The sequence below is a fragment of the Miscanthus floridulus genome, chromosome 9, assembly GCF_019320115.1.
Source record: "Miscanthus floridulus cultivar M001 chromosome 9, ASM1932011v1, whole genome shotgun sequence".
NCBI lineage: Eukaryota > Viridiplantae > Streptophyta > Magnoliopsida > Poales > Poaceae > Miscanthus > Miscanthus floridulus.
Window position 1 is genome coordinate 104,062,710 of NC_089588.1, and position 71,459 is coordinate 104,134,168.

Sequence of the window (71,459 nt, forward strand, 5' to 3'; positions counted from 1 at the left end):
AAAAGGTGGGCACGTGGGCGGTTAAATCGGATCTGAGGGCAACTTCCCCAATTTTGTCGCCCGTCCATTCCCCCCCCTTCCTGCATAAATATGAGATGAGCCTCGCCCCTCCCCTCCCTACCTTGTCTGCCTTTGCTTTTACTACCCTCGAGCCGCTGCTAGGAACAGAGAGCGCTGGGGAGAAGAAGGGAGAGGAAGAGAGGGAGAGAGCGAGGCTTACCTCCATAGTCGAATTCTCCACCGCACTCATGGCTAGCAATGTTGTTGTCATTGAGGTGGATCCTTGGGGTTAGTCTGACGTATCCATGGAGACGCTGCAGTCGCTCATCGACGACGGTCTCCTTCGTCCAGTTACCGACCCCAACAGGCCAGAGTGGATTGCTCCGTCGGGCGAGCCAGAGCCGAGGCCCCACGACGGCTATGTTGTGAGCTTCGTGTCCTTCCACGAGTGCGGTCTTGGCCTACCGACGGACTGGTTCATGTGGGCGCTCCCACACTACTACGGCGTGGAGCTCCACAATTTCAACCCCAACTCCATCGCGCAGGCCATCTTCGTCGCCGTCTGCGAGGGGTACCTGGGGATTGCCCCCCATTGGGAGCTATGGCTCCACCTCTTCTGGGCAGGGCACACCACCAAGCCGACGGGCACGACGGGCACGAGGAAGGCGGTGAGGGCCAAAGGCTGCACTCTCTAAGTGCGCCAAGACCGGCAGCACCTCTACATCTCGGCGCAGCTCGTGTCGTCCAACCACCGCTGGTATAACAGCTGGTTTTACCTCCATAATGACGACGGCAGACTTCCCCCCTATACCGGGCGGGTCGTGGAGAGCCAGCCAGAGAAGTGGAGGTATGGCGTCCCAAAGGAGGATCAGCCCAAGCTACAGCCGCTCCTAGAGGGGCTAGAGAGGCTGCGGAGCCGCTACCTTACGGCTGCTACGGTCATGGTGGCCTTCCACTGCCAGAGGGTGCTGCCGCTGATGGCTCGGCGGCGGCGGCTATTCGACATGAGACCGGATGAGCCGATCGAGGGCATCCGGATGTCCACCGACGCCCTCTCCGACGAGGAGATTCTACGTCGGGTGAGGGAGACGGTGGATGGGAAGCTGAGGAGCGGTGGTCTGACCCCTATTGTGATGTGCCCGTCGTGGGGGTACCTCTCCCTGGTAAGTCACACGCCGCTGCAGCCCCTGAGGCCTCCTCGTTCCTCACCGTTTCTTGTTCTCTTATTTGTGTTCGTCGTTCCAACAGGGGATGAGGGATGTGCGAGTGTAACAGAACTGACCAATTATACGAAATTAAGTAAGAAAATCATCCACCAGAGCAGACGATTCAGCAAACTTAAGCCCGTATAACCCGGTAGTCCGTGAAATCATGAAGGATTTCAAACCAACTTCCATTCCAGCCAAGATCGTAATAAGTTTAGCGGTCACCATCACATAATACATAAAAGTTTGCATCTCAGATACATTAGAGTTTAAACATAGTTATTACAAAACAAGTTCGAATAAAAGTAGCGGAAGCCATTTGTTCAAACCACACACACTCTCACACGGAGTTCAAATACAGTGCCAGCGAATGATCATCTCCAACAAAAGCATCAGACGAGACGTAAGGAATGACCATGCCCATGGTCCTAAGCATCACCCATCGTAGGATAAAGGCAGTTGATACAGTAGCCGTAATACATCTGCCCATCTGCAACAAGTGAGAATAAAACCCTGAGTACGAGAAGGTACTCAGCTAGACTTACCTGACATAACCGAAAATAAGTGACACCAAGGATTATGAAGGGCTTTATAGTAGGGTAGCTGACTCATTTGCAAAAAGAAGCAATTTTAGCATTTCAAGACCCTTTTCAAAAGCATTATTGTCAAGTTAATTGTTATTAACCTGTCGACTAGATTTGCACCTATACTAGAGCAAACATGTGATTAAGCAGATAATGATAACCAATGATCATTAAACAACTTCTATAATGTCATATTCAGTATAACTGTCCAAATGTTCCATCAACATTACTATGATGAAGTAACTCAAGTCAAGTGCTCACTGTCCAGGAGCGATGGCGATTCGAATCGATTCCTAACCAGCTGGTGATTTATTCCTTACACAAACCTCACTCACCCGCTAAAGTGAGATATTGATCACCGAGTCAACTATCCAGGAATCTCGAGTTTGCCAGGAACCACATGTACCCGAGGGCCGACCGACTGCACTTTGGTCTTATCATCTCGCCCCCGTGTCCTACCACACCTGCTCCGGCACAGTGCGCTGCGGGCAATCTACTCGGCCCGAATAATCTCCCAGCTTTACGGTCGGAAGGTACTTTATCCGGCCAGCTAAATGTAAGGCATGCGTTCAACATGACTCGAGGCCCAACAACGGTCGGTCCTTAATCGACACAGATGGAAAGCACTATAGTCCAAAACTCTGTAAGTCTCCATCCGGTCTCAACTTCATTTAACACTTAGTTATACCATGACTTCATAGTCATCCAAGCAGATCCAGGTAACCACCTATAGCTCGCAGGTGACAGGAAATCACCCGACTTCTACCGGTCTAAGCCAGCTAAGCATTGACTCGACTGTGGATACCAGGGTAACAAGGATATAGTATAACAAAGGTAGACAAGGTATAATGCAGCAACGGTTGCAAACAACTCCTGAACGTAATGCATCAATTAAAGTAAAGCATTTAATTAATAATTGCAAACCGAGAGAAAATGCTCCGGGGCTTGCCTCTCTCGAAGGAGCTCGGGCGATGATCGGGGCACTCCAGAAGTTCCTCAACGTCCTCCTCGTCGGCTTCGGGCACTTCCTGTGGCTGCACCTCGAACTGCTCCTCGGGTTCCTCGGGTATGACGACTGGGTTCTTGGTTTGCGATCCTGTATGATGCAATGTGCGTAAGCACTTATACAATCGGTGCATCGAATGAGATGAATACACTGGATATGTTTGAATGCAAGGTAGTCAACATCATCCAAGAACATATACTACAAGCACATGTCATCTACTGCATTCTCTTCTACTACTAATATGTTAAGTCAACACATCCTATTAAATGCTTCAAAGATACACCAAAGCTTCACTAATTTCTTAATCACACTTAAAGCAACACTTACTTAAACCCTAATTAATAATAGGTTTGAATAGCAACCTCTATTTTTCTTGCTTAGAAAAATCTTAGAAAATTACCATAGCACATTACTACCCTAAGAAGTCTACTATCAGATTTTCATGGTATTTGAATGAGTGGATTAGTATACACAAAAATAACAAGCTATGGCATGATTATGAACATGAAAATACTTTGTACTGTGAAAAGTGTCAAACAACAGAGTTTGCATTTTTCCTATGATCTTCATAGCATACAATCACTGTACAAAAATTATCACATGCATGTTTTATACAAAGTTTGCTCTCTAGCTAAAATAACAAAAATCAGCCATTAAAGGCACTTCAACTACACCTCAAAATTTTTCTACAGGACATGCAAGACACATATTTTTCCTAGGAAGTACATTACATAAGAAGATCAACAAACTTGGAATCATATTTTTCTGAAGCCTATAAGTTTTTCTACATATTTTTCAAGTTATCAGCAATATCCATAATTAAATAAAGTTCTACAGAAAAGTATCTCAAAAATGATATGCAATAATTTTCCCAAGTAGATCTGATGATAAGGAACCTAGCAAAATTTATTTCAACAGATTTGGAGCAAATTTAAGTATCCAAACATTTTCCAAACCATTTCTATTTTCAAATAATAAAGAAAAATTGAAAACGAATCCTCCTATTGCTACTGGGCCGGCCCGCGGGAATCAGCCGGCCCACTGCCACACTTGGCCTGCGCGGCCCAAGCAAAGGGAAGGGGAGGCGGCCCGGTAGGGGCTTCGGCCCATGGCCTCTTTGGCCCAGCTCGGCCGAGGCGAAGCCAAGCCGGCGCCATGACGTCGCGGCGGCGCGGCTCGGCCAACGGGGCCGGCGGCCATTGTCGGCCGTGCTAGGACAAGCTAGCGAGCGCATGCAGTTTGCGCGAAGCTGGCAAATGCGGGCAGGTAGCTAGGCAGGGAGGAGAAAGGGAGGAAGGGTGCCTTCCATGGCGGCCGAGCACGATGGCGCCATGGCCGACGGTGGTGAGGCGCTAGAAGGCGCTACCTGGGCTCAACAGTCGGCACAAGCGCGAGCACCACATGCCGGAGAGCGAGACGGAGCTTCTAGCGCACGATTGCTGGCCGAGGTGGAGGAGAGGCGGTGAATTTGACCGGCGGGTGGCGGTGGCGCTCGGTGGCCGCGGCGAGGAGAGGCGAGCACGGGAGAGCGAGAGAGCACGCGGGATGGAGTGGAGAGGAGCGCATCATGGTCGGCAGGTGTAGGCGGGCGCGTGGGCGCGGGTGTAGGCCGGCTGCGACGCGCAGTGGCATCGACGGCGCATGGCCGCCATGCAGCGGGCTTGCCCTGCCATGGTCGGGACGCGGCGCGGCGTGTCAGCGGGCAGGCGAGCGCGGAGGCAGGCCAGGCGTGGCGCTGGGCTGAGCTGGGCTGGCGAGGCGCGCGGCGCTGGCGTGGGAGGCTCGCGGCTGCAGGCCGGGCCAGCTTCGGCCGTGGGCCGGAAACGAGGCGGCGGCCCGCGAAGTGAGAAAAGCCCTTTTTTCAATTTATAATTTCAAGAAATTTTTAAATGCCAGCTTTCAAATATCATTTTGAGCAAGAAAATGACATCTTTTGAAAATGTACCAAAAATAAAAATTGATTAGAATGTAATTCTCTACAACTTTGCTTTTATGACCAAAGCCAAATTCTTGATAGATTTTGAATTCTAAAATTAAAGTCAATTTTAACTCAAAACCCTAATTTTGGGAGAATTATTTTTAAAAGCAAAATTTGGCAATAATTCAAATACAAACCTTGCTCCAAAAATTGTGCTAAACATTTCTACATGATTTACCATGATAGCCAAACATGTTTTACAAGTCTAGCAAACATAATCAGGGCAAAATAACTCTTAAACAGGTGTATGCAACATTGACGTTTCACGAACATGTTTTATATGTTTCGAAGCAGTGTTTCAGTTGTTATTTACATGATTAGGCATGTATGATTAGGATGCTTTATGATGCATGATATGTATGATTTGTAGTGCCAAAATGCTAGCATAACACCGGGGTGTTACAACGAGCCTCCCTGCCACCCGTTCGCGAGGATGCAAAGCGGTGAGCGGTGAATCGGGCGCACGCCGAGGCGCAGAAAGAAGAAGAAGGATGCCAAGGAGGCAAAGCGCACGAGGAAGATCCTTGAGCACGAGGCGCTGGAGAAGCACCACCGGCAGCAGAGGTAGGACGGTCTCCTAGTGGAGGCATCCCCATCGCCTTCACTGTCAGAGGATTCTTCAGACGGAGATGACGAGAGCAAGATGGGGCGGGGTCCCCTGGACCTTCTCCCTGACGTCGAGGAGACGGCGCCTAGAGCATCGGCGAGTAGCCCGGCGCTTCCAGGAGGAGAGGACGCCTTGGGGCCGGCGATCGCCCGCCCTGGGGCCGAGGCCGACATGCCCAAGGCGCGGGTGTTAGGGAAGCGAGCCGTCAGCCTGGTGGGCTCGACAGGTGAGGTAGAGCAGGCGGCGGTGGGGGCGATGCAACTACCCCCGCAGAGGGTCGAGGGGGCACCGGGGTCCGGTGAGGACCGGCCAGCACCGGTGGATACAGAGGTCATGCCATCGCCGCCACCACCGCCGTTGCAGAGGAGGGTCACCATGCCGAAGCAGTTGCAGCCCCGCTCGAGGTAAGTGTTTTTTGGCAGAGTTGCAGCATCTCCCATTCGTTCTTCGGTCGTATGCTGACCCTGTAAGTATTTTGCCTTCAGCCAGAAGCAACCTACGGAGGTGCCCGCCTTGGCACCCCTTAAGGCGCTCAAGGTGAGCCCCAGCTCCACCGCCCACTGGGTGGTGGAGGCGCAAGCCACCATATAACGTGGCGCGGCATCGGCGAGGGCTGACCCGAAGGAGCCGGTCGCCCAAGGAGAGGCTGCCGAGGCGGCCCCAACATAGGTGGGGGAGGGAGCGCCTACGCCCCGCGAGGCCGAGGCCCGTGGGTCAGATGGGGCTGAGGCACCCTTGGTCGCTGAGGCCACTGAGGCCGAGGCCCCCCAGACCTCTGAGGCCGAGGCGACGAAGGCCAGGGTGCCCGGGACCACTAAGGCCGCGGTGGCGGAGGCCGGAGCCCCCGGGACCACCGAGGCTGGGGTGGCGGAGGCCGACGTGAGCGTGGTGAAGCCGGTGGCCCAGGAAGTGGAGATGAAGGTAGTGGAAGCCTTAGTACCGCCCTCGGTCCAAGGCCCGCCACCGTTGCGAGAGAGCGCCCGGGAAGTGGAGGTCCATTCGATCTCCTCCGATGATACTTCCTGGGGGAAGGAGGGGGCGGATGCTGAGGCGACCAGCACCGTGGAGCTACCAGCTCTAACATCTAGCGAGGGCAGCTCGGCCCTCGTACGGGTATGGCCCGAGCCCCGTGGGTAGGATCACCCATGTGTCTTGTGGCGAAGCTGGGACAACCCTGAGGGGGAGCCTCTGTTCGCCCTTGAGGACGCGGCCGAGGGGGGCGCTGGGACACCTTTGAGCAATACCGCCAGCTGGTGGAGCGGTCGCTACGGACAGCGCTGTCCGTCGTGGCTGACGATCTGCCCGGCGTCGCCCAGGTACATGCCTTCTTTTCTCGTGTGGTGTCGTCTTTTTTCTGAGTTTTCTTGCAGTGCATGACCCCTATTCTGCTTACCCAGGAGCTCGAGACCCGGTCCCTCAGGAAGTCGATCTTCCTCCGGCGGGAGAGGGACGTCTGGGACCAGCTCCAGCAGTAGAAGGACCTGCTTACTGGTGCCATCGAGCTTCTGTCGGCGCGGAGCGCGGAGGTTGAGGACCTTCGCCTTCGCTGTGCCGATGCGAAGGCCAAGGTGGCCACGGTTCGGGAGCAGGCCGCCCCTTTGGCGGCACAGGTCAAGGAGCTAGAGGAGGAGCTGACCCGGGTGGCCAGCGATCGGGACACCTTTAGGTCTCAGGCTGAAGAAGCGATGGCCTCTGCCAAGGCCCTCGCTAGGTAGCTGGGTGCGGAGTAGGGTGCGCACCTGCTAACGAAAGGTACCCTAGCAGAGGCCCTCAAGGTGGCCGAGGCCTCCTGGACCGAGGCTGTGGTCTGGAAGGGAAAGGTCGAGGGTGAGTCCTGTTCCCCTTGTTTTATTTGTTTTTCCTGTGTTCGACCCCTAACTCCCTAGTGTGATGCAGAGCTAGAGAAAGGGGCTTCCAGGGTGGCCGAGGCTTCTTGGGTCGAGGTCCAGGGCTAGAAGGAGAAAGACGAGGCCTCTCGGGTCGAGGCCCAGCACTGGGAAGAGAAAGCCGAGGGTGAGTCCCATAGGCCTCTGCCCCTGTTTGGCTTATTTTCTTTTGCGCTTGTCCCCATCCTGCTTGTCTTGGCGTAGGGTTGGAGAAGGAGGTCTCCCGGGTCACTGAGGCTTCCGTCGCAGTGCAGGCGGTGCTCGATGCCAAGATTGGGGAGCACAATGCACTACAGAGTGCCGCCCATGCTGCCTATGAGGCCCTAGAGGTCGAGGGGGTCCAGTCGGGCAGCTCCCTTGGGAGCCGCTTGATCGCGTTGAGCGGCCAAGTGCGCGAGCGCCTCCGAGGGGCGTTGCACACGGGCATCAAGCGCGCCTTGGCCGTCGTCGCCTCGCACTACATCGGCGTCGACCTCGAGGCCATCAGCGATGGCTACGTCCTACCCGATGATGAAGAGGAGGCCGATGAGGAGGTCGCGAAGCTGATGAAGGTGGCTGAGGGCCCTGGCACGGCGCTGGCCAAGCTGTTCAAAGAGGAGGTGGTCCCTCCCACGCTGTCCGCCGATGCTGGAGGCCCTGAGCCTTGACCTGGGCCCAAGAGGCCATGTAAATAGAATAGGGATTATTTTTGTATCGTAACGCTTGTGGCCGTCGAGGCCTTTTTAAAGTACTCATGCTTCTTAATTGTTTTTATTGTATTTCCGAGTCTCTACCCTCTGTCTCGTCTCTGAACAGATCTCTTGCAAAAAACTTCCTCGGAGCCTAAGCTGCCCCTTGGGCGAAAGGTGGTGAGGGAGTGCCGTAGCCCGGAGGTGTAGGCCGTCTCGTGACTCGACCGGCCTTCTGGCCTTGAGACAGACTTTCGGTCCTTAGGTTTTTTTTACAACCGATTTGTCAGAGCGCGCTAGAGAGTTTGGCGTAGAAATTTTTTCGAAAAACGACTAAAAAATGGTGCATGGGACTTAGGGGGGAGTCCCCCCTTCTAGCCCCCGAGGGAGGCTCGGTTCTGCAGAGGCAGAACCATGTCCTGTTCGAGCCCCGCAGTGGGCACCTCTGCAGAGGTAGAGCTGAGTCTCCCTTATGGTGTTATCGTAATGCCGAGGCCCGCGATGGGCTCGGGGGGGTTTCTTGAAAAATTGGAACAACTAAAGAACGCTTCTTAATTGTATTTCGGGAAACAATGTATACAATGCTTGGAAATTTAAGGGTAAAAGCGACGTAGCTGTTCTATGTTCCAAGCGTTGGTGAGGATTTCACCCTTCTTGTTGGCTAGCTTGTAGGTCCTAGGCTTCAGCACTTGGGCAATGATGTACGGTCCTTCCCATGGCGGGGTCAGCTTGTGGTGGCCCTTGTTGCTCTGCCTCAGCCTCAGCACCAGGTCGCCCACCTTCAGGTCTCGGCTTCGAATACGCCGGGCTTGATAGCGTCGTAGGGCTTGCTGGTACTTCGCCGAATGTATGAGTGCAACATCTCGGGCTTCCTCCAGTTGGTCGAGGGCATCCTCGCGGGCGGTGCGGTTGCTCTGCTCGTTGTAGGCCTGAAGCCTTGGGGAACCGTATTCCAAGTCAGTGGGGAGGATAGCCTCGGCTCCATAGACCAGGAAGAATGGTGTGAACCCCGTGGCTCGGCTCGGAGTGTTCCTCAGGCTCCAGATGACCAACGGGAGTTCGGCGAGCCATTTCTTGCCAAACTTCTTCATCCGGTTGTAAATTCTTGGCTTGAGGCCTTGTAGGATCATGCCGTTGGCACGTTCTACTTGGATGTTTGTCCTAGGGTGTCCTATGGCCGACCAAACCACACGAATGTGGTGGTCATCGCAGAACGTCAGAAATTTTTGGCCAGTGAATTGTGTCCCATTGTCGGTGATGATGGTGTTCGGAACCCCGAACCTGTGGGTGATATCTGTGAAGAACAGCACCGCTTGCTCGGATTTGATTCGATTGATCAGGCGAGCCTCGATCCATTTGGAGAACTTATCGATCGCTACCAGCAGATGGGTGTAGCCCCCGGGGGCCTTCTGCAGAGGGCCAACCATGTTGAGCCCCCACATGGCAAACGGCCATGTAATGGGGATGGTTTGGAGGGCTTGGGTCGGGAGATGCATCTACCACGTGTAGTACTGTCATCCCTCGTAGGAGCGTACGAGCTTGGTGGCGTCAGCAACTGCCATCGGCCAGTAGAATCCTTGGCGAAAGGCGTTTCCGATGAGCGTCCGAGGCGCTGCATGGTGCCCGCAGGCGCCCGCGTGCAAGTCCCAAAGTAGGGCTTGGCCTACCTCGATGGTGATGCATTGTTGGAGAATGCCAGACGGGCTTCGTCTGTACAACTCGCCGTTGCAGAGGACATAAGTTTTGGCTCATCATGCAAGCCATCGGGCTTTGGTCCTGTCTGTAGGAAGCTCTCCCTGAGCGAGCCAATCAAGGAACGAGACTCGCTAGTCCGTGCCCTGGTTGGCCTCGGGAGGCTTCGTGTCGACTTCCATGACCTCGGGCTTGGCCGAAGGAGTCTCAGCGGCAGAGGGGGCCTCGAGCCCTACGGTGGGTTCAACCGGTGGGCCCTCTTCCATTACCGAGGCGTAGTCGATGGAAGGCTTGTGGAGGTCTCTGGCGAAGACGTTCTGGGGGACCAGGGCCTGCACCGACGCCATCTTTGCCAGTTCGTCCATGGCCTCGTTGAACTTCCGCGCGATGTGGTTGAGTTCGAGACCGTCGAACTTGTCTTCTAGGCGACGTACCAACTTGTAGTATGCCTCCATTTTGGGGTCGAGGTAGTTTGACTCCATCATCACTTGATCGACGACGAGCTGCGAGTCGCCCCGGACGTCGAGATGCCGTACTCCAAGTTTGATGGCGATCTGCAAGCCATTGACGAGGGCTTCGTACTCGGCTACGTTGTTGGAGGCGGCGAAGTGGAGCCGAATCATGTAGCGCATGTGCACTCCGAGGGGTGAGATGAAGAGCAGACCTGCGCCTACTCTAGTCTTCATTAGGGAACCCGTCGAAGTATATGGTCCAGTATTCCACCTGGACTTGAGCAGGTGGCAGTTGGGTGTCGGTCCACTCAGCCACAAAATCGGCCAAGACCTGAGACTTGATTGCTTTCCGAGGTGCAAAGGTCAGGGCTTCCCCCATGAGTTCGATGACCCACTTGGCTATCCTACCCGAGGCCCCTTGGTTATAGATTATCTCTCCCAGGGGGAAAGACGACACCACGGTCACCGGGTAGGACTCGAAGTAGTGTCGTAGCTTGCGTCGAGCCAAGACTATGGCGTAGATTAGCTTTTGGATGTGGGGGGTAGCGTGTTTTGGTCTTGGAGAGCACTTCACTGATGAAGTAAATGGGTTGTTGGATGGGTAGAGCGTGCCCCTCTTCCTGCCTCTCCACTACTACGGTCGCACTGACCACTTGGGTCGTAGCGGCGACGTAGAGTAAGAGGGCTTCGCCTTCGGCTAGCGGTATCAGGACAAGAGGATTAGTGAGCAGTGCCTTAAGCTTGACGAGGGCTTCTTTGACCTCGAGGGTCCAAGAAAAGCATTCCGATTTCCTCAAGAGATGGTACAGAGGCAAGCCTTTTTCGCCAAGGCGTGAGATGAAGTGACTCAGGGCCGCAAGGCATCCCATAACCCTCTGCACTCCTTTGAGATCTCGGATTGGTCCCATGCTGGTTACGGCCGAGACCTTCTCTGGGTTGGCCTCGATGCCACGCTCCGAGACTATGAATCCCAAGAGCATGCCTCGGGGAACCTCGAAGACACACTTTTTGGGGTTGAGCTTGATGCCCTTCTCTCTAAGGCATTTGAAGGCTATCTCTAGGTCATCGACGAGATTCCCAGTCTTTCTGGACTTGACAACGATGTCGTCCACATAGGCCTCGACGGTTTGCTTGATGTGCTCACCAAAGACCTGGGTCATGCACCGCTAGTATGTGGCCTCTGTGTTTCTGAGGCTGAAAGGCATAGTCACGTAGCAGTACATGCCGAATGGTGTGATAAAAGAAGTCGCGAGATGGTTGGACTCTTTCATCTTGATTTGATGGTAACCGGAATACGCATCAAGGAAAGATAGGGTTTCGCATCCCGCGGTGGAGTCAACGATTTGGTCGATTCAAGGTAATGGAAAAGGGACTTTCGGACATGCTTTATTCAAACCGGTGTAGTCCACACACATCCTCCACTTTCCATTTTTCTTTTTGACTAACACAGGGTTAGCTAACCACTCTGGATGGGACACTTCCTTGATGAATCCGGCTGCCAAAAGCTTCTGCACCTCCTCGCCGATGGTCCTACGCTTTTCCTCATCGAATCGATGTAGGCGCTGCTTCACCGGTCTAGAGCTGGCCCGGATGTCCAAGGCGTGCTCGGCGACCTCCCTCGGTATGCCTGGCATGTTCGAGGGACTCCACGCAAATACGTCGGCATTCATGCGAAGAAAGTCGACGAGCACGGCTTCCTATTTGATGTCGACGGTGGCGCTGATCCTCAGTGCCCGGTCATCGGGGAAGGTGGGGTTGACTAGGACGAGCTTGATGGCCTCCGTGGGCTCGAAAGTCCCAGTACGATGCTTGGGCTCGAGCAGCTCACTACCAAGTCAGTTGAGGTTGGTGATGAGGGTCACGGCCTCCACGAGAGCCTCGGCGTACTCGATGCATTCGACGCCGCAGTCGTATGCATGCTCATACGTGGACTCGATTGTGATGACACCGTTGGGACCCGGCATCTTGAGCTTGAGGTAGGTGTAGTTGGGGACCACCATGAACTTGGCATAGCACGGCCGCCCCAGGATGGCGTGGTAGGTTCCCTTGAATCCAACCACCTCAAAGGTAAGGACCTCCTTGCGGTAGTTGGAGGGGGTGCCGAAGCAAACGGGCAAGTCAATGCACCCGAGGGGTCGCGTGCGTTTCCCTGGTACGATGCCGTGGAAAGGCGCGGCATCACCCTAGAGCTACGACCGGTCGAGCTCTAGGAGCTCCAGGGTGTTGGCATAGAGGATGTTGAGGCCGCTGCCTCCATCCATCAACACCTTGGTAAGTCGGGTGTTGCCGATGATCGGGTCGACAACAAGTGGGTATTGCCCAGGATTTGGGACATGATCGAGGTGGTCATCCCGATCAAAGGTGATCGCTTCCCGAGACTAGTCGAGGTATCGGGGAGTGGCCACCTTAACCGAGAAAACCTCCCGGCGTTCCCTCTTTCGCTGGCGCACCGTGAGGCACGCTAAGGGCCCACCGAAGATCATGAAGGTGTTGTGCACCTTGGGGAACCCATCGTCCTTGTCGTCGTCCCTGTTGCCGGCGCCCCTCTTCTTAGCATCATCGTCGGGGAGCTCGAGCTTGGCGTAGTAACACCGGAGCATGGTGCACTCCTCGAGGGTGTGCTTCACCGGGCCCTGGTGGTAAGGGCAGGGCCACTTCAGCATGTCATCAAAGAGCCCAGGGCCTCGGGGATTCTTGTGCTATGCGGCCACGACTAGACTGGCCTCGAGGACCTCTTGTTTCTGCTGGCGACTCTTTTTCTTTTTCTTGGGGAGGTGGGGAGCCAAGGCCTCGAGGGCCTCATCCCTCCGCTTCCCCTTGGCGCCGCTGTCGGGGAAGATGGCGCCTACGGCCTCTTCGCCCGAGGCGAAGTTGGTAGCGATGTCGAGGAGCGCGGCAGCCGAGGTTGGCATGTTCCGGCCTAACTCTAGGACCAAGTCTCGGCAGGTGGTGCCAGAGAGGAAAGCCTGGACGATTTCCGAGTCACCGACGCTGGGCAACTCGGTGCACTGCTTGGAGAAATGCTGGATGAAGTCTTGGAGAGACTCGTCTGGCTTCTAGCGACAACTCTTGAGGTCCTAGGAGTTCTCGGGGCGCACGTATGTGCCCTGGAAATTCCCGACGAAGACCTTGACCAAGTCACGCCAGTCGTGGATCTATGAGGGAGGGAGATGTTCAAGCTAGGCTCGCACCGATTCTGACAGGAACAACGGGAGGTTGCGGATAATGAGTAAGTCATCGTCCGCACTGCCTAGTTGATAAGCCAGGCGGTAATCAGCCAGCCAAAGCTCGAGGTTGGTCTCACCGCTGTATTTCATGAGGTTGGCCGGTTGGCGAAACCGGGCCAGGAACTGAGCACCGTGGATGGCTCTGCTAAAAACCCAAGGGCCAAGCGGCTCAGGAGAAGGACTACGGTCTTCCCCACTGTCATAGCGGCCACCTCGATGTAGATGGTAGCCCCGGGCGGGCCCCTCATTGTCATGGCGCCATCGCTTGCTAACCACTTCGTGGTCGCCCTGCGCCTCGCGTCGGTTGTCGAGGTGGTCGTGCAGCAAGGGGACCCTATTGGCTATGGGCGTCCGAGCGGGCTTGGGACGAACCGAGGCCTCCCTATCCTATCGAGGCGGTGCCGTGGGAAGCTCCAAGGCGCCTTTGCACTGTCGGGAGGTAGAACTCTCGACCTGCAGTACCACGGCGGTCTCGAGGAGAACCCGGATCTCACCGCGGACCCGTCACCCCTCCATGGTGGAGGGCTCGGGCATTGTTCAGACTAGCATCGCTGCAGCCATGATGTTCTGACTAGCACAATTGAAGATTGGGGGTTGCTCACCCCCTTCGTCATCGTTGATGCGGTGGTGGACATCGCAGGCCCTCCACCGGGCTCCTCCGCCATCACCGTGACCTCGCTGCTCCTGCTCGAGAGTGTCTCGAAGCTGCTGCAGAAGGAGTCGGTCTTGTTCGACCTTGGCCTGAAGCTCGCAGAACTGCTCTAGGTCTGGGCATTGAGGTTGCGCGGGGCCAAGGATCTCGTTCCGCGCTGCCGGTGGGACAACACATGGAGGTGTGGCGTCGCCCGCTCCCCGGTGAAGCGAGGAACGGTTGCCTGCCCCCTCATCCTCATCGCCCGCTCTCGGCATCCCGAGCCCAATGTGGAAACACTCGCGAGTGGGGTCATAAGTGCCTTCATCATCGGAGTCGGAGTAGCCGAGGCAGTAGTCGCTTGCGGTCAAGAAGCGGCGCATGGCTTCAGGGTCGTGGAGTCCGGAGAAATCCGCTCTGGCCCACGCCTTGTCCTCCTCCGAGGAGTCAGCGTGGGTGTGGGTCGAAGTCGTGGTGTCGAAGTCGAGGGTGAAGCGCTGGCGGCGTCCTGATGGCTCTGCGTGAGCAGAAGCGTAGGCGGTAGCATAGGTGGTGGCGGCATTTCTCAACCCGAAAGGGTACGGGGGTGGTGCCATTGCCAGGTTTTGCTCCGCCGAAGTCGACTCCTTAGGAGGTGGCGGGGCAGAGCTTGATGACGGGGCGTCGCTGCATGCCACCAGCGTCTTTCCCTTGTCTAGGCTCAGGCTAGACAGGTCCCCAACCAGGGACCTTGTTCCAACAGCTGGGCGTGGGATACCGGTGGAGCGTGGTGCGTTGCCTTGAGCTTGCGTAGTGCCAAGGTGGTCCCGCCCGTGCCGTGCCTGGCGAGCGTGATGAGAGCGGCGGCCTGGGCGCCGCCTGCGCCTAGGCTACTGGGGCGTGACATCGTCGACGGTCAGTGGGACTCTGGGTGAGAGGAGTACCATATCGTACTCATGTCCTAGAGACATGAACTCTAGGCTCCCAAATCAGATTATCGTGCCGAGACGCAGTGGTCGCACGGGGTCTGCCATCCGAAACTTATCGGGATGACAAAGATGACACGTAGTAGAGCCCCTACCTGGCGTGCCAACTGTCAGTGTTTTGGACCGGCGAGCCCTCAACCAACTAGTAAATTTATACTACGTGTTCCCAATCCTGGATGGTGATGTAAAGAAACACAATGTTTATACTGGTTCAGGCAATAGGTGCCCTACGTCCAGTCTGAGAGATCGATCTTGTATTCCTTGCACCAAGGTGCTCGTAGTAGGGGGCTACAAGCAGGGCGAGAGAGGGAGCTAGTCCTAGGTCTCTACATGGAGCGACGTGGATTGCTTGAGATGTTGATCTCAGGCAGCGAGGAAGCATGCGCGTTACAGAGTGTCGGTGTGTGTTCGTCTGTCTCGTGAGCCCATCGCATGGGCGTAGGCCTAATCGTAAGCGTCCGATTCTATTCGTCTGCCCTAGAAACGGTCCTGATCTCTCTCTTTTATAGTTGAAGGGGGGACAGGGGTGATACATGGGGTTGCTACATAGCGTCGTGTGAATAGAGGTGGCATGCCTGAGCCCTGTAGCTTGTTGCTGTGGCGGCATGGTCGATGGAGTGGTTCTGTCCTTGATGCACTGGGGCGACGCGCCGGTCACATCTGATCCTGTGCAACGTGGGAGCTCTAGTGATAGCTTGAAGCAGGGCGTGGCGGTCGACGTGCCGGTCACTGTGTGTTGACCGCGTGAAGAGCCGAGGCTCAGTTGGTGCCGAGGCCGAGCCATCGTGGGGGCTCGACGGGCGCGAATCCCGAGGTTGCCGAGACCCTAAAGTGGATTGCCGAGGCTTGGAGGGGAGCAGTTGGTCCTGTACACTGATTCTGACGCTATTATGACCCGGACTTGACTCCCCACGCCGTGTTGTTCCTAGGGCAAGGGTTAGGTAGCACAGTGTAGTGCGGGCGCCGGTCATGGGCACAGCACCAGAGCATAGTGGCCGGTAACCCCTGCCCCGTCCTGTCCTGGACGGTATGGCGTTGATGCGACTTCCCGTCTCGTCGGCCGCTCTGCAGTGTCGAGCCGTTGTCCAGCTGATATCGTGGGAGTGGTTGGTCGCATTAATTGGACGCGACGCTCTGTCGGGGATATCGGTCGAGGCAGAGGCGACGGGTTATTGCCGAGCCGGCCTCGAGCGAGACAGAGAATCGGTTCCCCGTTCGAGGCCTTTCGTGCGAGGCCTCGGGCGAGGCGGAGATTTGGTAGGCCTTCCGAGGCCTTTCGTGCGAGGCCTCGGGCGAGGCAGAGATTTGGTAGGCCTTCCGAGGCCTTTCGTGCGAGGCCTCGGGCGAGGCGGAGAGCCGGTGGCCTCGGACAAGGCCGGGGGTTAGCCAATGGTTCGTCTTTTGGCTTTGATTTTGATGGGGTCTAAGCGATTTTTTCAGTATACGCTTAGGGGACCCTGTTTTATGGTACCCAACAGTATGTTTCGAGTACTTCAGATGTTTCAGATGTATGTTTCATCTATGTTTTTCTGGATGCATGTTGCAATTGTATTTATCTAGATGTTGCATATGTTTCACACATATGTTGCATGTGTTTTACTCGGATATTGCGTATGGTTGCGTGTTTTAGGGGTGTTTTAGAAGTATGTTTCAAGTGTTTCAACTGCCTTCAAACGTATGTTGCAACCGTTGTTTTTGAATGTTTCAAAAGTAGATTAGGTGTTGCATCTCTCCTCCTCCCACCTTCTATTGCATCTCGTGGTTGGGAGCAGGGGCGCAGGCGTGTGGTGCATGGGGCGTGGCGGGTGTGATCTATTTGCGCGGGCGCAACTGACACGATTTCTGTTTGGATTCGATTTTACATGAGGGGGACGGACGATTGCGTCAAATGGAGCCGCGATCGAACGCAGGATTAGGGCTGGACGTTGGGGCGTTAGGTTTGCCGGGCAAGTAAGAATCTCACCTAGTAGAAGTCACAAAAACGTCAGAGACGAGAAATACTTGAGCTTACATCATATACACATATCACGTGACACGTGTGGCCTGGGGCGCGCTTGGTGCTCAACGAAGCAAGAGTGCAAGCTAACTTTTATGAGCTCTTGGCTCTTGCCTTCTGGGCTCCCCAATCCCCATCCTACCTCTACTACAACAACAACAATAACAACAACAAAGCCTTTAAGTCCTAAACAAGTTGTGGTAGGCTAGAGTTGAAACCTAGCAGAAGCCATCAACGTTCAGGCATGCGAATAGCTGTTTTCCAAGCACTCCTATCTAAGGCTAAGTCTTTGGATATATTATATCCTTTCAAGTCTCCTTTTATTGCCTCTACCCAAGTCAACATCGGTCTTCATCTGCCTCTCTTCACGTTACTATCCTGGCTTATGATTCCACTACGCACCGGTGTCTCTAGAGGTCTTCGTTGGACATGTCCAAACCATCTCAATCGGTGTTGGACAAGCTTTTCTTCCATTGGTGCTACCCCTAATCTATCACGTATATCATCGTTTCGAACTCGATCCCTTCTTGTATGACCGTAAATCCAACGCAATATACGCATTTGCACGACACTTATCTGTTGAACATGTCGTCTTTTCGTAGGCCAATATTCTGCACCATACAACATAGCAGCTCTAATCGTCATCCTATAAAACTTGCCTTTTAGCTTCTGTGGTACCCTTTTGTCATATAGGACAGCAGATGCTTGGCGCCACTTCATCCACCATGCTTTGATTCTATAGCTAACATCTTCATTAATATCCCCGTCTCTCTATAGCATTGATTCTAAATATCGAAAGGTATCATTCCTAGACACTACTTGACGTTCCAAACTAATATCTTTCTCTTCCAGAGTAGTAGTGCCAAAGTCACATCTCATATACTCAGTTTTAGTTCTACTGAGTCTAAAACCTTTAGACTCTAAAGTCTCCTGCCATAACTCCAGTTTCTGATTCACTCTGTCCAGCTTTCATCAACTTGTACTACATCATCCGCGAAAAGCATACACCAAGGGATGTCCCCTTGTATGTCACGTATGACCTTATCTATCACTAAGGCAAATAGATAAGGGCTCAAAGCTAATCCTTGATGTAGTCCTATCCTAATCGGGAAGTCATTTGTGTCTCCATCACTTGTTCGAACACTAGTCACAATATTGTTATACATGTCTTTAATGAGCTCGACGTACTTTGTTGGGACTTTATGTTTGTCCAAAGCCCACCACATAACATTTTTTTAGTATTTTATCATAAGCCTTCTTCAAGTCAATAAAAACCATATTTAGGTCTTCTTCTTCTCCCTATACCGCTTCATAACTTGTATTATTAAGAAAATGGTTCATGGTTGACGTTCCGGGTATAAAATCAAATTGGTTTATAGAGACCGGCGTTATTGCTCTCAAGCGATGCTCAATAACTCTCTCCCATAGCTTTATAATATGACTCATCAACTTAATTCCCCAGTAATTAGTACAACTTTAAATATTTTCTTTATTCTTATAGATCGATACCAATATACTTCTTCTCAACTGGTCAGGCATCCTGCCTCTCTTAAAAAAAAAAATCCCAAATAAAAAAAACGAAGCAAAACACCGTTCTGGGCTCGGCCCCACCATTTCTCCTCCGCCGCCGGCGACTCGCCGTCGCCGATGCCCTTGCCCGTCTCCGGCCACCGCGGCTTCCCCATCCTACCGCTCCTCCTCCTCGTCCTCCACGCGCTCCCCGCGCGGCTCCCGCGGTGCGCGGCCGAGTCGGCGACGTGCCTCGCTTTGTACCGGGAGGGGGGCGCCCCCGCGGTGTTCCAGTCCGCGCACTGCCCGCGCTGGACCCTCCCCCCGCACGACGGCCAGGGGGATGGCGGGGGCAAGAGCTCCCCGATGGGGTGCCACGTGGCGGCCGGCCGCGGCTGCCGGCGGTCCCAGGAGGACCGCGCCGTCTGTGCCCTCGGCATCCGCATCCCCTTCGTAGGTACTTACTCCCAACTTCACAACGTGAACTGGATGCTTCAGTTTGTAGTGCTCAAATCAGCCAGTGACTTGGATGGATTCTGTGAACTTAATTGAATTAGATTTCTGGGTCGCGTTGCTTTAGCCTAGTAGTATATACTGCAGCACCACACAGTTATTTGCCATTAGCACCAAGCTAGAGATATAGGCCGAAATGATCTTCTAGAGCTCTAGTTTAGGCTGTATTTCAGTGTGCTTGTATTTGCCTTATGTTGCTTGACATCTTATTCGAAGGGGTTGATAAGATGGAAAGCACTGAGGTCCAAATTGGATGCTGGTTTCCAGATAGTGACACCAGGAACCTTCTGGATGTCTACTGTTCAAACATACACACCATAGCTGGGTGTCAAATTGCAACACTGAATTTGCTGGAGGTATTGTAGTGCAATGCACCATAGATTTTTTTCATCAATCTGAATTAGTTTAAAACATCCTATGCTTACCAGTCTACCGCAGACGTTACATATCATTATATGAAGAAGAAAGAAAGGGGTTTAGAACCCGTACAAATCCAACGCACTCACACACTCACAGTTTTACATGGAACACACACTCGCCTTTAGAAACAAAAAAACACATGACCTCGACCTAGAGACACCAGCCTCCAAGTTCTAGCCTCCAATTGACACAATGGCAGCTTGGTGAGACACACCTCAGGCCCTGGCAATGCTACATATGGCTGTTGGCCTGTTGCATGCTCAATTAATAGTTCAATGCTATTTCTCAAAAGCATTTTAGTTACTCTGTTACTCTGGTTCAATGCTTTACCCCATGCACTCTATTTGTTTGTAGTTTGTCTATAATTTATCTTAGCTAACTCACTTACATAATACAGAGCAGATGAGGATTAAAGAGGTTGATGTGGGAGTGGTGGCAATATTTGATGGTCATAATGGAGCTGAGGCTAGTGAGATGGCTTCTAAGCTTTTTCTGGATTACTTCTTGCTCCATGTTTATTTTCTTCTCGATGGAATATACTCCATGCTGTTCAGAAAATCTACTGGGAAACTGACATATCGGGAAGCTACTATTCTTAACAATGTATTTAATCTGTACAAGGATGACCAATCCAACCATGGAAAGAGGTATGTTTTTCTTTTCATATGCCAGTTTTCGTTGATATGTAGCATAATTGTTCAAATGATTCAGGGTAACCAAACTTTCGAACTGATGAAAAATTGAAGGTCATGTTGGACATCGCCAGCTATTCTAGACCGGTCATTTCACATGGAAATTCTGAAGGAATCACTAATGAGGGCAGTTCATGATATTGATTTAACATTCTCCTAGGAAGGTCTCATGTTTCATCTGTATAGTTAAATTTTGTAATACAGCTTCATATGTCAGAAAAGGATTCTTCTTTGTGTACAATGCAGGACGCTTTACAGAACAATTTTGAGTCTGGTTCAACAGCGACCGTGGTCTTGATAGCTGATGGACAAATTATAGCAGCCAATGTTGGAGATTCAAAAGCTTTTCTGTGCTCACAAGGATATGATTCGCACCATCGAAATAGTTAAGTTTCATTCTTCAGTTTTTTAAATTTCAGATGTACCAGCCGAGTTGAATATTGACTCACCTTGACTAGATGGTTCTTGTTTTTATTTTTGTCGATGTTATTCCTTCCCTCCCTTGACCCTTCCCCTTCATCTCTTGATGTCATATTCCTTTCAACAATATATAGGTTATAACAGGGTACTGTTGGCTCTTGCCTGCATTGTAAATATCAGCCCATTCTTAGAGTCTTAGTCTAAGAATATGATATGGTTTTCATGGCTGGGTCCAGATTGCCTGTTTAGTCAGCCAGAGCCCTTTGTGTTGTGGTCTGGTTAGCTTCTCATGGTTAGTAGGTGGTAAGTAGGTATGAGATTGGTAAACAAGTACTCTATAATTTCATTTCTTAGGTAATAAAATTCAGTTCCACCTATTGTGGAAAAAGATTGCCCATGTTTAGGATTTGATATTCCTGTTCAAGATGCCACTGTGCTCTAGCAACATGGGGAAAATGCGCATAAGAGCTTTGATGTAAAGTCAACCATCATAAGCCATCGAAGATAAATCACTACTATTTACTTATTAATTCTGGTAACTGTGCATATCCAAGTCATTGTATAGGGTATTCTGGGCACTGTGATGTCATCTGCATTTTTTTGTCAGCATGACCTTATTCCTGTGCAAGATTCTCTCCAACACTGCACCATATTCTATCATAAGGCCTAAAGGTCACATCCTTTTATGTTATCAGCTGCACTTGCACCGATTTACGGTGAAATGGTCCATGAGGTGACACTGCTTAGCTGCCTTTATTGGATACCTAGTTTGTTCTTGGCTTAGATGCTTTATGGTGGAATAATTTCAGCTTGGTCGATGGATAATAATTTGCACTCCTTCCGTTTGAAATTACAAGGTGCATTTTCTTTCATTAGGACAAGCCTTTGGCCAACAATATCTTGTCAATATATGATTTTTGTCATACAAAGTTGATGTTATTATATAAAGGGCGTACCCAGTGCAGAGAGCTCCCGCTCTGTGCGGGGTCTGGGGAAGGGTGTCAGTGGCAAGCCTTACCCTCGCCTGTGCAATGCGAGGAGACCGCGACTCGAACCCGGGACCTTCCGGTCACAGGCGGTAAGTTGATTATATTTGTATTGAATTGATGTTATTTGCAAGCGGTAGAGTCTTACCGCCTGTGACCGGAAGGTCCCGGGTTCGAGTCGTGGTCTCCTCGCATTGCACAGGCGAGAGTAAGGCTTGCCACTGACACCCTTCCCCAGACCCCGCACAGAGCGGGAGCTCTCTGCACTGGGCACGCCCTTTATATTTGTATTGAAAAAATACTTACAATTATGATTTTGTATCACATATTGGTAGATTTTGTCGATCAAGGTCTTGTCCTAATGAAGCAAACGAATTGTTTCTTGTAATTTCAAATGGAGGGATTAGGTTGCAATCACCAATCACCCAGAACCAATACTGGCTTGTGCATGAATTGGATATAAGACATAGCAGTATGCTCAATATTTTTTCATTAATTATAGTTTTAGGGAAGGAGAAATGATCCCAAGTCATATTTTTTTGTGATCATGATCACATACAGGTTATGCATTTTTCTTTGTATATTTCATTTTCCTTATTTTATTAGCCTGTGTTGTAGGGATTTGGGTGAATAATAATATGAAGGCTTGCATTGTATCAGGGAAATGGAGAAGAAAGAGAAACTCAATCAATCATGAGGAATTTGCTTTGTCAAATTATGATGGACCCTTGTATCATGCAAGGGAGTTGACCAAGGACCATCATCCTGATAGAGAAGATGAGAGAAGCCGCGTGGAGGCTGCTGGTGGTTATGTTCTTGAGTGGGCTGGTATATACCGAGTTAATGGTGAGCTAGCGCTATCAAGAACTATTGGTGACATTCCATACAAAAGGTTAACATGCAATCTATTGACCTTCTCTCCATCTCTGTCTCACTTGGTTGCTTCCCCGGTTTTGTTCATGTATTACAGTTTGCTTGTTGAGAAATCTGTATATAATAAAATTACAAGGGGCTAAAGCTGCCATCCTTCCTCAAGAGTACTACAATGAAACTGTTGAGTAATAACTTGCATGGGGGGATGGAATAGAGATTAAGACTCTAGCTGAAGTTCTAAATTCCACGACAGCCAAAATGGAACATATTTCAATACCTAGCTAGTGAGAGGAGCATCTGCATGTTAACCGTTATATAATGTGGTATTGATTGAAAACAGATATAAGTCGCCCCTGAGGCAGAGTGCTAGGCCCATGCTAAGATGGAGTTTCTTAAAATGTTGATATAATATGCTATTTCTCCATTCGGTAGAGTTAGATGGACAGGCTGACGTGATCCTTCTAATTGTTTTTGCAGGTATGGTGTAATATCAACACCTGAATTGACAGGGTGGCAGATTCTGTCAGAAAATGACACTTTTCTTATTGCGTCATCTGATGGGGTCTTTGAGAAAATGACTATGCAAGATGTTTGTGACCTGATGTTGCATGCTAAATTTTGTGTTAAACACGATTTTGGATCCTCTGCTATGACAACATAATTTGGCAGATTATTTAGTTCATGTTGCTTTACAGAAAGGCACAACAGACAATGTGGCTGCTGTAATTGTTCCATTGGGATCACCTGGTAGCACTGGTACTACATTAAAAGATTGGTCCCAGTTTGAAGATCTCAAGACATCTATTTCTCCAGTGTTGAATATTCCATATGGACTGAAGCCTGGTAGTCTCACTGATCATTGACTGTATTTTGTTAATTGTATTTGTAACCACTCCATAAATTCGTGCATTTCCATATTATTTAATTATATAATAATTGAATTTGTTTATAATTTGGTTTTTACTTGTTGCAAATGACCCTAACAATTTGTTAATATTGTGCATTGCTTTTTCTGCTATTCAAAGTCACATGTCAGTTGACCCAATTCCCTGTTGTTAACAATATGGGGGCAATATTTATAGGAATGCCATATTTCACAGGAGCATTCATGCCCCTTCTATGATAATTCTGTGTTGGTATCCTCTTAGCTCTTCTGTTGCTGCCATGCTGCTGTATTTTTCTATTTTCTTTCCATGTTTGTAAATCCTTGCTCCTTAGTTTACCCGTTTGACTATGTCATTATACATAGTACACCTTAAGTTGAGGTCAAACTCTCCTCTGAGCTCATTGTCCTTTATTTTATTTTATTTTATTTTATTATGATGGCAAGGAGTTATTCAGTTGTTCATGAACTCCTTATACTTGGTTTTACTTACGTGTATTTTCATATGGCTAGCCGATGATGGCACTAGTTGAGCTGTCATTGACATGGAATATTTCAAGCGTTCATCAATAAAGTTCCAGAGGTTCTTGGTAAGTGAGGAATATAGTTACCTTTTATCTTGGGAGTTAGATTTGCCAATTGATATAAATGCATGATACAATTTTATGCCATGTGAGTTCATCTTTGTTGTTATTACCTGTCTCATTTAGTATATAATTTCTTGTTCAGTTTCTGTTTTTTGTGACGAGTTGGATGATGCTATTTGGGTTCCTTTGCTTACTCTAAAATTAGGTTGAAGCAAAACCTAAGAAGCTTGGTTGTTTCTACTTATCCGAGAGTCTGGATGAAGATATGGACTACATATTTAGGGTACCGGAAGCATACCAGCGTGAAGAAGACTTCAATCACATGCCAGCTGAGACTGTCTTATATTCTGATGGTTAGTTGCCTGTTTTATATACTCATGGGTGGGTCTTTTCAGAAATAAGTCCTTTCTTTTGTGTGTGTGTGTATGTGTAGTGGTGCTGTGGTGGTGGTGGTGGTGGGGAGGGGTGTCCAGCACCGCTGAACACCTTTTAGAAAGAGTCAATTGCCAAATTTGGTGGATGAGAGGGCTGTGGAATTCTGATGTGATGTTTGACTTGTTTGATAGTGTCTTTATCTTGTTCATGACTTTGGTTGTTCTCCTACATTGTATACAGGTAATCTTGAAAAATACAAGGACAGACACTTTTGCTTGTACCTTGGTCATCAAGATGGCGAAATGGGGCGGTGCAATGGTCCTGAAGCTTTTGCAAATTTTTTTGGTCTACTTGACTCCCTTCCGCATAATGGAAGCAAATCAAATGGTTCACGCTCCTTTGGCAACACAATAGATTTCAGGTACCTTTCCATTTCTCAAGGAACATTCTGAATACTTATTTTGAGGGAAACTTCCTGGGTAGTTGCTATGTTTTCAATTGGATAGCCTTTTGTACCTTGTTTTATCATGATTTGTACTTAGCATACCTGGATATCACCAATTTATGTTGAAGTTTGGATTCTTTATTTTAGTTGTTTTCTATTCATTGGACTTTTCACTTGCTTAAATTGATGTTAAATGAATGTCAAGCTTGGTTCCATGTCAAGCAACCTTTAGCCATTTTGACATTTCTGTAGTTCCATTATCTTCTTTCTCTAAACATAGCAATAATTTCTTGTCAGATGATATGCAAAACATTAGCTACATATCCAAATGGAGTAGCATGTTTAAGGGGTAAACTGCAAGGCAGAAAATTTGTTGTTGTCTCAGTGTAATATACTAACATTTATGAAATGACTATCCTTGAGTGAAGTGGAAGAGTTATTGCAAGGGCTACTTCTGATGAGCTTTATTGGTCTCATGAATTGTAAGCATTAGGATATAGACATATAGTTGATATGTGCTGTGGGATAATGATTTGGTCCTTTGCAGCAACTTACCTGGAATGTGCTTGATGTTCTCCTGTATTTAATAGTGCATGTGCATTACATTATTCAACTACATTGCTTGGCGTAATGTACAGTATCATGATAATAGTACAAGTCTTTTATTCACTAAAAGGAGATTTCCTTTTTTAACCATGTCCAGATACAAGCTTAAGAGAAGATTTGATCGTGGGTCATACGGTGAAGTCTAGTTGGCATTTCACTGGAATTGCTCTGAAGATGCAGATGTTCATAAAGAGCCTCCACACTTTACCACTATATCTAAATCAGAGATGTATAATTGCACAAGTTCAGACACAATGTCATCTGATGAAGATCATGTTTCAGGCACAGTAGATGGTCATTTATTCATACTGAAGCGCATAATGGTAAATTAAATCAGTTGAATACCTGTCTTTATCGCTTTTTGCCATATGGGGTTCCCTACATAAGCCCCACATCTGCATTAGAGTACATATGTTTAAAGAAGAGAACTTAACTCTTGTGCATTAAGCAGTAATAAACTTGAAAAATATGCCCGCACCTAGCAGTTCAGAGCCTGCTCGTGCATGCAGTAGGGAGGAGCATTCGCCAGTTGTAAGGCAAGCTGCCCTTGCTTATTACCTTTGGTCTGGCCCTTAAAACTTTAAAATTATGGCATCCTACAGAAACTTTTCAAATATGCTTGTCGCATCCTACAGAAACCTTTCAAATATGCTTGTGGCCATGACATGTAAGCCCTAGGCCTCATTTCTCCACTTGGGAAAGAGTTGCCCCTTGACCAGTAAAAAAACTAACAGAAAAATCACATGTGAAGTAAAGTACATCTGTTCTGCCCAAAAGGGTACTCAATGGTGTGGTTGTTAGAGTACATCATGGGCCTATTGGGCCTGGGATGGCGGTATAGCCCGTTAGTGTTAGAGATAAGGGTTGCTTGCTTAACGGTCAAGTAATCCTTGCTTGGGAGTCAAGTAAACCTCTCTATATAAGCAAGAATTAAGAAGGAAGCCCATCCCTCTTGCTCGGCCGTGGGCAAAGGCCCGCGGCCGGCCTCTCGCCCTCGCAGCCCTAGCTGTGAACAGTACCCGCGGGTACTGCAACACCGTGGGGGTACTGTAGCTCCACAGTCGCCGTCGCTCCCCTCAACTCTCCCCTCTCAATCCCAACAGCCACATTTACAATTTGATATCGGAGCTACAGTACCCGCAGTGCTATGTGGCTGTTGGGATTGAGAGAGGAGAGTTGAGAGCAGTGGTGGAGCCAGGATTTCACGCCTGGGTATTCCACGTACATAAATTTTTTTAGCAAAGTACAAGCTAACATAGTGGCATAGTCCTTAAGAAAAATTACAAAACATCAAAGCTACTAGCAGGAAGCCGGAGCCGAACCGTGGCCGTTGCGGGTTGCCGGAGCGCCGGGCTCGCGGCCGCGGAGTCGGCGCGTCGCCGGCTCACCGCCGCTGCCGGTCGCTAGGCTTGGGCACAGCTATGCCCGCGCAGGTTGCGCTCGTAGCGCCGCAGGGCCAAGGGGCGAGGGCCAAGGGCCGAGAGGGAGGGGGTGTGCGGCGTGCCGCCGTGCCCACGAGGCTCGCCGTCGCCGAACGCTGAGCCGATGGGATCCCTCACTTCCGCCCCTGCTTCCATCGTTCCGCGCCGCCGGCTCCAGATGCGTGCGATGCGATGCTAGCGGCTGCATGCCAGGAAGCCATATTTGGTGGGCTGTGAGTCGCTGGTTTTGGTTGGGCTTTATATTTGCAACGTCTAGCAACTATACATGTTATACCATTATACATATGTATATACATATTTGTTTTGTCTTCAAAATCATGGTTATTCCATGGAATACACAGGAATACCCCTGGCGCCGCCACTGGTTGAGAGGAGTGTAGAATAGAGAGAATCACCACACACCCAATGTGGGTGGGGAGCCTTTCATATATAGGGCCAATTAGGCACACATGGCAGGTACAAATATAGGAGGCTGTCAGCTGTACAAGGAAGTTATCCTAATGTAAGGAAACTAGGCTATACATAGCAACTAGCCTATCTAGGGGATCTCTCTAATGATCCTGATATATACATATCCTAATACCCGCCCGCAGTCGCAGCGGGAGAATCACGGACGCACAGACTGGTCCGGAAATCAGTGAAGAGCTGGATGGGTAGACCCTTGGTCATGATGTCTGTGAATTGGTACGCGGAGGGAACATGAAGAACTCGGAACTGTCCTAGAGCAACCTTCTCGTGGACGAAGTGGATGTCGATCTCGATGTGCTTCGTGCGGCGATGGTGGACGGGGTTGGCAGTCATGTAGACGGAGCTCATGTTGTCGCAGTAGACAACCGTCGCACGCGGGATCGAGATGTGGAGTTCCTGGAGCAGCTGACGCAGCCAGCAGCACTCGGCCACAACGTGGGCCACTGCACGGTACTCTGCTTCGGCACTGGAGCGAGACACCATCGTCTGGCGCTTGGAGGACCAAGACACCAGGTTGTCGCCGAGGTAGACGCAGAAGTCGGAGGTGGAGCGGCGCGTGTCGGGGCAGTCGGCCCAGTCAACGTCGGAGTAGGCAATGAGCTGGTCGATGGCGCCAGTGCCCAAGTGCAGGCCGGACGATAGGGAGCCCTTGACGTACCGCAGGATGCGCTTGATCAGCGCAAGGTGCGGCTCGCGGGGGTCGTGCATGAAGAGGCAGACCTGCTAGACGGCATAGGCCAGGTCCGGCCTCGTCAGGGTGAGGTACTAGAGCGCACCAGCAAGGCTCCTGTACTCTGAGGGGTCAGCGAGCGCGGCGCCCTCTGTGGCGGACAACTTGGTCCGGGCATCCACGGGGGTAGCTGTCGAGTGGCACTCAGACATGCCGGCACGCTGGAGAAGATCCACAGCGTACTGCCGCTAGGAAAGGAACAGCCCGCGGCTGTCCCGAGTCACCGAGATGCCGAGGAAGTGGTGCAGGTCGCCGAGGTCCGTCATGGCGAACTCCGAGCGGAGGCGCGCGGTGACGTGCTGGAGAAGGGCCGGCGACGACACGGTGACAATGATGTCATCGACGTAGAGAAGGAGGTAGGCCAGCTCATCGCCAACCTTGTAGACGAACAGGGAGGCATCCGACTTTGAGGGGGTGAAGCCGATGCTGCGGATGAACGTGGTGAAGCGCTGGTTCCAAGCACGCGGCGCCTGCTTGAGTCCATACAAGGACTTCTGCAGCAAGCAGACAGAGTCAGGGGCAGCGGGGTCGACGAAGCCAGACGGCTGCTCGCAGTAGACCGTCTCCTCGAGGTGGCCGTGAAGGAAGGCGTTCTTCACGTCGAGCTGGCGGATGGGCCACTCCCGAGACGCAGCGATGCTGAGGACAGTGCGGATCGTGGCCGGCTTGACCACCGGACTGAATGTCTCGTCGTAGTCGACGCCGGCTTGCTGGGAGAAGCCGCGGACGACCCAGCGTGCCTTGTGCCGGGCGAGGGAGCCGTCGGCGTGAAACTTGTGCTTGAACAACCACTTTCCAGTGACGATGTTCGCACCAGGCGGGCGAGGGACGAGGCGCCAAGTGCCATTGTCGATCAGCGCCTTGTGTTCTTCCGCCATCGCAGCGCGCCAATTAGGATCGGCGAGCGCGCTGCGATAGTTCGCCGGGAGGGGCGAGGCAGCGGAGGCGGAGAATCTGAAGCGCTCGACGGTGCGGAGACTGCCGGTCTGTGAGCGCGTCACAGGCCGCGCGGCAGCCCGAGGAGCTGCTGCACCAGGGCCAGCGGTTGTTGCTGGGGCTGCTGGAGGCGCAACAGGGGGCACCAGTGGTGCTGGAGGTGCAGTAGGTGCCACGGCTGCGGCCACAGGAGCTGCTGCTTGGTCGGTCGGCGCTGCAGGAAGCCGGGCACGACGAGTGTACACAACGCTGAAGCGCTGGCCGCCCAGCCGGGGGCCGCCCGCAGGAGGTGCAGCTGGGGGCCGCCCGCCCTCAAGGGGAGCCATGGGGGCCAGCTGGAGGATAGCCGGGTCCAGGAGCTCCGGGGACTCGTCCACGCTGGAGGTGGGGGCCGTAGGGCCAGCGAGCAGCGGAGCGGTGGTCGTAGGTGCCGTCGAGGAAGATAGTCCCCGCATCAGGAAATCAAGTGAAGACGGCATGGAGGTCGCCGATGGTGCTGCCGAGAAGGGGAACACCAATTCATCAAAAATAACATGACGAGAGATGATGATGCGCCGAGTGGACATGTCGAGGTAGCGATACCCCTTGTGAGAGGATGGGTAGCCTAGGAAGACATAGGGTGCTGAACGAGGGGCTAGTTTGTGGGGGGAGGTGGCAGTGAGGTTTGGATAGCAGAGGCATCCGAAAATTCGAAGCGAGTAATCTGGGAGGGTTTTGTGAAGAAGCTGATAGGGTATATTGTTTTGTATGGAGGAGGAGGGTCGCCTATTGAGGAGGAAAGTGGCAGTGGCAAGGGCCTCAGCCCAGTAGGGAGGTGGCATGGACGCATGAAGGAGCATGGTGCGGATAGTGTCATTTGTGGTGCGAAGCATGCGTTCAGCCTTGCCATTCTGTGGAGAGGTATAGGGACACGAGAGGCGGAGCATAATGCCATGGCTAGCGAGGAAGGAGGTGGTAGCATGGTTAATGAACTCGGTCCCATTATCAGCTTGGAATGATTTGGGTGTGGCGCTAAACTGTGTTTGAGCGTAGTCAGTGAAATCGACTATGTCGCGGTGCACCTCGGATTTGTGACGAAGCGGAAACGACCAGCAATAATGGGAAAAATCATCCAGTAGAACAAGATAATATTTAAAACTGGAGGTGCTAAGGACCGGGGATGTCCATACATCACAGTGAACTAAATCAAAAGGAGCAGTGGTCACAGAGGTAGAATGACTAAATGGGAGCCGTACGTGCTTGCCAAGTTGACAGGCATGGCATAGAGATGGTGGGCTCTTATTACAGGAGATGACCGACATGCTCTGTAGAGTGGCGAGGCTGGAAGGACCGGGGTGACCAAGGCGGTGGTGCCATAGCGATGAGGTGGTGGCGAGGCTGCAGTGGTGCGCTGGCGTGGAGGGGAAGGTGTAGAGGTCGCTACCACTATTGCAGCGAAGAGTCATACGCCCCGTCTGTTGGTCCTTGACAGAAAAACCGAAAGCGTCAAATTCAATAGAACAATCATTGTCACGTGTGAATTGACGAACGGAAAGAAGATTGCGCACGAGGGCCGGCGCAACCAGAACGTTAGTGAGGTGAAAAGTAGAGTTGGGAGAAGACAGTGTGGAGGTGCCACGGCATGTGATAGGAATGGTGCTGCCGTTGCCAACCGTGATGCCAGAGGCAGGAGGGGGGAGACGGGACAAAAGTATACCATCCGAGGGCGACATGTGAGTGGTGGCGCCGGTGTCGAGGACCCAGGGGTTGGACCCCTGGAGGGACATTTGGTTCAGGGCAGCGACAAGGCCGGCCTGATCCTAGCCGCCGGTCTGCTGCGGAGGAGGGGCCGCACAGTCGGAGAACTGGGCGGGGGCGAAGGCGGTATGGGCTTGAGGATGGGCGCCGAGGACGCCGGGGCCACGCCAGGCCGGGTTCGCCGCCGGCGGGCGCCACTGCTGCTGTTGCGCCCCGGCTGTCCAGGGGGCGTAGCAGAACCAGGGGTCGGCGGGCGGTGTGGGTGCCCGCGGCCCGCCCTCAGACTGGGGACCGCCGCCGCCGCCGTGGCCGCCCCGTCCCTTCTTCCTGTAGCGACTGCCGCCGCCTCCATGGCTGCCGCCACCGCCGCTGCGGCTGCTGCCACCGTAGCCGCCGCCGCCCTGGCGACCGGCAGAGGAGCCGCTACCCGCGATGGCGGAGGCCGAGCGGCAAGCTGGACCGCACGTGGCGTTGAACACCGTCTGGGCAGCGACCGTGCCCTCGTTGGCAAGGCGAAGTTCCTTGAGGACGAGCTTCTCGCGAGTGGTGGCGAAGTCCGGCAGCGGGTGCGAGTCAGCGATGTTGTCCGCAGTGCTGGCGAAGCGAGGATTGAGGCCGCGCAGGAGGTTGAGGATGAGCTTCGATTCGGTGATGGTACGTCCGACGTCGCGGAGCGCATCGGCGGTGGCCTTCATCTGCTGGCAGTACTCGTCGATGGAGGAGTCACCCTAGGTCATGGAGTGGAACTTGTGACTCAGGAAGATGGCACGTGGGGCTTTGTTGGCGTCGAAGAGACGCTTGATGGCGACCCAGAGCTCGTGCGCGGTCTGGTCCGGTGCCGCAGCGAGGCCGAGGACGTCGGTCCCGACAGTGCCGAGGAGCCAGCTGCGAACACAGGAGTCCGCAATGGCCCAAGCAGGGTCAGTGGGTCTGGCCGCCGTCGTGCCGTCGATGTGCGGGAGGATGCCGAATTTCCCACAGAGGGAGGTGAAGAACGGCGACCACTGGTTGAAGTTCGGGTGCTTCAGCTCCAAGGTCACCGAGACGTGGGATTTGACGGAGATTGTCGCGTAGGGAGCGACGAACATGGCAGGGGAGTTGGAGGCGCTGGTGGCAGAGGAGGTGGACATGATCGGCCTGCAGGGGAAGAAAGGGCAGGTGCGGTGGGAGGGAGGGAGGAAAAAAAAGGATCTAATGCTCTGTTACCATGTAGAATAGAGAGAATCACCACACACCCAATGTGGGTGGGGAGCCTTTCATATATAGGGCCAATTAGGCGCATATGGCAGGTACAAATATAGGAGGCTGTCACCTGTACAAGGAAGCTATCCTAATGTAAGGAAACTAGGCTATACATAGCAACTAGCCTATCTAGGGGATCTCTCTAATGATCCTGATATATACATATCCTAATAAGGAGTGACGGCGACTGTTCACGGCTAGGGCTGCGAGGGCGAGAGGCCAGCCGTGGGGCCTTTACCCACGGCCGAGCAAGAGGGAAGGGTTTCCTTCTTAATTCTTGCTTGATTAGATTGATACATCTCCTCTCCTTATATAGAGAGGTTTACTTGACTCTCAAGCAAGGATTACTTGACCCTTAAGCAAGCGACCCTTGTCTCTAACACTAACGGGCTATACCGCCATCCCAGGCCCAATAGGCCCATGATGTACTCTAACAGTGGTTCAGTCCGGAAACTAGCCCGTCAATTTCTTTAAGCTACTTCTTGCTGATGCTGGGAAACTGCTGAAGAAAACATATAATTATTATTGTCGATTTATTACAATTCAGGTTATTTGTGATTCTGCGGTGTCTAGCTGATTTATTCTTAGTCAGGTTAGGTGTGCAGTAAACAAAATTGTTTTCAATTCCAATTCATTTGACTCATTGGATTGTTTTTTCCTGGAACATCTGTTATATTTTGAACTACTTTGTTATTCACAAAGCAAATATTTGCTATTTGCTAAAAGAAAACAAACATATAAAAGAGGATTTCCCTGAAACAGTACCTATGCTAGAAGAGCCTTATTGTCCCGTCTTAAGCCTTGATTGAAAACTGCAGGTGGAGAGGGGAAATGCAGCTTACTTGAGTGGATTGCATGAGAAATACTTTGGGGAATTATTTTCAAATGCTTCCAGAACACTTGAAGGTTTGTTGAGGACAGAATCATCGACTATCTCATTGGACATGCAATACAATCCTGATATCCATTTAGAAAGGAACATGTCGGCTACTGAGGAACCACTCAAGCACGTGGCTAGGTTTATAGAATCTTTTGAATCAGAATCAAGGGAAATTTGGCTGGTGTATCACAATGAAGGCCGCTCATTATCAAAACTGATATATACTGCCGAAGAAACAAAGTTAGTCACTGGCAACAATAATGAGAGGGTCAGACATATTCAAGTTCTTCACCCATCGAAGTGGTGGCATTGGTTAAGGACAACCAAAGCTGGGCAAAAGCAAATGCAAAACCTCTTATGGCAGCTGGTATGTTTATGCTGACTCTGGTTCTCCTGTGAACTGAATGCTATGGAGGCATTTTAGTTTCTTCTAGATGTAAGCTGCCATCAACAGGCTAAAAATAAAAAGAGCAACACTTGTTCTGCAAATTGCTTCTTATTGGTGGTTTAGGATACTAACTTATTTTATTTTTTCCCCTTTCCTAGTTGATGGGACTGAAGGCCTGTCATGATCGTAATATCACTCACCGGGATATCAAACCTGGTAGAAATGATATTGTTGTCTATTCTTTCTTTGTTTTTTATACTTCTTGAATCTTTTTCTGTAGACAATTTCTATTAACTAGTCATGTTAACATTGCTTATTTTACACCATGGAAGAGAACATGATCATTTGCTTTGAGGACATGGAGACTGGAAAGTGTCTAAGAGAGGTTCCATCTGAAGCAAAGCAAAATAAGTTGAACATGTAGGATTCAAGAAGTTCCTACACTCATGTCCTTTTTACAATTTGGCAAAGTTTAATCTTTACATAGGAGTTTCATGATTATTGGTAGTTAGCTGTTGAAATATTGGAAATGTATTGTTGGGTAGCTGACTTTATTTGCAGAGGCACTTCTCCAGCTGCTGAGCCAATTGCCCCCACTGAATTTTGTGAAACACCCTATATTGAGTGTCTAAGGTTAACAGAGTACATATAAGATTTGAGCCCATATGTATTTCAGTCTAGCTCTGCCTCGTAAGTCTTACTTAAGGACGCTAAACAGTAGTGTGTACTGTAGCAGTAGGATTATGGCAGGGGTTACCTTCTAAAATAAAGAGATCTGTTGCCAAGATAATTTGTTACTTTGCTATTTAATTGGTGGCTTACCAATTAATTAGGAAGGTTATCGGTTTAGTTAGATATGGTTTCATAGGAAAGCAAAGATTATATTCTTAAGTGTCAAGTTATGTGATCAATCACTAATTGTTTACGGTGTTAGAGCCACGTAGAGGTGAGGAAACAGCAGCAGAAACTGTAGTAGTTGATTCCTTTCCCCTGTTTAACCTTGATCAGACTGCTCAAGCCAACCTTTATGGAAAGGGACCTATTCTTAAAGAAATATGAAATAGTCCAAGTTTAGGCATGATCAAAATCTACTAACAGTTTAGGAGACAGGACCAAACCTTACCTCGATGAGAGCAGCTTCACCCTTATCCTGGTCCTCAGGCCATAACCCCATCAATTCACATCATTGCCTCAAATTACATTAGCAAATTATTTGAGAAATTTGTAACTTCATGTTAGATCAATTTAGACCTCAACATCAATACAAGATCAATTGTAAATCACAGATTTTTTATTTGATTTTTGGCTTTAGATTTTTGTTGGATCTCAGTTTCTCAACTATTCAACTGAGTAATATTTTTCTATACAATTTCTCAATTTCATGAAGTATAGAGGTTAGAGCAATTAGATTGCGTGTGCCTTCTCGCGCTTGCTTTTGTGTGTGTGTGTGTGTGTGAATTGTGATTCTAATTTGAGACATCACTTTCTGAAACTGTAATAGTCACCGTTGCCTGTCTTAAATTATAAGAAAGGTGTTGCATTCTTCTTCTATTAATAAAGAACAACTTCCTGTACACAGGTGTCTGATTGACTTTGGCAGTGCCATTGATGATTACACGTTGAAGAATCTTTATGGTTCAGGCCCTACTCGGTGTGATCATTTTCCTTCCCTTACCTTTCCTTCAGTATTTAGCTGCAGCATAAAATTAGGATGATCTTGATTTGAGTTGTAGAATTATGCAATTTATGATCGGGAGTAATTTAGGGTATCTTACCTGGATTTCTTAATAAGTCCAAGGGTTCATTATTTAGGTTTTCCCAAGTCAATTTTTTGTCCTATTCATTTACCCACCCATGCCAATGGTCCATTGTGAACTACGTCCTTTCTTTATCAACTTCCCTGATGGACATGTTTGATCCTGGACTTTTGAACTTTTGGGTAATAAGGTTTTGTACTCAAATGAACGAGGATTAAGCCAGATCAAGTAACTGAACAGTATTTATCTAATATTTGGCAATGTATAGAAAAATGTATTCCTTGCTACATTTTCAGATGTGCTTGTTCTGAACGTGACATTAGACATGGGTTGCATGGCACTACTTTGACTTGTTTTGATCCATTCCATTCCAATTGTAATGCAACTCCAGATCTGAACAGACATTTGAGTACACTCCTCCAGAGGCACTCCTTAATTCAAACTGGTTTCAAGGATCAAAATGTGCAAGGCTTAAGTATGTCTCTTTTACCCACTTCTGTTACTTTTACGAATTCCGGTATGTACCAGTGTGTTTGACATACAGCTGCACTATGATTCACTGAAGTTCTCGTTTTACTATGTACAGGTATGATATGTGGAGTGTTGGAGTTGTCATGCTAGAGTTGATGGTGGGTTCTCCCCATGTTTTCAGATAAGCGACCGCACACGCATTTTAATGGATCAGCATCTCGAAGGGTGGAGTGAACAAACAAAGGAGCTTGCATACAAGTGAGGCAATGTTAATCTCCTCTCTGGGCGTGTGTGAAATCTGGATTAGCAAAGCTGATACAGTTTGCAGTTGTCGTTGTCTTACTCTCTTAGCAAACTTGAGAATATCACAGAAAATTTCAGTTTTTATGAAGTATATGAACTGCATATTTCTCCTATGGTTCTTGGGGGATCCCAAATTATTGGTACTGATGAAAATCATAAAGTCTACTGCCTTCCCTTTTAGGCGAACAGAACACTTCAAAATTTAGGTGCTCGTGTCATATATAGGCAACCTAACACATTGATGTTTGCTCTGTTGATGACATTGACACAATGTAGCATTATCTGGTCCTAGGTCCTCTCTAACCATCATAGTCAATTGGCTATATTAAATGAAATTAGGAAGTGAGGTGTTCCAAATAGGTCTGCAGTACGAATATGTAGAATATTCTTCTAGAGAAAAAAATGACTGCCATAATATTCCTTCATTTCCTGTTCTGATGTTAGGTTGAGGTCATACATGGAGTTGTGCATTTTAGTCCCAGGGATTTCCTCACAACATCATGGCAGTGGTGGCCCAGAACAGGTCAGCAACTCCATTATCTGCTTATTACTGTAACTTATGATCGTACTGTATTTTTCTTGTGCACAGTGTTTCTCTTATTCTAAAAAATGTAAGATAAATTGGCACATTGTTGTGTAGTTTCACTTCCACATTCATATGTTGTAAAAAGCATGTATTTTCTTGGCAGATCTTTTTTATGCTCCTTATCCTTAACATTGATCGATAACCCATGAAACCCTCGTTACATATCTGCCATAGTATATAGCTGAAGTTTCAAGGCTATGTGACAGCTGATGATGGCTTTCTTTTACTTTGTTTAAGGGTCAATTTGGGTTAGCTTCTTGGAAATGCTCTGAAGAATCATTTGCACATCAAGTGAAGATCAGAGATCCTCTTAAGATTGGGTTGGTGTTTCTTTTCGTGTCCACATTTTCTTTGCCCCAGAATACTTGGACCATCATCATTTTCATATCTAATAGTTCATCATTGGCATTGCTAATGTTTTCCAGCTTTCCTAATTTATGGGCACTGCGACTCGCACGCCAGCTACTTGTGTGGCATCCTGTAAGTTTCTTGAACCCTGCTCCATAGATTTCATTAAGTAGTTGACATTTCTTAACCCTATCAAAATTCATGTGGTTGAAAAGGCGAATAGTGGCTACAGAAGAAGATAATAGTGGCATCCTGTTATGGTTCTCAATCTTATTTTTACAATTCCTTTTCATTCTTTTACTTGATCTGTTCCTATACCACCAAGGTATAAATACCTATCCTATATTGCAGGAGGATCGGCTAAGTGTCGATGAAGCACTAAATCATCCTTACTTCCAGGAGCCAACGTAAGGAGAGGGGATTAGTGATCTAACCTATGAATCTTTAACTCAGTCCTTCCAAGTTTGAGCTGCGTCCATTTGGTGCATTTGGTCAGAGGAATTCGTGAATCGTTTGTAATTACCAACCTGGTTGTGTCATAAGATGTTGTGAATATAACATGAAACAATAGATAGTGTAGCATATGTGCAAATACATGTGTAACCAGCAGCGTAGATACAGGGCTGAAAGGAACAGAGACAGCTATGTAACGGTGAAAATAGTGAAGAGAACTAGCAGCGTAGATAGATTCTAGGACCAACCAAAAGCGCCCTTGATCGCATTGGCAGGATATAAGACCAGTTAGGATGTAATGGTGCTAATATTGTTCTCCAGTTCTCACCTATTGAATTACTACAACGTACAACACCTCATGCGTTTTAAAAAAAAAATCAAAAGTCACGAGAGTAAAAGATCTGTTCAGCATCCTAATTCAGCCGCTTGGTTGTGCCTAGGCACCATGGTGTCGCGATGTCGCCCAGAATCTGCACTGCGCATACAGTCTGGAATCGATGCATTCATGTTTGCTGAACTGCATCAGCTTGTTACTAGACCATTCAGTTTCAAGACCGACAACGCATTCCAAACAATTTAAAGCATATTCAGCCAGCCAAACAATTTAAAGCATATTCAGTCTCTGAAGTTTAATGTTCCATGCGGCTTCATTGAAACTCCAACTTGCTACTAGACCATCGAGTAGCACTGTAGCACAGCTTCATGATTGGCCACACACATTCCCAACAGTGCACGGTCTCTTCAGAAGTCAGAACTGTTGCAGAGCTAATCTGCTTGGAGAAAAATAGGATCTCGCCCCCCCGCGTCGCTCCCCCACGCGGGCGACACGGGCCGGGCCGCGCCCGTCCCAAACCCTAGCAGCCGCCCCTTTCCTCCCCTCCCCCTGCCACGCCGCCGCCGGCATGGCCACGCAGCTCGCCGGGATGGCGGTGGCGGGGCTCCCCCTCTCCTCGCGATTTGGTGGCGCAGGTGACAGCGGGGCGGCGGCTCTCCTCCCACACGGGCTGCGTGGAGCCCGGCGGGGGGCGTCCGCCGCGGCATGTTGGCGGCACCGGCTGGTGTCCGGCTGGCGCGTGGGGACGGCGGCGGATTCCCATTCTCCCTCGCCCGTCCCTTCCTCCTGTCTTGGCGGCGGCGGCGGCGTTGGCCCGGTTCGCTGGATCCAGTCCTGGGCGGCTGGATCCGGTGCCCATGCGGCCGGATTTGGAGCTCCGGCACCTGGATCCGGCACTCTCTCAAAGGACTGGAGAGGGCGGTGCCTGGCCAAGGCGGAGGCGGCGGCGACAGCAAAGGGTGTCGGCACCGGTGCTCCATTGCCGGTTCTGACGCCTCTGGGTAGGGGGCGGCGTCCACGGGGGTGGGCACGTGTCTGGTGGTGGCTGACGTCGGGCCGCAGCGTCGGCAGCACGTGCCAAGAGCCGACGACAGCGGCTGCCTAAGTGTTGGTCGTGCGGCGGTGTTTCGCGAGCAGCGGAGTCAGGTCCGGCTCCGCGTTGCCCGGCCGGAGGGGGTGACGGCCGACGCAGCTGTGCGGCTGCTGCGTGCAGCCGGCGCGTCGAGGCCCCTCTCGAAGGGGTTACTGTGGAGCGGCAGGACATCGGTGATGGCAGTGATGGATGGCTAGGGGCCTTGCTTCTTGGCCCGACGTTCGTGTTTGAGGACCCCTTAGGTGAAAGCCTAGTGACGGCGACACCTGTGGGTGCCGCTTTCCCTGTTGGGGGCGTCGTGTATCCCCTCTAGCACTATCATCCAAGGGTGAAAGCCCGGTCCACTTTGGACGTGCGACGGTGGCGCCATCGGCGTTGCTACCTTCCTGAAGGCGTCGTGTTTGGATTTCGTCGTGGCCGCGATGTCTCCTCGGTGATTGTTCTTCGCTTCTTGGCGCCTCGACGACGCGTGGAGGTGGGTCTTGCTGCGAGAAGTTGAAGCTGCTGCGTCAGGGACGTGGCTCGGCAACGATGACACGCGGCGAGCCCCCACCTTCATCGTAGGCTGGGGTTTGCTAGGGGTCGGCAAGCGCCGGAGGCGAGGCGTGTGGCCGTGATTGGAAGTCGGAGCTGCTCTTTGCGGGGTGCTTGAGCTTGGCAACGATGACCGGTTGCGGCCTCTTGCTTCGGGCTCGTTGGTGGGTGGCTTGTGTGTGGACTGCCATGAGAAGTCGGAGCTGCTGGCGTCTTCAGCCATGCTCGGCAACGATGACCCATGGTAGTGTGCCGTGTTAGTGCTCAACTGCGTCGTGTGGGTTGGTTAGCCTATCGGGTGCGCTTTTTGTCATCCCGTTGGCTAGCCCTCTTGTACATAAATTCTTTGTCTTAATTGAGTGGCAGAGCTCCTGCCTTTGTTTCAAAAAAAAAATCTGCTTGGGAGATCAGGAGGTAATGACGCTAAGACACATCACAGAAGCAGTCACAGTAATTGCGAGCATTAGATTTCAGGTAAAAACTAAACAGCATAATCTTTCTAGGACAAAAGAAAAGGTAAATGTTTCAGAATATACGGTAAAACTTCTATAAATTTCTCTATTCATGTCGGTCTGAATACTCAGTTCAGGCATCAGGATTCTGATTCACTTTGTCACAACAGCACATACTGAAACCAGCCATGTTATTGTAGAAACGAGATTATGCCATGAGCCTAAGCGTCTCTGAACATCTACTACTATACTATAGCACGATCTCTTCAGACTTCATTTCCGTGGTGGCGGCTGCCTCTTCACGGACCGGAGCTGCACCGAGTTCTCAAAGCAGTGGTAGAACCCAAAGTGCGGGAACCGCTCGTACCATGTGTCCTGCGGGACGTGCGTGTCCCAGTGCTCGCCACTGCTGCTGCGCCCATACTTGTGCACCCACCCAGACCCGTTGTGCTGCTCACCCCAAGTGCGGTTCCACCGGTCCCCATACTTGCCCGCCCACCAGGTCTCCCCCTGCTTGATGCCATGGCCATTAGGGTCGAAGTGCTCGTCCCACTTGTCACCCCATTTAGACCATCCATCGCCCTCCGACCGCTCGGCCCACTTGTCGGTGTACTTTGTGCTGCCGCCAAAGCCATCATACTTCTCGCCCCATCTACAGTGAAGACAGATGGTTGAATGGATTTGATTTGAGCATGCAACTCTTGCATATGAGCATAATGATCTGATAGCGGAATGTTCATTGATCTAAGTGATTCAGTTCATGATAAATAGTGGAAGCTCTTACCTTTCATGCCAAACATGGGCATGACCGACATCCAGCGGTGTGTTTGGATCCAAGCTGCACCATTTATCAGCCCATTTTTCAGTTTTGCCCGTCGAGTCATAGTGCTCAAACCATTGCTCTTGCCACTGCTCCCCTCTACCGTTCTGTCCCCACTTGTCTGCAGTCTTCTCCATATGCATAACCCCACATGTGTAATCCTGCAACAAATGCAATACTGAGCCTCTACTCTGGGGACACATTAACTTAGCAAATGAACCACAGAGGAAGCAGATTCAAATACAGCAGCTGCAGAGTCACATGTCTAAATATGAATCTAGATGTCCCAAGACATGTAGTCCTAATTGGCAATGCTTGAAAATATATTGCTATCCAATAAGCCAGAAATTTACCTGCCACATTGACTCCTTCCAGTATTCCCGCCAAACATTGCCTGCAGCATCACGCCCAGACTTCTCCGAACCTAATTCTTTATGATCAAACCGATCTGAGGCCTCCCAATATTTGTCTTCCCATTCAACAGCGCCATCTGCACTAACTCCCCTCATTATGGTCCACTTGCAAGCTACACCATCAGGCCTTTGTTCTACACCTGTTTCCTTCCACCACATTGAACCATCTAGATGTATTCCATGTGATGATTTCTCAGCGCTTTCACTCAGTGCTCGAGCCACCTCAGCTGGATTTTTTGAAAACTGTTCTTCAAATGTGTCCTTTTTGTCAGCAGCCAGATCAGCCTTGGAATCCACATTATCAGGCTCAGCAAATGATTGGAAAGGAGGAAGAGATCGATCTTCCTTCTTTTTGAAGAAAGCTGTCTCAAAAGGGAGTGATAGAGAATCTGCTGATCGTTCCTTTTCCATCAACAGATCAGGCTGACTGGAAAAGGTATCCATTTTCTTGGATGGCTTTAAACCAGTACTGCTTTCCTTCTGTTTACTGCTATCTTGTACTGGAGGTAACCATGACCAGAAATCTGGACCTGGAGTACCAAGCTTGGAACTTGACTGCTTTGAAGGAGATGAGCCCCCAGAGTATTGCACTGAATGAATCACAGATTGCTGATGTCAGAGTGGAAGATTAAGTTTACAGGGAGCCAGATACTGTTGCGGTAAGTAAAATGCTTTGGCTAAATGTACTGCATAAGACTAAAAAATATCCTTCGTGTACAACAAACAGGTAGATTGTAATGCTACTTGCAACTAGAAATGCCTTCTAAGTGCATGAAACTTATGATCGAAAATTCAAAAAAAAAGTATGTCGGTAGTATAATTGTTTCTTCATCCAAATTGTCCTTCAGAGAAAAGAAGCTATTGTGGGAAATTTGTTTACCATAATCTCTCATACTGGATGTAGGAAGATAGAGCAACAACTTTTCAGTATATAGAGGACTACCAAAGGCTGTATTGGTTAATTAGCAGTTAGTGGTACTTCTAGTTATATTCGCTTGATACAATAGGCTCAGGCACTCAGCCTTGCGCTAAGAAATTCATATCCGATACTAAAATTATCTTGAATGATCTCGATTTCTATATATAGAGGACTACCAAGAACTGTCCTGGTCAGGTTTTATTTCAAAAAAGAAAAAGAAAAACTGTCCTGGTCAGGTTAGTTGGCACTACTTCTAACCATGTTTCCATGGCAGCAGGCCACAGATAATGAGACCACTGAACAAAAATGCCATTTGATGCGGAAATCGTCTCACTTAGTGATGATAAAATAAAGAGTACCCATGTCTCCTAAAAGTTGCTTTGCTTAGAGATAACTGAAAGGTCATCAAGATCCTTCGGTTATCCAACACACTTTGCATATTCCAGTTTCCAATTTTTCTTTTAAGGATTCATGGCTTGATTCTTTGTTATCCAACACATCGCTCAATAGAGCTCCCCCTAAGCAATTCATGATCTCTTTAGTGTTTATACACTCATACCTTCCTGATTAGAAACAAAGCCCATTTCTGCCTAATAGTATGGGCTTATATGTCTAAAAGCTGGAGTATTGTAAATAAAAACTAAAAAGGATCACGATGAGTAAAAGGCAGGTCGCGTGATCTTTAAACAATCTCACGTGCACACCCAGTGGAAAGTGGAAACCAATACCTTCCGCCGAGGGCGACAGCTGTGCCCGCGCCGCCGGCCGGGAGCTCCGATCCGATCCACCAGCAGCGCCGCCCGCGGCCGATCCCACCCTGGCCGTCTCGGCCACCTGCGGCGGCGTCGGGGGCGGGGAGGACGGCGGCGAGGCGGGCGGTGGCTCCTTGAGCACGGCGCGTGCGGCGGCGAGGGCGGCCGCGGCGCGGTCGATGACCTGGCGGCGCTGCACGCGGTCGCGCTCCTCCCGCGGCACCCGCAGCATCTCCTCGAACCGCGCCGTCCGCCGCCGCACGTCCTCCACGGGCACGGGCGGCGCGGGAGGCGCGTCCGCCTCGGCGGCGGGGGGCGGCGCCTCCTGGAGCCGGCGCGCGAGCTCCGCCGACCGCCGCTCCCGCTCCACCGCCTTCCTCCACATGTCCAGGTACGACCCCCCGCCGCTGCCGCCGCCCGCCGAGGTGGCGGCCGCCGCCGCGGCGGGGCGGAAGCGCGCATTGCGGTGCTGCGCGCTGGCGCTGGCTCCCCCGCGGCGGCGGAGCAGGAGCAGGCGGGGCGCGGCCGAGGAGACGGATGCGGATGCGGCGTTGGAGGCCGCCATCGTCGTCTGTCCGAACGGGTCGGGGTCGGGGAGTGTGCGGGGGGGAGTGGGGAAGAAGGAAAGAGTGTGGTGGAGGGGAAAAAGGGTCGGGGTGTGGGCCCAGTCTCTGCTGACGTGGCACTGAGCAAGTGGAGGAGATTGTGGTGCGTGTCTCGGCGTCCCACGTGTCGTAAAGGTCAAGGAGCTTTTGGACCACTAGATGGTGGGCCATGAATTGCCTGCGACGGTTGCTTCGCCATGGAAATGGACGTCTGGAGATCCAAATTATTGAGGGCGTTCGGCCGGTAGGGTTTCGGCTCTTTTCGTTAGTTTCAGCTTGTTTTAATTTATTCTCTTTCATAGAATACTATTCAACCATCCAAAATCATTCAAAACCAGCCAAAACCTGACCAACCGAACGCAATGATTATCCGCTAAAACGTGCAATATATTTGTATTCGTATCCATTTTTATGGATACTAAATAGATATATCCGTATTTGTTTTTTAATATTTTCTCTATCTGATTTTAAATCCGTATTCGATAAAAATGTAGAATATCCAACATTTATCCGTATACGTGAAGAACATGGTGTAATGAATATATTCAAAAGTTTTCTTTTCACGACTAGTGACTAATTTATTTAATTTAATAATATTAATGATGTAATAAAACTATTTATTAGTATATCTATAAGAAAACTTCAAAATTAATTTAATACTATTAACGATACATAAATATTAAATTATTTTTAGTATCTCTAATTTGGTTTAAACCTAATATATTTGTTGTTGCAAATTATTTTAATATTTAAATTTATTTTTTTCAATGTAAATTATTTTATATAATTTTTAGTTTCATGACAAATATTATATAAATAATGATTGATTAATTGATATATTTATTTATTACATATTTAATGATTACTATATTATTTGTTATGAGCTATTCTTCTCTATGTTATATACCTACATACTTTATTCTCCACTTGCTTAATAGTTTTGTAATTACAAAATAATTGATAAAGCAAAATGGCTACTCGTTGCCTAACATTCTTATTTAATTTTATTCACTGAACCTACTATTTTGTTTAATATTATCTATTATAATTTATTTCACTTCGATATCAGAGATTATTAGGAGTGTACTGGGGTACTTTGATTTTTATTTCACTTTGGTTATGGACAAACTTAGAAGTAAGACTATTCATCTATGTTGAATTTAATAATATGCACTTTAAATTGGGTCAATATCCGAATAGAATCTGAATCCAAGACATTCGTTTGTATCTGAATTCAGCAAGATCCGTATCCATAAATCCGATCCATATCCGGCAAGATCCGTATCCAACCATGCTTCGCTGTGATAGGATGATTTCAGCATTTGTCATCACCCTACCAAAAGTCCAAAACAGCCATTTAAAAAAAAATAAGTTCACAAGTTTAACTTCTGGTCCTTTAATTTAATTTAAAAATGGCACTTTCACCCCAAAAAAATGGCACCGTACCTAAGATGTGTTTGATTGGTAACCTATACAGTATGTTTCAGAGGATACAAAGCTAAATTGTAGTTATTTTGACCAAAATTAGCATATAGTATTTGCTCGGGTGCTAAATTTTGTATTTGTCCATCCTAGTTCATTTTATAGTGGTTAAAATTGACAAAAATCATCATAGCTACTAATTTGATGCGCGACTAGTACTAGTTCAGTTTAGTAGTCGAGTAAAAACCAAACAGCGTCTCAAATAACCAACCTTGCCAACTTTTGGGCTATTGCACCGACTCCCACATCGTTTGGTCGGTCCCGAGTCGTGGGCTCGCGGCTCGCCAGGCAGGCTGGCACCAACACGCCGCTCTCCAACGCTTGGTCCTCGCAGGCCTTGCCCTCTTCTGCGTCATGACTATGAGCAGAGACCCCAAGCTCCTCCGTCCGACTCCAGTCCGAGGGCTGCTTCTGTTCTGCGCCATGACATGCCGAGCTCGGCGGCTCTGCCAGGTCGCCAAGAGAGCTCAACGCAAGCTCCATACTCCATCAGAATTCAGAATTCAGTAGTCATAATCTCATTCTTCATAAGTGCAACATTAGTTGTGTTAACAGCCATGATAAAACATGCTACAAGAGAAGATCGCACATCAGTTGTGTACGGAAATCACACAGTTTGGAGAGTAAAACATCACCACTGCTGCACCATCCGCCGAGCGAATATGCTTCCGAAAACATCAAAAGCTCCTTCATCAGGCCATTTACTTGAACATTCGGTACATAATTGTTGAATCAAAACTCAAAAGGTACAGAATTGTTGAATCAAAAGTAAAAGAACATCTGAATATCAAGCAGGTCAAATGAGAAGAAATCTTCCAAGAAAACATGCACATTAAGTCAACCGACTGTTTTAGATAAGATCACATTTAGCGTACCAGTGGCAGGTACGTGAAAGGACTGAATTCCAAAAATATTCATTATATCATGCCTTGTGTGATCACAAGTGCTACATTCTCTGTCACAATTCAGAAATCATTCTTCATAAGTGCAACATCAATTGTATTAGCAGCCATGATAAAGATGCTAATGCTACGAGAGAAAATCTCACATGTACTTGACTTTTAACTTCCAGCTAACTTCCCAGGTGCAAACAAGTCGAGAAGGATTTTTTTGGAGATCTATGCTTCCTTGTAAGATTTACTAACAATCAGTATGGGCTGGCATCTGCAAGAAAATGATACTTTGCAGGAAGAAATCTTATGTGTTCCCGACAAATCCCTTTGCTTGAGAAGAGATCAATCAGCAACGTTGTGGTTGAATGTTCAAGTGAGAAATTCCTCTCATCAATTTTCGACAGGTAAGTTCCAGCCCTGACTATTTCACGTTTCTCTAGTAATTCCCTAACCACATGATTCAGCAATCGGGAGTTGGGATCACAGCCAGCATTCTCCATGGATGAAAACATATCGTCTGCCTCTTCCACCAATCCTTCTTTTATAAGATTTGTCATCATCACACTGTAAGTCACAACAGAAGGCAGCAGCCCACTTCTTGAGATAGAAGCAAACAGATCCTTAGCTTCTTCAACTCTCCTGGTTTGAAACATTCCAGATATCATGATATTGAGAGTTTTGATATCGATCTTTGCATTCATTGCACGCAGTTCTTTGAAAAGCAAGATTGCTTTATCAGAGCAACTGTTTTTAAAAAGTCCACTAAGAACTATCCCGTATGTATTTGTGTCCACTGATATTCCACTTTCAGCCATTTCATGGAACATTTCCATCGCAGCAACGGTTCTCCCATCCTGAAATAATCCATGAAGTATGATGTTGTATAAAATAGTTGAAGGCTTCATTCCCTCATGCAATATTTCTCTGAAAAGACTCAACCCGTCATCGATCCTTCCAACTTTACAATAGCCATTAACGAGTGTACTGTACACTACAACATCTGGTTGAATGCCAGCTGACACCATAGCATCAAATACTCTTAATGCTTTCTCCATCTTGCCAACTAGACAGTACCCATCCATCAGCGTACTATACACCATAATATTAGGATGCAGACCAATACTTACAGTCAAGTCAAATATATTTTGTGCGTCCATTACCCTTCCCACTTTGCAAAGGTTGTTTATTATCGAACTGAAGAAAACAATGTCAGGATGCATACCTTTAGTCATCATTTCCAATGCCAATTCCTTGGCTTTCAGCAAACCACCATGAATACAAAAACCTTGAATCAGGCAATAGTAACTTACCACATCAGGTTTCACTCCTTGCTCCCTCATTTCATTGAAGATAATTGTAGCCCTATCTAGCATTCCACGGTTAGCGTATGCCTTGATCAGCACACTGAAAATATGGATGTCAGGTGCAATACTGTCTCCAAGCATCAAATTGAAGAGATCTGCCATATCAACTAGGCATCCTTTAGTAGCGTACCCGTTGAGCATAATTTTGTAGGAGAAAATATCAGGTTTTTGGCCCTTCATTGCCATTGAGTCAAAAACATCTCTAGCATCCTTGATTTTTCCATGCTTGCAAAGGGAAGCCATTAACGAGTTCAAAGTAACAACATCTGGTAGGATGCCTCGACTTGTCATTTCTTTAAATACCCTCACTGCCTCCTTCCATTGGCCCCAAGAGGAATATCCATAGATCAAGTTATTATACGTCCAGTTATCTGGCTGAACACCTTTATCAACCATTTGTCGAAGGACAGCCTCTGCCTTGTCCATTGCTCTTGCCTTACACAGTGCATCAACAACGGAGTTATAAGTCATTAAATTAGGAGAAATGCCCTGCTGCACCATGTCATTGAATAGATCACATGCTTTATTAACATTGCCCTCCTTAAAGAAGCCATCGATGACCGTAGTATACGCAACCACGTCGGGCGAGCAGACAGCTTTCCTTTCAGCCATCATGCGTAGCAATTCATCTCCCTGGCCACTCTTTCCGTCATTGCAGAGGCTCTTCAGAAGTATGCAGTAGGAGAAAACATCAGGCACACAGCCTAACTCAGGCATTCTGTGGAGAAGGATGTCCAGAGCCTCGTCTGTCCGCTTTGCTTCACAAAGGCCCTTGAGAAGGTTGCTGATGATGATGGTATTGACTCCCAGGCCTATCTTGAGGAGCTGGCCGAAGAAGGCCAGCGTTAGTTCCGGGTGGTGCGCCCGGGTGCAGCAGTCCATGAGGATGCCATAGGTGTGGAATGTGGGGGACAGCACCAGTGGGCCGTCAGCACGAGACGCGCGGTTGAAGAGTGCGACAGCCAGGGCAGGGCCATCTCTGCAGGCGGCGGAGGACGGTGCACGCGCGAGCGCAGAGAGGAACCCGTTCAGCGAGCGCTCGGGGATGGGGGTGGCTTGACGCAGCAATTGGTCGAACAGGTGGTGTGCCTCCTCAGGGCGGAGCGTCCCTGACCGCACGTGCGCCGTGGCTGAGGCGAGGGAGAGGTGGGGAGCGCGCGGCGACGGTGAGGAGCAAGCAGCGGTGGTGAAGACGGCGGAGGAGATGCGGGCACATGACCACATTGCGCGCGTGGGATTTTGGGCGTCCTGGTTCCGCCGCTTGTCTCGCCCTCCGTTGAGAGGCCGCCCAGCGGCGCTAGAGCAGTCGCTGGCGGACCTCAACACGCGCACGCGTCTACCATGTTTGGTGACGGCGGCTGGACCGCCGGCGGCGGCGGTTGCCGTCACCCTGGGTTGCCCCCACAGGTACAGTGGAGGCCATGGAGCTGGCGCTTCGTGGATTTGTGGGAAGAGGAGTCGTGGATCGAGTATGTTGCGCGCTCGCGGTAGATGAGAGGCGCCGGCGGTGGAAGGCTCGGGAGCTCGGCGGCGCGGCGCCGGTGAGGCACGGCGGACGGGGTCACGGGGAGAGTTTGGGCCTCCGGGGATTTGGGGGATAATTAACTTTTTACCATGTCACAGTTACACGGTTTGGATTAGAATATGGAATCGAATCCTGGATCCGACATTCTAGCCAATGGAACTTCCCCCGGTAACGCGCTGCGTCCAGCCAACGGAAGTTTGATTTCTCGCTGCCGCCTTCGCCGCTGTCTGCCGTCATAGCTACTGCGACGCCGCGACAGCTCCGTGCACGCCGAGATCGGCCTCATGCTCGTCAACCAGTGGCGTAGCTAGGATTTGTTGCTAGGGTGGTCATTGTTTAATTTTTTTTAATCACTGTGAATATCACATATCGATAAGCATACATACTATGAAACGCAATAAGATTAAGATAAATTTTTCATACGAAGGTATGAAAATAGACGAGTCTAGCTTGCTTAACGTAGAATTCAAAGATTACGTTGATGACAAATATGATACTACTTCCTGGCCTCCTAATAGCCATATAAGTGTTGATTATCTCTTCTTCACTCGATTCTAAGAAATCTACAAGTTTTACTAAGAGGTCAACAAGAGAGGCAATATCACAACTCCTCTTCATATTTTAACAAACCTACATACAAGAGAATTAAATAATGTTTACCATTCCAATAATCTAATGATACAGAAAAATCTACGGGCCTGTTCGGCTGGTATTAAAGTCGGCTGATAAGCCGGCTGAAGCTGATTTGTTGTGAGAGAAAAATACTGAGCTAATAAGACGGTTGATAAGTTCAAGCGAACATGCCCGCAGCAATAGGCGATGCAATCTGTTCGTAGCTCCTATTTATTAGTTACTGATCAGAGTGCAAACTTTGATGAAGACACCAGTATTAGTTAGGGCTAATTGGAAACGCGAGTACACGACTAAACGAGGAGGCTAATTGGATCAAGATTTTGAGAGACGTATCTGAGGACTCGCATGTGCTGCTGCTCTTCGCTCGCCGCTCGGCGCCGCCGCCGCCGCCGTCGTTCTTATTACGAAGCACACCAGCACGGCACAGGGAGGGACAGTTGGGATACGAAGGGGCGCAGGCAGCCGCATGGACAAATACGTATACGAAGGGTCGGGGGTCGCGCTACGCGAATTCGTGAAAGGCCGCGCGGGACACTCGGATGGATAGACAGACAGGCAGGCCTTCGATGGACAGAGGACGCGAATTTTCCTATGGCTATGGGCCTTGCATGGGCTGAGCGCAGGGTGGTCCGTGGACCAACGGGACCACCCTGTAGCTCCGCCACTGTCGTCAACTCCATCTACTTCAAGTGCAAGTGTGAGACGCCCTTCGCCGAGCGCCGTACAGCTGCGCCAGGGAAACGCCCCTGATGCGTGGCTGCAGCAGCTAGCCAGCTACCTCGTCGCTGTGCATGCGCGGACAGAATGGGCCGGGAGAGGCGAGGCGGCCCGTGCTAGCGAGTAGAAGTCGCCGTACACGAACACGTACGTCCCCGCCTCCAGCGCCGCCATGGCGGCGTCACTCGCCGCACCGCGGGCGTCCAGGCACCGTACAGCTGCGTGACTGCCCGGGTGCTGCGGCTGCGGCTCCGTGTACGCGGCACGGCCAGCACCTCGGCGGCATCGCTGGCAGCGCGCAACACAGCGGAGGGCGCGGTGTCGCGGTCGGCAGCGACAGACGCAGAGCGCTCGAGGCGGCAGGCGGAGCTGCGGCGCCCGTGGACACCTGCTAGCGGCCGGTGGTCAGGGAGCAGAGCGCGTGAAGCTGCGCAGGCCCAGCATGTTGAACGCCGGCCTAGGATGTGCGCCGTGCGACATGCACAGTGCTTTGCTCCTGAGCCATGACATCACGATGATGTCATATACGTTCTTTTTCCCTTTGCGAAATAAAAAATAAATATCTTAAAAATACAAGTATACGTATCTATGTCTGCGGCTATCCCGTCCATCCTTTAATCTATAGCAATGAGGGGAGGGGCATGACTGACTTTTCGCATAGGGCTGCTGACTCGGATCCGAGCTGGACAGAGCTGGCATGCCACGCGAATAAAAGTGGTAAACGTGTCTCTGCGGCTAAAAGCGTAGCGCGAAACCTAAATCTGCTTTTTGTAAATCTGCTTTTTGAGAAGGTGTCATCCGTTATAATGGTAAAAAGTTAATTATCCCGGGAATTGGGAGGTGGCTACATCCTTCACCGATGGTGCCTAATAATTTCTACCTATTTATTCATTTTTGTTTAAATATAAGAAATACTTCTCTCTCCGTTCAAAAAAAAGAGTTAATACTCTGTTCCAAAATAAAAGCGCATATGTAAATTAGTGTGAGTAGAAAATTACATGTTACCCCTAATCCTCTGTAAAGTGCAACTGACGTCTGTGTAGTCACATATAATAGTAATGATTGAATAACAACAGAAAAAAAAGCCAACAACAAATTTCTGTAAACTAGTGGACCCGGAGCTTCTAGAGCCTTTGGCGGTTTTTTTTTCATTTTTATTGGCGAGTTGGTTTCTTTTTATCTCCTTGGTCCTGTGAACAGGGTTGCTAATAGTCTGCACTAATAGTACTCTACACCATGCGTGACAGATTTGACTATATTGTACTTTTATTTTGGATAAATTTAATCACGGATGTGCTAATATTTTGGGATAGAAAAAGTAAGTGTATAAAATTCACATTAGTTGGTTTGCAGACGAGTTCGTCCAACAACCTGACTTACTCTCTTGTTCATGTCCTCTCCCTTTTCATGCTATTCAAACCTTAATCCAAACTGAATATAAGCTGCATCTTCTAAGGGCATGTTTGGTCACGCTTTACTAACGACCGGGGATGGCAATGGGGCGAATTTGGATCGGGTGGAGTCTCTGTGCACCTAAACCCGAAACCCGAAATCGAAACCCAAAACCGCACCGAACACCGATTCGGGTGATAATCCGTCTCCAAAACCGAATCCGCGGATACCCGAAACCCGAATGAATACCCGAAAACCGCTTTGTATGACAACATAGTAAGAGAAACAAGGACTTTCTATAAACATATGCATGATATATATACACATATTCACATGTATAAACAAGAGGCAACAAATAAAAAATATTTTCATGAGTCAACTTAGAATAAATTTAATAATATAAGTAAACAAGTTATTATTAGCATATTATAAAATATGAGTTTTAATTCCAAATGATTTATTTCGGATATCCATTGGATATCCACGGGTGGAAAACCAAACCCGAAACCGAACCCGATTGGTTTCGAGGCCCGAACCCGAAAACTGTGGGTGAGAAATCATCCCCGAATCCGAACCGGCAAGACCCGAAACCCGCGGATATCCAACCCGAAACCGCCCCGTTGCCATCCTTACTAACGACTTTACATGCAACTTCACCTCTCTGCCAACCAAACGTGTCGAGACACTCAGACTCCACGTGTGAAGCACCACAAATCTTGTCGAGAGAAGGCACAGGTGGAATGCGAAGCTGAAAATTGTGGCTTCCCTCCGCTCCATCCTCGCATCTGTGGGCCCAGAGCGAAAATGCCCCGATGTGGCGGAGGGAGAGATTGAAGCTGGCCTGAGCGTGCTATTGAGATGGAGTGGCGCCATCCGTCAGCGTTGGGGCGAAGTATGGTGTTAGGCCTGAGCGGTGGAGAAGAGAAGCCCAAGCGTCGGATCAGAGCGTACGCAGGGTGGTGAGACAGAGGGCGGCATCGGAGCCCAGGCGAGGAAGGGAGGGGAGGTGAGCCAGAAGGCAGTGTTCGAGGCTTCGAGCCTTGGCGGGGTGGTGAGTCTGAGCTTAGGCGAGGTGGTGAGGCTGAGGGCAGCATTTGAGAAAGCGTGGCAGGCTCAGAAGAGAGATGATGCTGATGAAAATAAGTTGGATATTAGAAGAGGTAAAAGGTAAAATAAGAAAGAAAAAAATAGAAAAGGACAAGAAAATTAGAAAGATATTATAGACATTTCATCATTTTCATCTACCAGGAGAAGCTATTTTACCACACATTTTTTAAAGAACTTTGGTTTCACCTCTCCAACAGCGAAAGTTAGAAAAAGCTGCTCCACAGGTGAAACCAAACGCGTCCAAATTTTGGCATGGATGAGGACATTGAAGTGTTCGTTTATGTGAAGTCGATGATATGGTACGAGATTGGACACATGGTAGACTGCCACACCCGGTTTTGTTTGTGAACTGCAACCAGAAGCCATGGCACATGGAGACAGAGCTTGTCACTCGGATCAACTAGTTCTTTGGAAGGTCCTCTAGGCTGCTTGAAATGCTCAAATTTGGAGCGAACAAGGGAGATGGGTAGCTCGTGGATCGAGAGCTGTCATACCATGTTTATTCCGAGAAATTTCAATATTTGACATCCAATTCGTCTGCCTTTTGAAATTTGACATTGGGGCTGCCACTACTACAAAAATTTTACTGGAGGCGGACGTTTTCGGTTTTCCGCGGCGGGCAAAGCCGTCCGCCGCGGCCTAGAGGCCACGGTAAATCGTGGCTTAACCGCGGCGGGCGGACTTGCCCGCCGCGGTTAACCGATTTACCACGGCGGGCGATATAACGTGCCCGCCACGGTAAATATACTTTTACCACGGCGGACACGTTACACCGACTGCCTCGGTTAATCGTTTCGAAAAAAACAAAAAAAACCCAAAGCCCACCGGCGAGCCCATTGACTGAGCCCACCGGCGAGCCCAATCCCAAACCGAAACCCTAGCGCCGCCATCGTTGTCCCTGGATCCAGCTGCAGCCGCCTCTGCAGCGCCGCTGCCGAAGATGAGGCCAGAAAGGAGGAGGGCGCCGAGCAGCGGCGCATCTGCGTGCGCCGCCACCGTAGCTCCGACGTCCGTGCCGGCTCTAGATCTGGTAAAGGGGAGAGGGCACAGTGAGGGAGATGAAGAGAGAAGAGCGAGGGAGACGAAGAGAGACCTGTACCTGCATTGGCAGCGCCACCGTCGCGGCATTCATCGGATCCGGCCAGGATCCGTCGGATCTAGCCGCCCTCCTATAGGATCCGGTAACCCTCCACCTAGAACCGCCCGCCGCCGTCGTCAGGGAGGGATGGGGAGGCCGCCTCCCACCAGATCCGGCCAGGGAGGAAGAAGGGGGCCAAATCCGCACGAGGGAGAAAGAGGAGACCAGGGCGCGCCGCCGGTGGATGTCGCGCCGCCGCGCGAGGAAGGGAGCCAGGTCCCGCGCGCAGAAGCCGACGCGCGCCCCATGTCCCCAGCGCTGCCGGTGGATGTCGCGTCGGGAGAGGGAGTGGAGAGGTGGTGACGACGGAGTGGAGAGGAGACTGCCTCGGTCTCGCGCGGAGTGGGGAGTGGGGAGGTCGCCTCGCCTCGGACTCAGTCGCGCGGAATGGAGAGGAGGTCGGGCTGACCGGTGGAGGAAGAGAGAGACAGAGGAGTGGGGTAGAAAACCCTAACTCCTCGTATATATAGTTCAAGGTTCAAATCGGGCCTTGCTGGGGATTTTGGGCTTGGGCCTTTTCCGAGGCGGGCCATATAGGATGCCCGCCACGGTAAATCAACTCTTTACCGCGGCGGGCAGTTTAAAGAGCCCGCCACGGTAAATCATATTAACCGTGGCGGGCGATTCATACCGCCCGCCGCGGTAAATAACGATTTTCTGTGGCGGACAAGTAAGGTGGCCCGCCGCGGTAAACCCTTTTCCCGCAGCGGGCGCCTCGGTGGGCGGCCATTGGTTAACCGTGGCGGGCAAAAGAGGTGCCCGCCACGGAGCCCATTTTGGCCACGCTGCGCAAATTGATTCCTGTAGTAGTGTGCGAATGGTTTTGATTTAAGGGATTTCAACAATTTTCTCCCATTTTCCCTTTTCCTTTAATCTTTTCACCTCTCCCGACCAAATTTCGGACCAAACTACCCGTGGCATACTAGAACATTTCGATTGGATTTGATCGGGAGCTCTCTGTTCACGTTGCTGGTCCGTCCACGTCACGAGCTCAGGCGCGACTCGATGATAGCCCGGTCCGTCCGCACCCCACCGCCGCCCCTACGCCGTCGGCGAGCCCCCTCTGCCCCTCCGACGCCCTCCCCCTCCCCTTCCCGACCACCCTCTGCCTCACGACCTCCCCTCCCCTCCCCTGCAGCAGCCAGGCGCAGCCACCTGATGGCTTGGGTTTTGTCTAGGCACCAGGAAGAAGGCATGGCGCTGGACTGCAGTGGCCGATGCCATGATTCCCTTTGAGGTCCCTCCAGGGTATGACACAATCCTCGATTCTTCTTCAATTTGATCTCTATTCCACAGTTCGTAGATTTTGGGGGCACAAGCTTACTGTGTGTCTCTTTTAATTTTTTTGTTGGTACACGGTAGAATCGATGTGGAAGCTGCGTTTAGAATGTGTGTTCAGATTTCTCAGTTTACCGCAAAGCTCAATGATGGCTGCTCTGTTGATGTGCCACAAAAATATGATGAGTGGACTGTGGATTGTCAATGCTATACATTAGACATGCTAGAAATGGATTTGGCAGCTAGGATAAACTGGGGTAGCGGCCAGTAGCTATAGTATCGGAATTTGACATGAGTCAAGATGGAGAATGGAAATTGTTGAATGATACAGATCTCTCTCTTGCTTTCGCTGAAAGAAAGAATGAAAAGAAGATGTTTTTGTGTGTTGCTGTTGTGGACAAACCCACAGAGATTATTTCTTACTCAGTTGTTTCAAAGGCCGCCATCAGCAAGGTTGAAAGGTCCTAATGGTTAGAGGGGGGTGAATAGCCTATTAAAAACTTCTACAACAACACTGTGGCAGAACCACCCAAAATAACGTACTTACGGAGGCACTCGTCTTCCACTAGACACTAAGCACCCCGAAAGCAAGCTACAACGAGCGGGTTCTGTCGGTCACACCCCAAGGGAGAGCCCGAAAGATCCATATTTTTTCCAAGGATCCAATAATGAGAACGAGTTATAAACTTAGTCCATTTCATACATCTAAAGTTCTTAAAAATTATATTATTACATTACCAAATGTCAGAGTGTGAAATACTAAATAGCGAAATGAAAATAAACATCAAGTAAACATCTATCGATAGTAAGCAAGGATTACGTCTGTGCTCACCAGAAGAATCCATCACACAACAACAACGTCTCAAGCAGTACCTGCAACAGGGGTAAATAAACACTGAGTACACAATGTACTCGCAAGACTTATCCGACTAGTGGGAATAATTTCCCGACTCCAGGGGAGATGATAAGCTTTATGGTTTGCTGGTTTCCTTTTTGCAGAAAGCAATACTAATAGTGAGTCCTTATTTATGTTATTATTAACAGCCATATTAATTTATTATCTAGCCATTCTATGTAAGCACATGTTCTACTTTCAAGCAAGAGTTGAGCAATCAGTTCCATTTCATCACCTTTCAGCTTTTAGTTCTTACTACGATGCTAGAGTTAACACAAGTCGTACCGACTTGACGGTGATTCGCGAATCAATGTCCCCAGCTAGGTACCCCAAAAACACACGCCCTGCTTGTACCCTAGGCACAAGCAGGACCAACCCATCACCCTCCTGTCAAGGGGTCCAGGTCCCCGTCCAAACTTGGACTCCAAGCCCCCGCTTCTAAGTCCCGGACTTAGTGCGGTGCAAGGACCTCCACCATCCCCGCCTCCAATCAGTCGGTCCGGAAAGAGCTAGAACTCATGACAAGAGAGCAACAAGTCTTCCATGCGCCCATACCCAAGTATGTGCTCGGGATAATAAATCTGTGACTTGCCTAGCGTCCATTGCAACGGGCGGTCCTTAACTGATATAGACAGGGAAAAAGTGTAACCAAGCTATGCCCTATTTGTCGCAGGACACAACCTCTTACACCCACCAATACCCAAACCATATCCCTGCCCGGTCACTATTTTTTCTTTCCACCATTTATCATGAGTGATCATAATTATCACCTATTGTGAGTAACAGCAGGTTACTCATGCTACCGAAACCCTAAGCATAGCAGCTACTCGACCTATACTAGTAGAACTCATAGGTAGATATATTTATGCATGTAGTTTTCATAAAGTGCCTATAACATAAATGCACATCATATATATGGTTTATGCATCGAGGCTTGCCTTGGGCAGGCGGTGGGTCAACAAAGTTAGCAACGAATGGCTCCGGGGCTCCCTCCTGCACGAGGATCTCCTCCTCGTACTCCTCAATGACCTCCTCATAGTCTTGTTCGTCCGCAGGCACGGACTCTACCAACTCATGATCTACATGCATGAAATGATGATGCAATACTTAGTAATACAGCAACAACAACTTCTTAAATAAAAATATGTCTATCAAGCTACTAAGCTAGTTCTACCGACTAAGGTGCTAAATTACCTACTGTCACCACTAACAAGTATAAAGCATGACATATATTATCTTAGCAACTAAAGGTATTCTTACTCTTAATACCGATTTACTCTATATATGATAAAACAAGGAGTACTAGCTACTCTATTTATCCACCTACTCTAGGGCTACAAAAATTATAGTGAGTACATAATAATCTAATGAACCTACTATAAAACTTTCATGGCTAAAGCTATCATCAATTTGCCACAAAAATTCCTACAAATATTAAGCTACATAATACTAAGCTTTCTAAATTGAATTTATGAACCTATTATGATCATAGCTAACTATAAACTAACTACACCAACAGATAGATAATATTTTTGTGAACCTAACAATTTTTGTTTCACTATTTTTGGATACCTACATAATTTACTATAATTTTATTAAGATCAGCGCAAAACTAAATTGAATAAATATTTGTTAATTCACTAGAAAAGAAAGAAACTAAACTTCACCGCGTGGCCCACTACTCACGGCTCGGCCCACTCCCGCAGCGCGCAAAGGCGAGCCACCGGCGCGGCCCACGCGCGCGGCGCGTGGACATGGCCCATGGCGGAGCCCGCGCATGAGCTGGCGCTTTTGCTAAAGGGCCCCCGTTCTCTTTCCTATTCACGAAGCTCACTCGAACACTATTTAATTGAGTCACAGCCTTTGCACCTAGCACCTTGTTCTTACCCGAATTCCCGTTTTTCAAAGTCCCTGGCCGGAACTAAATAAGGCCATGGATCGCCGGCCAATACCGGTGGGCACGGACCTCCTTGTCCTCAACCAACACCTGCCTAGCACTCTACGAGTGAAGCTCAATAGATCAAGGTATCAAACACTAAAAATGGTGCAACACGTAGATGTGGCCATGCGCCGCGGTGGGGTCAGGCCACGGCAACACTGGCGCCGATGAATTTACCTAGCCCAATGCCTCTACCACTACTCTTTTACCATCTGTAGACTATGGGCAACAATGTAGAAGTCCTATTTGAATCGCTACTACACTCAAGCGCGTCGGCCACGGGAACAGCCTCCAACACAGTTCGTCGGCGGCAGCGAACGTGTCCCAGGAGACCTAGACCCCAACAGTTCAACCACCTACCCTAGGAACAAGAGGGCCTCACCAGAGACATGTAGAGCAGACTAGACAAAGTCATGGGGCTCGGCAAGGTGGTTGGCCATGAGCGCGGGGTGACTTTGGTTCACGACAAGCGCGGCGACAGTGTCTCCGGTGACCTGCTGCTCCGCTAGTGAAACTGTTACACAGGCAAGGCAACCAAGTCAACACAACGCAAAGGCATCGCTCAATTGAAACAACAGAGCACGGAGAGATGCCATAGCCGAGCACCTGCCTCGATGGCCATGGTGGACCGCCACGAGGAGAATTCCCCGCATTACCTCACTAGAGGATGAAAGCTCACCGGGATGACTCCAATCGCGAGCTAACTAACAGGGCTAGTTGGGTGCACAGTTAATTGGAAGGAGGTGGACTATGCAAGGTTAATTAGATAGACGACGGTGTTCGGACTTAAGGGGGTCGACGATGGGGGGAAACTCCAATTGAAGCCCCGACACTGTATGACTGCAACAGTAGCAAGCTTGACACGAAGCTAGCCTCCAACTCGGCCGGCGCGACACCATTCAAGGCGACGTGATGGAGAGCGTGGCGTGGCGCGGTCACAAAATGGGAGAGGATGGCAGCGCGATGGTGAAGGCTCCACGTGCGTGTACGATGCTGGCACGACGACGTGTGACCATAGTGCCTCGACTTGCAAGATGATGGTAGCTCGGCCCTACACGTCTAGGTGGCTGGTGCCGGTCAGGGGAAACAGCAGTGCGGTGATGCACGAACGCAGATGTGATGGCGAAGGCAGGCGGAGCAAGCCCACGCGTGTGCAGCCATGAAGGGTTAGCAACAACAGTGACCGTGCAAGTGACGGTTAGAGCGCAGCATGACCATGGACGTAGCTCGACGCGATGGTGATGGCGATGGCAAGCAAAGTGACCAGGCTCGCTAGGCCCCAGCGTGCGCATGTGCGCGCAAGTCGCGTGCTAGGGCACGACAATGGTGGCGCGTGCGTGTTATTGGCAGCAACACTGGCCAAGTCACGGTGACCGTGGCCAAATGCTGGCACCGTTCAAAAACATGTCTTGCACGCTTTTTAAAGCTGCTTAACAATCCAACTCGACGATCCAGTAACTAGACCACCTATTTTACGCTCGAGATAGTATGTCAAACTACTAAAACCAACCATGAAATCACACTACTTTTTAATCCAATTCGCCTACAAAAATTCCCAAACCTAGCTTCGTCAATCCGACTTAGGAATTTCGGCTAAGTCTTAAGTGGTTCCACGTCGAATGCGATTTCCAAGCTATTAAGTAAGCTATCTAGCGAATCCCATTCACGACCGCAAGTATTTCACCACAACCTACGAAGTTTGTAATAGAAACTTTATTAAAATGTTAGGTATGCGTTCTATAGCATTTTCATTCAATAAAAATTCATTTAGAACTCTAAGCGATATAATGCGACATAAAATATAACATTCATTTCGTGTTTTCGATGAACGTTTCAAGTTTCGTATATTGCTTTACACCCTATATTACACATATTTACATATAAGTATGATGCTCATGCAGTGTCTTAGCAAAAGACTGTATAGTGTAACACCGAGGGTGTTACAAACACTTAGCAAACCGGTTAGACAAATATGAGGCGAAGCGAGTGTTGCGCTAGCCTACTAAAAATGCAACCCACCTACCAAAATTTTAGTTTTTATAGTCTCTATCCACACAATGGCTATGTTGCTACACTAAGTTAGTGTGGTCTCAAAGGCTAACTAAAGAGCCCCACTAACCAAACTAACAAGCTCTCACGACTAGCTACACTAAAGAGCTTGACAACTAGTTTGCGGTAATGTAAAGAGATAGAGCAAGATGGTTATACCGCCGAGTCGAGGAATGAACCAATCAATCACAAGAATGAATACCAATCACCTCAGAATCAAATGATGACACAATGATTTTTACCGAGGCTCACTTGCTTGTCGGCAAGCTACTCCTCGTTGTGGCGATTCACTCACTTGGAGGTTCACGCGCTAATTGGCATCACAAGCCAAACCCTCAATAGGGTGCCGCACAACCAACACAAGATGAGGATCACACAAGCCACGAGCAATTTACTAGAGTACCTTTTGGCTCTCTACCGGGGAAAGGTCAAGAACCCCTCACAATCACCACGATCGGAGCCGGAGACAATCACCGATCTTCGCTCAACGATCCTCGCTGCTCCAAGTCATCTAGGTGGCAGCAACCACCAAGAGTAACAAGCGAATCCCGTAGCGAAACACAAACACCAAGTGCCTCTAGATGCAAACACTCAAGCAATGCACTTGGATTCACTCCCAATCTCACAAAGATGATGAATCAATGATGGAGATGAGTGGGAGGGCTTTGGCTAAGCTCATAAGGTTGCTATGTCAATGCAAATGGCCAAGAGAGTGAGCTAGAGCCAGCATTGGGGCTTAAATAGAAGCCCCCACAAAATAGAGTCATTGTACCCCTTCACTGGGCACTCCTCGGGGTGACCGGATGCTCTGGTCAGATCAACCAGACGCACCTGGTTCAGCATTGAAAGGTCCTTGTTTGGTTTTGGTAATTGAGTGACAACCTAGGTAGACTAATTGTGTTTATGTGAGATACACAGGTGGTTAGTCCATAGGTACATGTATGTGAGCAACATATGCCATGAAGGTGGAAATGGCTCGGATATATTGCAAAGTTCACACATGTGAAGATGAAGGATCTCATTGCACACGAGATATGATATTGAGTCATGTGATCAAGGTGGAGAAGACCAAGACATGACTTGGCTTAATGGACCGGTTGCAAGCGTGAAGGGCAAGTCGGAGGATTTGGAGAGATGGACCGCATGGCGATGAAGCTTGAGCAAGACTTGGCGCTGATGGACGAAGGCAACAGTGAAAGGCAAGTGAAGTCAAGATCAATAAACCAATATGGTCACGTGATGATATGAAGTGGATCATATCATTTGGTGATGTGTTGGTGCATGTGTTGCATCGACAATGGAGGAGATGGAATGGAATGCGCAAGGCAAATGTATAATCTAGGGCATTTCATTTCACCGGTCATAGGTGTGTAGAGAAGTTGGTGACTAGGTTTAGGATAGATGGCCGTACTATCAAGAGGGGCAAACTTATTTGCATATCGGTCATTTAGTGCCACTCGTGTGATCTAACTTTTCATCATCGCTAGGATCGAGTGGCGTGGCAAGTTGAGTGGCTAATCCTTTGGAAAATGATTGTGAAAATGCTAATACACATACACATGGTGGTGTACACTTGGTGGTGTTGGCACAGTTACAAAACGAGATGAAGTTGGAGTTGATGTGGATTAACTCGGTGATGAAACGAAGGTGAGAAGGGTTTGAAGCTTCACCGGCGAAGTGTCCGATGGTGCCATCGGCGCCCTGTATAGAAAAAACATGGTTTCGCAGAACTGGTCGGACGCTGGCCTCAGCAGGACCAGCGCATCCGGTCAGTGGCAGAAGTGAGCGTGTGGTCTTGGTCTCGTGACCGGATGCTGGCGCGAAGAGTGACCAGACGCTCAGGGTCTGTGTCCGGTCAGTGGTGACGTAGGCGGCACTAGAGTTAGGCGTGCAGGCATAGAACTGATCGGACGTTGGTCTATGTCCATTCATGGTGGACCGGATGCGTCCAATCGCAAAACAGAGGCTCAGGGAGCTCTCTGGAAATGACCGGACTCAGGCGCAGCAGCGTCCAGTCATTCACTGTGTAGCGTCGGGTCGCAACTTAACCGTTGAGATCGGGCGGCTCCGGTTGAATGTAGAGTGACACGTGGACGGCGTAGAGCAACCGGACGATGGCAGGGTGCGTCCGGTCAATCTGACCGGAGCGTCCGGTCATCCCAAAATTTGCCCAGTGAAGGGGTAATGGCTATTTTAGCCCGTGGGGCTATAAATAGAAGGTGGCCTCAGCCTTGGCTGGTGCTGAGCACCTTGGGGGACTTTGTGTCCATGCTTGAGAGTGCTTTGGAGCCCTCCATCTCACATATGCTTGATAGTGATCATCCGATTGTGTGAGAGAGCGATTCTAGTGCGATTGCGTTGTGAGGTTGCATCGAGTGGCACTAGGTGATCGAGTTGCAAGCCGATGGTGCTTGTTACTCTTTGAGGTTGCCACCTCCTATATGGCTTGGTGGTGGTCTCCGTCGAAGCCCGCAAGAAGCTTGTGCGGTGCTCCAGAGAATAGCTTTGTGAGGGGCATTGTGCTCACCCCGCGGGAGCCGCGAAGAGCAACTGTAGTAAAGCGTGTCATTGAGCTACCCTCACTTTTGGGGTAGGTTCTTGTAGTGCCTGACGTGCGGGCTTGGCAGGTGATGCCAATTAGCCGCCGAACCACCAAGTCAGCAGTCGACACAACGGGGACTAGCATGTTGGCAAGCACGTGAACCTCGGTAGAAAAATCACCGTGTCAACTTTATTCTTCCCATTGGTTTGCATCCTCATTACACAAGCTTGTAATTACTTTCATATACATTGTGCTTGTGTAGTTGCTCTTGTAATTAGTTTGCTTGTATAGCTCACTAGTTACCTTCTTGCTTGTGTAGCATAGAAGTAGCTCCCTTGCGTGACTAATTTGGTTTGTGTAACTTTGTTAGTCACTTTGCTTAGTTTGTGTAGCTAAGTATTTGCGCTCTCTAATTTGGCATTGGTTGCCTTGTTATTGAGCATTGCTAGTGAGCTTAGTTGGCTTTGTGCTTTTGCCTACTAGCATGTGTAGGAGCTCCCTCATTACTTGAAATACTAGTGGCATAGGTTTGTGTGACCTTGCTACTAGAATTGGTTAGGTGAGCTCTAGCTACCCCGACACCTTTGTTGCTTAATTAGGATCTTTGCAAGGTGCTAGAGAACATAGATAGAGGGGTGTAGTCTTGGCTAGAGCGATAGTTTTAATTCCACACTTGTTTTGGTTAGCCGACGTGATTAAATTTAGTAACGACTATTCACCCACTTCTAGTCGCCATCTCAACCCTACAAGCATCCAATCAATGGATGCACGCCGTGTGTCACCTCCATTCAACCTCTATCACTAGATCTCAATGGTCGGCTGACTCACGCCAACAGTTAAGTCACGGTAGGACGCAGCACAATGATATGACCAGACGCAGCTACGCCTAAGTCCGGTCATTTCCAGAGAGCTTCCCAAGCCTCTATTTTGCGACCGGACGCGTCCGGTCCACCATGACCGGACACAAACCAGCGTCTGATCAGTTCTGCGCCCGCGTGCGAACTCTAGCGCCGCCTACGTCATCATACGTCATACTGACCGGACACGGATCTAGAGCGTCCGATCACTTTTCGTGCCAGCGTCCGGTCACGAGACCAGCGTCCACTGACTGGACGCGCTGGTCCTACCGAGACCAGCGTCTGATCACTCATAGTGACCTCCGTTCGCCTAGGTTTAGCCACCAGACGCTTTCGATGCACTCTGTGAAACCCTATCTTTTCGATGCACTCTGGTGTTATGAGCTTGCTTAGCACCTAGGTTAATGCCTAAGAGAAATTAGCAAAACAAGTTTTCGGGTTTAAAAGTTTAAAGCACCCATGGAATTATAAACGAATCTTGTGTGACTCGCTTTCGTGAATAAAACAAACAAATAAGTGTCGATGGTCAACTTGTCTCGGTGCTTAACAACTTTTAAATAATCTTGTGGACAAAAGTTGTTTAGGGCTTGTTTTGGAAAAGTATGAAGAAAGTGTTTAAAAATGCCTGATAGCAAATAAATAGCGAATGGCTTGTTTATTTGATTAAGCACGAAAAACAATTTTTATAAACAAAAATAAAATATAACTTGTAATTGGTACTTAAATAAAATTTGAAGTGCAAGTTTAGTAGACGAAAATGCAACTATTGATTTGGTGAATAGATGTTGTTCCATGGTATTTCTGATGGCTCAAAAATCGAATTGGAAATTAAAATTAGCCCTTTTCGTTAAATCGGCAAAAATTTGAAGTTGTGTTGAAAGTACACTTTTTGGCGATTTATAAAATGCAAAATAGTTAAATAACGCCCTGATGTTTTGGTTCTATTGTTTGGTATAAAGTGTGTGCTATGGCATGAAATGGTTGTTGGTGAAGTTTGGTAAAGTTTTGACCGTTGAAAAATTCAACCAAAAGTGCTAGGGAGTGTTAGTTCTAACCGGAATCTTGAATCCCTTTAAGTCTAAAAAGATGATAGACAATGCTACTTCGACATTTAAATATCCGCAAAATTTCCTAAGCACCAACTTCATGTTTTTCCACCGTCAGTTGCGTCGAAATGAGCACTTGAGAACGGTGTAGGTCGGGGTGGTGTTGGGTGTCACGACGCTCTCGTAGAAATTGCCTAACTTCATTAGAACGCTCTGCAAATTCAATCTGGTGCTCGTTCATGAACCAGCATTCAACATCTTTCACAACCACTCATCTCACCTACCTCGCCCGGTATGACTCACGTGTTATTGAGGAAAGACCAAGCTTGATGGTGCCACAGCCGCTGCCCATGCCATCCTGCCCCCACGTCTGGCTCCTGGATGGGGTTGCCAAGCCGCTGCTTGCTCTCCCTCCCTCCTAGCTTGTCTCTGCCACAGTCCATAGCGCCGCTGCTGTACTGGCGCGTCGTGCCATGCCTCCTGCCTGCCCATCACCACCGCCCCCCTTGCGAGAGAACGCGAGCCCCCATGGCCCCGCGCTGGTCCTACAGCCCCACAACGCTGCCCCTTCCGAGCGCCTCCTCCATCGCCGTCGCCGCGCCGCTGCCATGCTGGCGCACCGCCATCGCCGCGCCACGCCACCCATCCGGCCGTGCCCATGGCCAACTACTCCGGGCGACCTCCAGTCAAATCACGGCTGCTCCCATCGCCCTGCCACCACGCGCGCGAGCGAGCCCGAGCCCTGCGTTGCCCCGGGTCGCTCCACCCCCACCGTGGCTGGCCATCCTTCCTGGCTGGGTTTTGGCACATCGCCTTCCCTGCCATGCCATGGCTGCGCATGGTCGCCATGTCATGCCCCGCCTCGGTCCACGTCGTGGCCCAGCCCGGGCCGTATCGTGGCCCGCGCGCCTCCTCGACCATCCAGTCGCCGCCGGCGCGCCCCCACCGCTGGGCCACACCTGGCCATGCATGCCTGTGGGCCGAGCCAGGCCGCTCAAGCCCTTTTCTTTTTGTGTTGTTTTTTTGTTAATTCAATGCTCTTCAAAAATTGAAAATAAAGTGTAGAAAAATAAAAAAAATGCAAAACCAATTGTGTTAAGTTTCTAAAATTATGATATATCTGATAGGGTATTTTGTTCGCATAGGTTCAATATGTTTTTAGGGTTGTTCTAATTATTTTAACATGCTTAATGTTGTTAAGACATAAACTTATAGGAATTTTCGTGATAAATCGGTGATAGTGTTAGCTCTAAAAATTTCGCAGTAGCTTAGAAGTGTTATCAGGTATTCTCAGTAATTTTTTGTAGCTGTAGAGTAATTAAATTGCTAAGATAGCAAATGAGCCCTAGTTTGAATATATTGTAAATCAAATAAATGAAATAAAGAAACTCCTTGGAATTGTATAACTAAAACACTTGTTGGGAAATGACACATTTCTCGACGATGTTGATATGTAGATTAGTACGTTCGTCATTAGAGCTAGCTTGTTAGTTCGTAGTATGTACTCTATTTTAAGAGTTGTTGTTCGCTGTTAATTAACTGTTGCATCATCTCTGCATCGCATTGCATACCATAATAGGGACGATGATGGATCGCGGAGTCATTGGGAGTTGTTGGTGAGACGGTACTTTTGGAGGTTGTGTCATCAAGATGGAATACTAACTTTTGGTTATATGTTACCCAGGCAAGCCCTAGTGCATAACCCCTACTTTTTTGTACTTTATATTATGTTTGTGCATTAAGTTTTAAGGAGTTGAATGAAACCCACCTGCATATATATATATATATATATATATCCTATGAGTCTTACTAGTATGATAGGATCGTGTAGATGGCTATGCTACAGGACTCCGGTAGAAGTCGAGTAATTGCCTATCACTCGCGAGAGATAGGAAATATATTATTGTTGCTACTATATTATTATCACCTAGAATATATATACGAATGATAATTGGAGACCAGGCGGAATGGTACTTTGGATCTGGACTTGGTTTGGCATTCGAGCGAGGCTCGGATTGCATTTGTTCCACCTATGTCGGTTAAGGACCGGCCGTTGCCTTGGGTTGTAGGCATAGGCAGGTCACAGACTTATTATCCTGAATACATACTTATGTATGGGCATGGGAAGGCTCATTGCTCTCTTGTCATGGGTTCCGGCTCTTTCCAGACCGACTGATTGGTGGCAGAGTTGGTGGAGGTCTAAGCACCGCACTGAGTCCAGGACTCAGGAGCGGGGGCTTGGAGTCTAAGTTTGGACGAGGACCTAGACCCCGTGACAGGAGGGTAGTGGGTTGGTCTTGCTTGTGCTTGGGGTACAAGCGGGGCATGTGTTTTAGGGTACCTAGCTGGGATACATTGGTTCATGAATCGCTGGGCGATCTAGTACGACTTGTCTACATTCTGGCACCATAGTAAGAACTGGAAGATGAAAGATGGTAAAATGATTCTGATTGCATACCACCTGCTTGAAAGTAACACATGTGCTTACATAGAATGGTTAGTTAATAAAGTAATGTTGACTGCTAATAAAATTGAATATAAGGACACACGCTTAGTAATGCTTCCTGCAGATGTAATAAACCCAGAAGCCATATAGCCTTGCATATCCTTGGAGTCTTTTCTTTCCTCCTGTCGGGTAAGTCTTGCGGAGTACAATTGAGTACTTATGTTTGTTCTACCCTATTGCAGGTGACAGAAACATGTGGAGTTAACACTTGTGTGTGGAAACCTCCTAGTGGGATCAGAGAGGATTCCTTTACGCTGCGATCTTAGTTTTCATTTATAACTCTCACTAAATGTTTTATAAATAGAAGTTTTATAATCTGTTGTCATAGTTTATATATCAATGCTTCATCATGTCATGAATAGATATTTATTTTCGCTATAACTCTGATCACATGTTTATATTCCGCTGTTAAATTAAATTGTTAATAACTCTGATGTGGTATTAAAAGTGATGTAAGAAATGGTTAATAATGATGTAAGCTTTATTCTCTCATTTGTGATCCTGATGGAATAATGTGGATTTATGGGTTCTCCCTTGGGGTGTCCTCGACATAACGGCATAATTTAGTGTCCTCCCTTGTGTACTTAGTGTCTAATTGTTGATGTTTTGAGTAAACACCAACGAGTAAATTTATATTATTGCGCGTTTGACGCGGATGGTGTGCTAAGAAGACACAAGGTTTATACTGGTTCAGGTAGAATGTCCCTATGTCCATTTCGTGGGTGCTGCTAGTGTTACTAGCACTGAAAAGTTTATAGTAAGGGTTACAAATAGGCGAGAGAGGGACATGTCCCAAGTCTCTGATGGAAAGATTGAATGGGTGCCAAGAGTTCGGTCGCTACTCAGCTATGTGTTCGTGATTCGATGCTCGTGGTTCCACTGTGATGTGGTGAGTTATGTGGTGTGGTCAACCGATGTCCCTTAGTGGGACGCCCTGCTTTCCCTTTTATAGGCCAAGGGAAAGCACATGTTACAAAAGGAAGAAGATAGGAGAAGAGAGGCAAGGGAAGTCCTGCAGGGTCACCAGCCATTCTTTTCCTCTATGCGGGCTGCACTGACATGGAAGGAGGTGATAGGGATAGCCCCATGCTGGGCGCCTGTCCGCTCACACTGTCATGCCCCGGTGCTTATCAGTGGGGCGTAACATCTCGCTCTGTCCCATTGGACGGTGCGGTGATCCACTGACATGGTAGGTGGCGATAGGGATAGCTCCACGCTGGGCGCCTATCTGCTGACACTGCCATGCCCTAGCGCTTGTCAGCGGGTCATAACGTCCCGCTCTGTCCTAGCAGACGGTGCGGCTATCCAGCGTGCTAGTCAGCGGCCGTATAGGGAGTGAGCAACATAGTGACCATGTGTTCATCACTGTGGGCGATGTGAGTCCCCTAGAGTGACATGTCATGCTGAGACATGACCGCTCCCTGCACGGTGTCAGAAGTTTGACCTCAGGTAGTACCTTCAGGCCCGTAGTGGTTGGCAGCGGTGTGAGCTTCTGTTAGGAATCGTGTCCGAGGGGTCTGGCGAGGTGGAGCCAGCCCTTAGATGTCGGGCGAGGCGTAGCTAGCCCTTGGACATCGGGAGAGGCGGAGCTATCCCTCGAGGGTCGAACGAGGTGGAGCCATCCCTCAGGGGTCGGACAAGGCGGAGCCAACCCTCGGGGGTCGGACGAGACAGAGTTAACCCTTGGATGTTGGGCAAGAGGTGTAGTCGCACTCTTGTCTATTCGAATGAATCATTATTGATGGTTATTAGCTCCTCCTCTTTGGGTACCCAAGTATTTGGTCCCCGACAGTAGCCCCTCAGCCTCTGGGTGATTCGGGTAGAATCGCCTAGGGAATTTTTTCAACTTGTCAGTGGGTGCGCGCGAGCGCACCCGGTGGGTGTAGCCCCCGAGCCTCTGGGTGATTTGGATAGAATCGCCTAGGGGTTTTTTGACTTGCCAGTGGGTGCGCGTGAGCGCACCCTGTGGGTGTAGCCCCTGAGCCCCCGGGTGATTCGAACAGAATCACCTAGGGGATTTTTGACTTGCTAGTGGGTGCGCGCGAGCGCACCCGGTGGGTGTAGCCCTTAGGTGATTCGAACAGAATCACCTGGGGGGTTTTGACTTGCTAGTGGGTGCGTGCGAGGGCACCCGGTGGGTGTAGCCCCTGAGCCCCCGGGTGATTCGGGTAGAATCGCCTGGGGGGTTTTTTTCTGAAAGGGGGGACTCTAAAGATCCTGGCCTTCCTTTGTCGCCCACGGCATGTCTTAGGGATTGGTGACTTCCCCTTGTCGAGGTCGGACCCTTCGTGGGTATGGCTATGAGATTTGGTGGTTCATTAGCTGGATAGTTCTATTGGAGTGCCGGCATCCCGTTCACGGGGATCCAGCAAGGGTCAGCCTGGCTAAGACTCGATCATAGGCCAAGATGCCCGTGGTGTTCGTGCACCTAGGTATTGACCGCTTGTGGGGCCCACCCCTTATCGTAGGGGTGCTTGGTGTGGCTGTCGAACCCATTGATGGGCCAACTGTCGAACTCCTAGCCTAGACGGGCCGTAGGGGCATTTTTTGATCCGTATTCCTCTTACTCGTAACGAGTCCCGGTCCGCCCGGGGAGGCAAAATGTCCGGCGAGTTTCCCAAAGGAAAGGATAGGGATTGTGTGTGCACATCCCATGGTGTGACGTAGTGATAGATCATGGTAGGCATGAAGATCTAGGTGGACGATTAGTTTCCTCGCATCCGTCGCCCCTATAAAACCAAAAGGTTTGTCCCCAGGGTTTCATACTTTGCCTCCTTGCCTTCGCATCTGCATCCTTCACCGCCAACCGCCTAAGCTCTCCGCATCCACGTCTCAGCCATCGTCGAGTTCGCATCCACCCACCCCCATCTTCCAATGGAGCCATGGTGCCGCTCTGATATCACCCTCCAACGCATGGAGGATCTTGTCCATCACGGTCTTCTCTGCGCGTGGACCGCCGCCGAGGAGTGGCGGCTGCCCTGCGAGGAGGATGTGCTATCACCACCCGATGGTTATGTCGTCTCATTCATGCGCTTCCATGAGCAGGGGTTTGCTACCCCTGCTCACAAATTTCTCCAGGGGTTGTTGCACTACTACCAAATTGAGTTGCAGCACCACAATCCCAATGGAATCCAGCACATGGCGGCGTTCATCGCCCTGTATGGGCGATTTCTAGGGATCAGTCCCCACTTCAATCTGTGGTGGTACTTCTTTGCCATCACCCTCCCGAAGAAGCGGGAGAAGAAGCAGGAGCTGCACACGCCGATGGGATGTGCTATCATCCAACTTCGGAACAACCGAGTCAGCGAATACCCGTAAATGCATCTGTCGACCTCCAATAAGAGGTGGCATTCGCATTAGTTCTATCTCAAGAATGATGTAGCCGCCCCCTGGCAGAGTTCACCGGGCGCCTAGTCAAAGAGGTCCCAGACTCATGGAGGAAGTGGGGTGTCCTAGAGAAGGACAAGAAGAGGATCTGAGACCACCTCATCGCCATCTGAATCCTGAAGGAGAGGGGCCTAAAGGGGCCAGGCATCATCAAAGCCTACCACACGAGAAGGGTGGCACCGTTGATGAGGCGTGCGCTGCCGTTGTACACGATGGCACCTGAGGCATGATTCGACGGGACGGCGCTCACCAAGGGAGTGCTCTCCCCCTCCGAAGTAGCACAACGCATCAAGGAGGCGATGGGCCTTTGTGGGACGATGATGGCGCTCCAATTGAGTTCATGTATCTAGGGTCGGGGAACCCTCCGATGTGGTCGGAACCAGGCTACGTCATCTTCGTAAGTCTCCTTTCCTCATGCCTCCTTTTCAATTGAACTACCGACCCCTTGATACTAACATTGAGATGGGGGGACCAGCTGAGGAACCTTGTCCTCACAGATAACCTAGCTCTACTATCGAGGGATCCGTCTATGAGGGCGGTGAACCATACCGAGGCCGAGCGGTAGAGGCAGGCGAAGGAGGATGAGAGGAAGAAGAGGCAGCAAAAACTACTAGTACGGGAGCGAGGGGAGGACACTGATAGTGATGACGACGACAACGAGGGAGATGATCATGAGGTAGTCGACGACACCGAGCGTGATGACCTAGAGAGCGAGGATATGCTGATAGGTACCCGTTCATCCTTGTAGGGGTCAGGACCCTTCCAGTTTCATGGAGGGGAAGGCGCGTCTGTGAGGCCGACAGAGAAGGGCTCGACCGTCGGCCTACCACAAGAGCCAACAGGGGCGGGTGGATCTACCACCACACCTAAGGTGCTAGTGGAGGAGGGTGGCTCCGCCGCTGTGCCCTAAGAACCAGCAGGGGTGGGCGGATCTACCGCTGCACCCGAGGTGCCAACGGAGGAGGGTTACTCCACCGCTGTGCCCTTGGATGCAAAGGAAGCGAGCCCCTCTTCCTGAGAGCAAGGGGTGGGCTCAAAATGGCCCCACCCCGATGAGGCAGAGCAGGGGTCTAGGGGTTCGCCCCCCAAATGTGTCTGCCATCCAACAGGGCCGGTGTAAGTCACCAGCTCCTCTGTTTTCTCTGTTTTTAGCATGACTTATGCCTTTTATTTTTCGTAGCATCTTGAGGCGGTGCAATCTCTTGGCGCTAGAGCCAAAGAAGAGCGTGGCCCTTCAGGTGAGGTGGTGGTCGTCGGTCGACGTCGCACCCGCTTCGGGCAGGAGCGGCGCAGGTGTTATTGCCTCGTCGGTCGGTCAGGTGCCGCCCACGGTGGTGCCCATACCCTCGGTGGGACAAGCGGACACGGGGGCTCAAGGGATGCCCTCAGAGGTCGCTGAGGAACCGGTGACCGAGGTGGTGCCGCTATGGATGATGGGTCGGTCGGGGCTTCTGACCATGCTCGTGGCGTTGACCGCAGTGGGCGCGACACAGCCGGATGAGGCCCCGCCAATGCAGGCAGAGGTGGTGGCAGCTGTGACGCGAGGGCCACAGTCATACACCACCAGTTGTAGCACCCGAGGTAGTAGTGGGACCTACATCACCGATAGCCCAAGCAATAGTTCCTGACATGGGCCGGATGGAGGGGGACTATGGGGTTATGGCCCCCAAGACATGGGCCGCACCATCGGAGGTGGCCCGGCCCACAAGATCAAGGCGTGCACGGCGCTGCTTGGCGTGCACCGCAAGATATTGTATAGTACCAAATAGGATACTTTACTTGTAACCCTGCCCTCCCAGAGTATATAAGGAGAGGCAGGGGTCCTCTACTCGACATCATG

At 49.7% G+C, this 71,459-nt stretch overlaps 2 protein-coding genes and 2 pseudogenes across 3 annotated transcripts; 1 reads left to right on the forward strand and 3 right to left on the reverse strand.

Annotated features, from left to right (window-relative positions):
- The first annotated feature begins 18,454 nt into the window (after window positions 1–18,454).
- Window positions 18,455–37,377, forward strand: LOC136484043 (uncharacterized; annotated as a pseudogene).
- LOC136483905 (uncharacterized) lies at window positions 30,478–31,649 on the reverse strand (annotated as a pseudogene).
- A 2,064-nt stretch (window positions 37,378–39,441) lies between the features above and the next one.
- Window positions 39,442–42,867, reverse strand: LOC136482506 (protein LIKE EARLY STARVATION, chloroplastic-like). Its single transcript, XM_066479713.1, has 4 exons — window positions 42,241–42,867; window positions 40,534–41,183; window positions 40,145–40,341; window positions 39,442–40,012 (listed from the first exon to the last, which is right to left on the reverse strand). Exons 1-4 carry the CDS (start codon window positions 42,827–42,829, stop codon window positions 39,634–39,636), a joined length of 1,815 nt encoding a protein of 604 aa, XP_066335810.1. The 5' UTR covers window positions 42,830–42,867; the 3' UTR covers window positions 39,442–39,633.
- Window positions 42,868–45,163: 2,296 nt separating this feature from the next.
- LOC136482507 (protein Rf1, mitochondrial-like) lies at window positions 45,164–47,961 on the reverse strand. Of its 2 annotated transcripts, XM_066479716.1 has the most exons (2): window positions 46,555–47,961; window positions 45,164–46,098 (listed from the first exon to the last, which is right to left on the reverse strand). In XM_066479716.1, the coding sequence occupies exons 1-2, from the start codon at window positions 47,830–47,832 to the stop codon at window positions 45,499–45,501; spliced, it is 1,878 nt and encodes a 625-aa protein (XP_066335813.1). In that variant the 5' UTR covers window positions 47,833–47,961; the 3' UTR covers window positions 45,164–45,498. The 2 variants fall into 2 exon arrangements, with proteins under 2 accessions (XP_066335813.1, XP_066335811.1); XM_066479714.1 differs by having other exon boundaries at window positions 45,164–47,961.
- Between the last annotated feature and the right edge of the window lie 23,498 nt (window positions 47,962–71,459).

Coding starts and splice junctions, on each gene's coding strand:
- LOC136482507 (XM_066479714.1), bottom strand. CDS start 47,832: ATGTGGTCATGTGCCCGCATCTCCTCCGCCGTCTTCACCACCGCTGCT.
- LOC136482506 (XM_066479713.1), bottom strand. CDS start 42,829: ATGGCGGCCTCCAACGCCGCATCCGCATCCGTCTCCTCGGCCGCGCCC. Junction 40,342..40,533: donor GGAAGGAGTCAATGTGGCAG/GTAAATTTCTGG, acceptor CATTTGTTGCAG/GATTACACATGTGGGGTTAT. Junction 40,013..40,144: donor GCCCATGTTTGGCATGAAAG/GTAAGAGCTTCC, acceptor TCTTCACTGTAG/ATGGGGCGAGAAGTATGATG.